The following is a 72,089-nucleotide window of genomic DNA, read 5'->3' as shown; positions in this document are numbered from 1 at the left end:
GAAACAGGCCTTCATAAAACTTACAGCCTAGGGGGAGACACTGAAAATACAGAAGAGCATCAGTAAACAAAGGAGATTATTTTAGTTATTGGCAAATGCCACAAAGAAAATAAAACACGCTAAGTCGTGAGTGACACAGGCGTGTGCTCCTTCATATTCTACCATGTTCTCCAATTCCAAGAGAGGAACGTTCCTGGCCAAGGGAATGTGCCTACCCGAATCTCCCCAAGACCGTGTCCATGGTCCCTATTGCTAGATTCCCCTCTCCCCATCCAGGTTCTTCTTATTCACTTAGGCCTCGTCAGTTGTCCAATCTACCTCGTTTTTAATAGATACCCTAGGTCTTGTCATTGGTTTGGACATTCTACATAGAATACTTACAAATTCTCTCTTGCCCGCCTTGTGTCTTGAGTTCCTGGCTAAGGTTTCCTTTAGGATCCCCTTCTCCAAGTCCTCCCCTCTAGAGAAACAGACCCTGGCTCCCTCCTCTGATTAGAACTCCGCAACGTTTACTCTGTGTCCCATGGCGCCCTGAGCTTCCCTTTCTCATAGATCTTTCGTGCTATCTTGTCCCTGACACGCCCATTGTCCCCACCGGGGGGTCAGCTCCTTGAAGGTGGGGGCTCACTCTCCGTTGACAACCCGTTGTCCAGCACCGTGTCTGACACATGCTCTGCCCTCACACACTAGAGACGAGTGCATAAGGGTGATTAAGTGGTTTTAGATTCAGATTTTTGACTTCACCTCATTCAGCTGAGTCATACTGCCGTGTATTTTTAATATCTATAAAAATATATATATTTTTTCTGATGACATGAACTACCAAGGGTTGTTTCATGTGGCTGTGTTTTCTCTTGTTAGAAGTACATTACATTTTTCAATTCAAACTGAATTCCATTCTACTTGAAATGGCTCTGGGCAACCAGTCTTCCTGGGTAATAGAAAACTGAGTGGGGCTTCGCGGCACAAGATTTATATGTTTCTAATTCACCTCTGGTATATATCTTGCTCAGTTTTAAATGACACATGGTAATCCATCTCTGATTTTTTACTTTAGAAAAACCAAAGTATTTAATAGGTTTTTTCCTATCATTTATGTGTGTGCGTTCTCAAGAAATCTCTTGAGAATTTTTTCAATCCTCCTCCTTGGACATAAGAAGAAATCATAACTTTTCAGGAAAACAAGACTGTGAAAACAAGCAATTTTAAGCTTGGCTTAAAATTCAGAAACAGGGACATTCTTACATATATAAGTAACAACATGAGTACTGTGATTTTGGAAAGGAAAGAGTCTTCATGCTTCCCCCCAAATTCTCTTGTAGGCAATGAGTCTTCCCAACTTCCACATTTTTTGATTTTCTCATTAAAAAGCAAATTCCCTTAGGAAGGACACATGAAGCCTTGCTCACACTGAAATTTAAGTGGCTAACATCAGGTTTTTTTTTTCCTTGCAAAACAGTGAATAGCTTATAAACTCCGGAGTGCTGAGGGGAGGAGGGAAGGGGGAAGCACCGCAGAGATGAGGACATATCCAAAAATGGTCACAGGACCCGAAACTCAAATGTTATCAGCTCCTCAATTCTCCAAGGCCTAATCTTGCCATTTGGGTAGGGGCCCAAGGCCAAGCCTGAGAGGAGGTGTTACTCTCCCACCATCCTTCATGGTTAGTTTTCAGATTCAATACTGCTAAACCCTGTACTAAGTTTCTGATGACATACCATGAAATGTGATGAAACAAATCCCTCGCTTATTCTGGAAATCACGGTGAAATATCCTCCATGATTGATTTTGAGTATGCAATCGATTCTGGCCAGTCATTCATTAGTAATGGGCAAAATAATTTAAAATATTCAATAACCGGGCTATGCCCATGTGTGTATTTACATATGTCTTCATAAGAATCACCAAGGGTAATTTGACATTTATCTATGCAAGCTCTGGCCAATGTTGAGTTTAGCAATGAATTACTCACAGGCGCTTTTTATTTTAAAGCCAGATTAGGATTCCAAATTGTATGTGTTTGTCAAATACTGAATAATTCAGATGGCTTTTAATCAGTTCTTGCTGCAAATGCTGTGGCTAAGAAATAGGACTTAGGAGGGAAGATGTCACAAGGCCCAGCAGAGAAAAAGAGCGAGATGTGGATTAACCACCGTAGGTGGTTAGCAAGGAAGTAAATGATGAATGAGAGAGAGCGTTGATGATGCTAATTTGGAAGGCAGTCTTCTGGGCTGATGGCGGAGGAAGGCCAGGCGTGAATAAAAGCAGCCAACATTACCATGTGCCGTGTTCTGGGAACTGTACAAACGGCTGGAGATGCTGACCTAAGTGGTCAGCAGCCATTGGACTTGAGAGCTCCAACTTGACATGACTGCATTCTCCTGAGAGGGAGGCAGAGAGAGGCAAGATGGACCAACACGTGAAACAGAGGAAGCTCTTGGATAGAGGTTGTTGGGATTGGAGGTACACACCTGTGTCTCCATCTTCTCCATGTGTGGTGTTCTCAATACCTTCAATCACAACCAACTTCTTTTCTGGGAGCCCAGAGCACACCACGTGGAACTCTGTTGTAATGCTTTCATAGGTGGATTTGTTTCTCATTATACACTTTTTTCAAAAGCTATTTTTTTTTTTTGGAAACAACTTTCCTGAGATATAATGAGGTCTAACAGACACACGATAAACTTACCATATTTAAAATGTATAATTTGTTAAGTCTGCCATATGTATACGCCCATGAAACCATTATCACAATCAAGACCATGAACATATCCATCACCTTCCAAAGTTTGGTGGTACCCCTTTATAATCCTGCTGTTTATCCCTTTTATCAGTCCGGGTTCTCCAGAGAAATGAACCAATAAGACATACGTTGTAACAAATTGGCTTATGCAGTTGTGGAGGTAGAGATGTTCCAAGATTGGTCGTTGGCAAACTGGAGGCCTGGGAGATTCGATGGTATACTTCCAGTCTGAGACCAAATGCCTGAGAACCAGGAGAGCCAATGGTGTCAATTCTGGGCCAAAGGCTGGCAGGCTCCAGCCCCAGAAGAGCTGATTCTTCAGGCAGGTGAAGACTGAAGTCCCAGCTCAAATGTTCCGATAGGAGGAGCTTCCTCTTACTCAGCCTTTTTATGCTAATTAGGTCTTCAATTTGACTGGATGAGACCCACCCACATTAGGGAGGCCAATCTGCTTCACCCAATCTACCTCTTCAAATGTTAGTCTTAGTCAGAAGCATCCTCACATACACATCTGGGCCAAGGTCCAGGCACTCGGTGGCAAAGTCAAGTTGACAGATAAAATTAATCACACCTCCCCTAGTCCCTGTGTCCAAGCAACTACCGATCTGTCTTCAGATACACACTAGTTTGCATTCCTTAGAGTTTTATATCAACAAATTCACACAATATGCACTGTACCCTTTTTTGTCTGACTTTATTGTGTTGTTTTCTACCATACAGGTGTACCACAGTTAATCTGTTCATCAGTTGGTGAACCTACAGGGTTATCTGCAGTTTTTAAGTCTTACAGATAAAGCTGACCTGAGGATTCATGCACAAGCCTTTGGACCATACACTTTTACTTGTCTTGAGTAAATCCTTAGAGGTGGAATGGATGGATGGTACAGTAGGTATATCTTTAACGTTTTCAAAAATGGCCCTACTCTTTTCTAAAGTGGGTGTACCATTTTACACTCCCACTGGCGGGTATGGAAGTTTCAGTTCTTTTAGAACCTTGCTAACACTTGGTATGGACGGTCTTTAATTTTGTCAGTTCTAACAGGTGTGTGCTGGTCTCTTGGTTTAGTTCAATTTACATTTTCCTGGTGGCTAACGATACTGAGCATCTTTTCACAAACTTATTTGTCATCCATATATCATCTTTGATGAAAGTGTTTATTCAAATATTTTAGCCATCTTTATTAGACTGTTTGTTTTTGACTTTTGAGAGTTCTTCACCTATTCTGGTGAAGATATATATAATTTGCAAGTGTTTTCTCACAGCTTGTGGTTCTCTCATTTCTTCACAGTGTCTTTTTCAGAGAAGAGGTTTTTGAGTTGATGAAGTTCAATTTAACGGTTTGTTTTTTCATGAATTTTGATTTCATTATTGTCTTAAAGAAATATTTGCCTAACCCAAAACAGCAAAATTCTTTTTATGCTTTCTTCCATAAGATTTATAGTCTCAGTTTCCATAATCTCTTTTGAGTTAATGTTTGTTCATGGTACAAAGTTATCATCAAGATTCTTTCTTATTTCATTTTTTGCGTAAGAAAAATCTCATTCTTCTACTACCATTTGTTGAAAATTCTTGGGTTCCCCGCGAGGCTCAGTCAGTTAAGCATCAGACTGTTGATTTCAGCTCAGCACATAATCTCAGGGTTGTGGGACAGAGCCCTGCGTCGGGCTCCACACTCAGTGCAGAGCCTGCTTGAGTTTCTCTCTCTCCCTCTACCCCTCCCCTCTGTTCACTCACTTGCTCTCAAAAATAATTAAAATCTTTAAACAGAAAAAGGAAGAAAAGACAAAACTATTCTTTCTTCAAGGAATTACCTTGCACCTTTGTTGAAAATCAGTTGTCCATGTTTAGCTCTGGATTTTCTGGTCTGTTACGTTGGCCTGTTTTTCTATCTGCATGCCAGTACGACTGTCTGGATTGCTGCTGCTTTAAGTAGTAATGTTAGTGCTAATCCTGAGACTTCGGTTTTCATTTTCAAAGATTTTTGGCTAATTAAGATCCTTTGCATTTCAATATAAATTTTTGAATAAGTCTGTCATTGCTACAAAAAAATACTTCTGGAATTTGGACCAGTATGACATTGAATAGAGATCAATTTGGGGAGACCTTGTAATTGACAATTGTGTTCCAACCTGTGAACGTAATGTATCTCTTCTTGTATTTAGGATTTCCCTAATTTCTCTCAGCAATGTCTTGTATTTCTCAGTGTATAGTCATGCCATGTTTTTTTTTTTTTTGTTAGATTTATTCCTAAGAATTTCATGTTTTTAATATTATAAAGAATACATTAAAAATATCAGTTCTTAATCATTTGCTGTTACTATAGAGATCCAACTGATTTTTGTACATTGACCTTCTATCCTGGGGCCTTACTACTCCCAATCATGAGTTCTAGGACCTTCTTTGTAGATTTCATTGGGTTTTCTACATAGATTATCATGTGGTCTGTGAATAAGGACAGTTTCACTTCCTCCTTTCCAATTTGGATGCCTTTCCTTCCTACCATCCCCCCCGGCCCTTTGTCTCTGTCTCTATTAGATCCTCCAGCACAATGTTGAACAGAAAGTGGTGAGAACTCTGTTTTCTCTTTCCTCAGGTGGTTCTTACCTGAGCCCTGGGTAGGTTTCTTCACACGCATGTGCTCATCAGTATTCAGTGGCATCCCGTGTGGGGTTCCCCTGTACATAACAACGGCTCCCCTCTGTGAACTCTCATCCTCTGTACTTTGTTTTGAGAACTGTAGGGCTCGTCTGCACAGGCTCTCAAGTCTGTCTCCTGACCTCCAGGATCTGCGGGACTCGGCTCAGCCCCTCCTACCTGTGCTGCCATTACAAACTATCTCCGAGCAGTAGGCTTTGGTGGTCTGAGAGCTCACTTTGTTTTTTTCCCCGTCTTTCCAGGATCACTGTCCTTCTATGCCTGATGTACAGTGTTTTACAATCTCGTTTCCTATATTTTGTCTTTTTAAAAATTGTTTCAAGTGAGACGGTCAATGGGTCTTCCTTCTTCCTCAAGAAGTTATGTATATATTGATAAATCAGTAACTACAATGTTTACAGTGGAAAAAGAACAGTTGCTAGCTCCCACATACCCAGTACTTGTCCCCTAAAATCAATCACTTGAAAGGGTTCAAGCTGTTTCTTCTGGAACTTAACTCTGTACTTCTACTTGTGTGTTTATATTGCTTTTTCAATTTTTCAATTTTAGGCTTTGGCTCTTTATCCCCCACCCTGCCAATAACATTCCCGCACACACATACTTCTCTTCCCCACTCCCACCTTCTAATTCATGTATGTCATAATTTTGGTGACATATAACGTGGGTTTTATATTACTATAACCCCAGAAATACTGTTTACAGTTAAGCCAGAGAGGGTAACAAAATCAAAATTTTCTTTTTACATCATATTTCTTTTTCCTGGAGTTTAAGACCAAACCCGCCCCAGCACCAGGTCATCTAGAAAGTTCTACAAGAGTATATACTTCTGGACTCTGACTTGGATCTAAATTGGAATATTGAGGCTGGAAATTAGAAAGAAGTATTTTTAAAACGCTTGGTGCCATCCCTGTGACTCAGCTGGTCCTCTGCAGTTTGAGAAGAACTGCCTTCGGGTTCTCATCTTATTGAAGCGCAGAAGTGCACAGTTGTTGTAACTCTGATAACATCTTCACCATTACTGAACTGTCAGATGGCACTGAAGTTTTGCTGTCCCAGATTTCCCTCTGACACTACGCATTAGTCATAACACGCTACGATCTCAACCTTGATCTCAGGTCAAGGCAGTGACCTGAGCTTTGCTAACAATGACTGGATTAAAATTGGACCTGAACTTGTGGCCCCCGGGCATGGTATTCACACTTCTGGGTTCACTGAACAGAAGTAAGAGTTAACAGCCTCTTTTGAGAAGGCAAATACACGGGATTGACTCAGTCACTCTGTGAACCTCTATTTCAGTAGTATCAGTTTGCAAAATTTCTGATTTCGGTTGGAGGTAGCCTTGAACACAGAGGGCAGCGCCAACAGTCATCAGCACCCCTGATGGTGCTTCTGTGGTCTGATCCGATTTCTATGGTATCAGGAAATATGCAAAGTGTGTAAATGGCGAGGCTTCCCCCTGTTTTGCCATCCAATGGGAACCAGAGTATAACAAAGTGAATTAACTCTTTGCCCTTGAAAGTCTAGGAACTGTTTTTAAATACTATGTTAGACACATTTTCCTGAGACATCAACTCTAGGTCCTTCCTGGAAGATGTTTCAACCTTTCTCAATATTCGTCACAAATGTTGAGGCCGGATGCATTGTGAACAAAGCCTACGCACACTTTGGGAACTTCGAACAGCAGTTTGGGTTGGTGACCAGGCAGACTCCCAACATGTGAGTGACACAGTCTCTGAACAGCCGCATCATTCACCTTCGTCTTTCGGTTTTGAAAGTCAATGTCCCTGCCTCATCACTTGTCACAGACGTGAAGTAATTCTCACAGTTTCAAGCCCAAGCCTTTCCTGTGGTCGCTGCCTTGAGGGAGTATTCCACCTTTCATTAGTGAAAACTGGTTTGACAATTCTGATTTGTAGAAATATTGTAAATCCTAACATACTTCATCAGCCACACTTTTCCAGAACATTTGGAATCGTAGCTGGATAACATCAACCTCTGTCTCTGAAGAAAGCTATTTTCAGAGAGCATATTAGGGGCTATAGAAAATGATACAACTGTGAGTTCCCCAGAACAAAGCAAAGAAGCCGTTAAATTATAATCCATCCATCCATCCATCCATCCATCCATTCATTCATTTGAGAAATACTTATTGAATCCTTTCTATATTCCAGGCACTGGGGTACTAAAAAATACTATGAATTAAAAATAACAGTAACAGGAAAGAAGGTAATAGGAGGCTAGCAGAGACTTGAGTGAAGTGAGAAAGTAAGTCAAGGGAATACGTAGGGAACAGGTTTCAGACAGAGGGAAGAGCTGATGCAAATGTCCTGAGGCAGAAGCCTGTTGGAATGTTTCAGAAATAGCAAAGAGGACAGAATGAAAGAAGGGGGAGAAGGGGTCAGAAGGTTGGAAAGGGGCCAGGTCTTGCTAGACTGTGAAATGTAATTTGAACATAATTTTAGAAGTGACTGGAGGTTACTGGAAGGTCTTAAGCCAGAGAGTGATGTGGCCTGACTTAGATTTTTAGAGGTTCCCTGTGAATGCTGTGTGAAGTATTGATGTGGATGCCCTGGCCAGGAGTCACAGAGGAAGAGTAGAAGCATGGATTGGATTTGTAGTTCTTGGGACCGTTATGCCCATGTTAGAAACATACCAATAAAGGAGAAACAGCAGATCTTCAAAGACAGGTTATATCTTTTTGATTTATTGCTACAGCTGTGATATCCTCAGACAAGCCCTGCACCACTTTAATTCAGTTGTGTAACTTAAGGACTAAAATAAAATGTACCATGTTCTAAAAACTTGGTGCCCCTGCCTTCCTCCGAGAAAGAGGAAGGTAATAAAATAGATGAGATTGTCCTTTGTTACTGCACTCTGGGCATAAATCGTTAGTTGCCCAGAGTTTACAAGAAAGTGTTATTTGTGAGGCAGAGTTGTTAAGTGTCAGTTTGTGAAGGTTTTCCAAGAGTTGATTTTATGAGATCTTCAAGGAAAAAATTTGGAAGAAAGAAAATGATTCTCAGGGCATTTTTTTTTCTTCTAAAACACAAAAATTATTAAGATACAATTTTTTAATATCAAATTGTGCAAAACACAAACCTCTGTTTCATAATACAGATTCTAGGGTTTGATCTCCAGAGTTCTGAAATTATAAATTTGAAGAGAGGGACATCTGGGAGGCTCCGTCAGTTAAGCATCTGCCTTCAGCTCAGGTCATGATCTCAGGGTCCTGGGATTGAGTCCTGCATTGGGCTCCCTGCTCAATGGGGACGCTGCTTCTTCCTCTGCCTGCAGATCCCCCTGCTGTGCTCTTTTTCTCAGAAATTAAAATTAATTACTTGCTTAATTTGAAGTGAGGTCCAAGAATATTTTTTTAATTTTTAAGAAATATTTTAATTATTTATTTTAGAGAGGGAGGGGAGAGAGTACATGAGTGCGTAGAGGGGCAGAGGGGGAGAATCTTCAAGCAGACTCCCCATGGAGTGGGGACCCCCAGCATGGGGCTTGATCTCAGGACCCTGAGATTGTGACCTGAGCTGAAACCAAGAGTTGGTCGGATGCTTAACCAACTGAGCCAGCCACGTACTCCATAAATAAGAATATTTATTTTTAACCTGATCAGCAAAAGTGCTGATGTGCTCATGTTTTCGATAACAGTTTATGAATGGTTTTTCTCAAAAGTAAGCTTCAGCTAAAAGTTTGATAATGGGTGTTTAATTAAGATCATGAAGTTCAGATGCTTATTCCTAGTATCCTAGGATTTACTCAGACTCTGCACTCTTTTGGAAGTTGCTCCTTTCTTCTCCTTGTATTGCATGGCTATTGAGGACAACCATTTCCCACAATACAACCTTATTCCTACTCCTTCCTCTCATCTCCAACCATAGGTGATTGGTCCCAAAGAGCTATCCTATGTCAGGCTGATCAGAGCTGTTTTCTAGGACCAGAGATTCAAGCATCCTGGTCGAGGTCATAAGATAGAAAATGTGAGAATCCTTTATGGTATGTGGGAGAGTATGAATCACCAGTAACAGATAAAAAAATAAGAAGCCCACACAGAATATGAAAATAGCCCTAATAGTATTTGTGTTATTCTAATAATTCCTCAAATTCAGTTACATTTCTATACGACCTCTCGGTATGTATATTAGCAGTTGCTGTGTAACAATGTTGCTTAATGGTTTAAAGCAACAATAGTTGTGCATTGTATCTGGTGACAGCTATAGGTCAGGAATTCAGACACAGCAGGAAGAGCTAGTCTCTGCTGCATGATGCCTGGTACCTAAGCTGGAGGATACAGAGGCTGGACGCTGGAACCATCTAAATCTTATTCACTCACATGTCTCGTGGTTGGTGCTAGCTGGTGGGTGAGACCTTAGTTAGCTTGGAGAGTTGGTTGGAACACCTTCATGTGACCTCTTCATGTGATGTGCGCTTCTTGCACATGGTGATATAGAGTGACCAGCCATCATGGTTTACCTGGAACTGAGGAGTTTCCCAGGAAATGGGAGAGCCAGTGCTAAAATATGGGAAGCCTCAGTGAAGCAGGAGTCTGGGCTCCAATGTCAGCTCCTGAGAGACAGATGAATGGTATGTCAGATGGAAACTCTATCTTCTTCTTCTTTTTTTTTTTTTTAGCCTAGTCTTCGACGTCAAATAGTATTCTGCCACGCTCTGCTGCTTGGGTCAACCATAAGCTCCAGCTCTGACTCAAGGGAATAGAATATAAAATCCAATCCTTGACGGGAAGAGTGTCAATCACATTGTAAGATGCGTACGTGTGAATGGCGAGATAAATCACTGTCGCCATAAAGATGGCCTCAGTGATCTAAAATATAATTTGCCACACTCTTCTCTAAATCCCATTTTTCCTAAGTCAGTTCAAACTGGGCTTCTGTCGCCTGCAAGCGAAATAATATTTAAAAAAAAAAAAACTCTCCATAGCACCAATAGTATTTTAACAATCAACTGAAAATTTGGGTTGTTATAAACATTAAGGGGCCTGACCTGTTCCTAATGACTCGTCACTGTATAAGAAGAGAAGTTGGCTGAGGGAACACTTGCAGACGAGGCAAAATTTTCTCCCAGATAGAGTCTGGATCTGCCTCAAAACATGGACAATTTACATTATTGGAGCCCTAAAGTTTCACACTCCAGCTGAGAAATAATATAAGCAGGCATTACTTATTTCCTAACATAGTTATTTAAAAAAAAAAAAAAAGGAAAAAAGAAAAGAAAAAAAAAAAGAAAAAAAGCTCAAGAGAACTCCCCACTACCAACAGAACTTCACAGAACACCTGGGAACTTGTCAAGTTACAATAATTGCAAATTCTGCCTTTAGATAATGACTGGCTTACTATGGAATACAGTTAATTATCTGTCAGTTAAAGGGAGGCTGGGTGGTAGAGAGACGTGGATAGGAGAATGAGGAACACTTTGGGGTCATTAAATACTCCAAAGCCGCCCATCTCTGACCCATCTCATGAGCTCTGCCTACCACCCACGGCGGTACCACAGGGCATTCCTTGGACAAGTTACCTAGCCTGTGGAACCTCTACTGGACCATAGCTGGATGCGTGTTTTTACAGAGAACTGGTGGGAGGAAGACTTTCAGCTTCTCTTTATTTGTGTTATGGGCTTCTCCCACGACCCCTCCTTGTTGTTGGGAAAGGAAATCATGAATTTAATTAACTCAATTTAATCACACTTTCCGAAAAGAAAGAGTAAGGTGAAATGGCAAAGAAAGCTTTAAGAATTATAAGACATAAAAACATATTAAGATACATATTAAAATGAAAAAAAAATTAAATAAAAGAATTAAAATTTAAAATGACCAATACTAAAGGAACACTAAGGATAAGATCTAAAGGATGACTTTGGTCAGATTTGGAACTGTGAAATAAAAAGAGCATAAGCGATTAAAGTAACAAAGCACAAAAATAGGGTGTGATACAAAAATAAAAATTAAGGGGCACCTGGGTGGCTCAGTGGGTTAAGCATCTGCCCTCAGCTCAGGTCCTGATCCCAGGGTCCTGGGATCGAGCCCTGTCAGGCTCCCTGCTCGGAGAGTCTGCTTCTCCCTCTCCCTCTGCCCCTCCCCTGCTCATGCTCTCTCTGTCAAAAAAATAAATAAAATCATAAATAAAATAAAAATTAGGATAAAGTTGAAAGACAAGAAGTTGCAGGGGGAATGAAATCAGAATAAATAAGGAAGAAGTCCTCCTAAAACAATACAAATGTGCAAGGTACTCCCAGAACAGGTAAAATCACGGCTGCAAACGGCTGTGGCTATGAGTGCTACGGAAAGACCTCGAATCACTGGCCGTTCATCCGACTAGCTTCTGTGTCTCATTCATCTTTATAACCCTGAGTCTGGCACATTGTAGACCCAGGTGTGTAGTGTTTGTAGAGTAAGTGAACAAATGTTTCCCGAGTGCCTGTTGTGTGCAATATACCTTTTGAGATATGCTTACATAAGCTCGCTTACTTAATTCTCAAAATAACCCTGAGTTACTTTTACCCTCAACATATCATGGAACAGCTGAGGCCCAGAGAGTTTAAGCTGCTGTCCAAGATCACAAAAACAGTAATTGTTCATTTTCCATGAGACCACAACCTTACAGCCAAACCAGCTGAGGACCTCCCAAATACCTCCCGAATATACAACCACACACACACACACACACACACGTGCACATGTGGCAGGTTTTACCAGTGGGCACAAGGTCATCACCCGTCTCATGGGGTCCTCATTTTAACTGTGCAAAGAGCATCAAATCCCAGCTACTTCTCAGAAGCATGTGGCTCTAGCCAGCTGCTTTCACGAGAAGACTGTCGCAGATGCCTCCTCAGATGCTGGTCGAAAGGACAAAGCAGTCCAGCGTCGGTGTTGCACACAACATCCTTCACACAGGAAAGCCCTTGGTGCCCCATCAGAGGATGCACAGATACCACTGTCCTTGTGTCAGTGGGATATGGGAAGAAAACTGGATTTAGCTGAACCAGAGCCAAAAGCAGAGTTTATTTCTTCATTGTAGAGTGGACAAGCCTCGGTCTGCTCTTCTTTTTTTCTTTTTGTGCCGAGCGGCTGTGTGGACCACATGAGATCACAGTTGGGAGGACATCATGCAAGGGAGAAGGGTGTTGGCGCTGGAGGCAGAAGGACTTGGACTTGGCTTGGTGATTTATTAGTCATGTGACCACAGCAAGTCACTGAAACTTCCTCAGCCAAGGACGGTTCCCGTTTCCAAACAGGGACCACACAGTACTGCCTCTTTCAGAGGTTTCTTGTGAGGACCAAAGATGATCGGTCATAGAGCACCTCGTTGGCCTTGGGGCCACAGAAGAACACAACGAACGAGCAGTGTTTGGAGGACATTCTGGGGAAGGCGGGGGAGGAAGTGTTCGGCCATCTGCCTTCTCGCCCTGGCTCCCTGAGCGCACAGGGCAGCAGGTCACATCAGGAGGTGCTGGGGACAGCGGGATGGGTTAAGGGGGACGTTATAACAAGTCAGGGGTTGTGTTTTCTGTTTCCTGCGTCAGTCTCTTGTTAAACACTCGGTGAGTTCCGCGGACGGGCGGACCATGTCTCACACGGTGCTTGGCACTAAACAGGCCCTTGTGAGTACTTGGGCACATAATCAGTGGGGTGACTGTGCCCGACCTGCCATGCTCTGGAGGGACACTCAAGGCATGGGCGAGTACTCTGCCACCTCTTGAGCAGTTTGTGTTGGGAAAAAAATCACAGCCTTGGACATTGACGGCAGGGAGCTGGGCTGGTTATTTCTGTGACCTTCCCTGCAACTCTGAAATAAACATGGCTCTGGCAGGATATGAGGGGCCTCGAATTTCTCCTTTCCTTGGTATTTCCCTACCAGCTCTGGTGTCAGCCTCCAAGGAGAGAAAAGTGTGTCATCTTTACCTCCACCTAATTTCACAGTTGAGCTAGTGGGCCTTGAGTTCCCAGGGGCAGCCCCTGCAACCCTGTCTTGAGGGCAAGGACACTGTGGTCACCGCAGCAGGAAACACACTCCGCTTGCTTATAGGGTGTCGTGTCTGTCAGTCAGGCCTTCGATGGCAGCTGGAGAGCAGTCAGCTCCAGGTTAAAGTCTCCGGCAAGGATGGCACGCGGGGATTCTGTTCGGCTGCTACAGAAGACCCACATATGTTCCCTACTCTTACCTGATGAGCAGTAGCTTTGAGAAGATAAAACATATTGTCTGTAGAGAAAAAGACACTATTTTTCTTGTTTACCGAGGTGAACGGTACACATCTAGTTAATCCGAGAAGCACATGAAGCTATTTAGATCATTGGAAGGGAGAAAAAGAATATCCCTTGAAAAATCAAGTTAACAATATTCATGCACAATGGCTAGGATTATCCATCGAGAGGAGAAAGCCTCTCTAAAGGTATAAAGAATCTGGAATTATAATCTAGTAAGTAGAATCCTAAAAAAATAACATTTTATCTTATTTAGAGAAACATGGAGAAGATACACACACAAATACACCAGCCCCGCTGATCAACGGCTCTATTCTCAGCCACAACAAAATCTGGTTTCGCCAAACTCTATGCATAAATGGCAATTTATTGAGATCTTTGGCCATAAACTGTCTTTATCTTACTAACTGCCTATGTCGCATGCCACAATATTTGAAATCTCAATAAAACTAAAGAAAAAGAGACTAAATCATAGTTATTATTCACCGGAGTTGAGACTGGCGTATGAGACACCAGAAGATTCATAGACTCAAATGCTGGTGACAGATCATTACTGTCCCCCAGTCTTATTATCCTGGAGCTGGAGAGCAGTCAGAGCAAGGGGAAAAAGAACAGAGCAACACCAGCGTGTTCCTGACAGAAAATACTGTATGGAAAAACCAGAACTGCAGGTTATTAAGAAAATAGCAGTGTTTATTTTTGGTGGAGTGTCTGGTGTCCTATGGGGTTTACAGACACATTCACCCACAGAGGAGAAGCTGTACTTGAGAACCAATTAGAACATAGAGTTTAGCAAAGAATGAAACCCATTCCGTGAATAAAAGTAGCAAAATGTTTCATCCTGAGAACTTTCAACAAGTCTCATGTACCAGAAGGTACAGTGCTCTCTAGAAGTTGTGGGAGAAGCTAAAAAATTCAGATACCTTCTCCTGAGTCATGAAAAACCACCCTTACATGCCAGTGGAAATCTGGATTCCACATTTTTAATGTATGCCCATTTATTAAACGTAGCATTGCCAAGTTTGAGGTTGTCCACTAAGATCTGTCATATCCTGGATTTTTCTCAAGAAATAGAAAATTTAAGGAGTCCCTGGGTGGCTCAAGTGGTTAAGCATCTGCCTTCGGCTCAGGTCATGATCCCAGAGTCCTGGGATGGAGCCTGGCATCAGGCTCCCTACTCGGTGGGGAGCCTGCTTCTCCCTCTCCCTCAGTTCCTCCCCCTGCTTGTGCTCTCTCTCTCTCTGTCAAATAAATAAATAAAATCTTTTAAAAAATAGAGCATTTAAGAAATAATATTTACTTCATAAATTGTCTTGCTTGGGACTCACACACACAAACCTGTAATGATTTCCCCATTTGGAGCGTACCTATCTGTTCATTCTCTCTTACGTGAATATCTATTCATGGCACACATTAGCTGGCATATAGACCTTACAGCAAAATTTTGAGGACAAGATTTATTTAATTTTTAGAGCAAACACAACTGATGGACTAAGCAAATATCACATAAATCCCTGGGACAAATGATTAAAACATGGTGATTTATTCCTTTTTCTAGGACTTGCTGAAGCAGGAGGTTTGCCTATTTCCAGGTAAATTCGGATCAAGGCGAGCAGTCTGTATGGATATCAATAATCAATCTTCATTTGATTGTTTATTTGAAAAAATGCAGATAGTGTCTCTTTCGATTTTGCTTTGCTAGTGTGGAAACGGCCCATAATCACTTAACACACGTCATTGTGACCTCCCGAGAGGGTTTATCCAGGGATAAGGAGCTCCTGACACGACCTTACTGTGTTCACTGCCACAGTCACTGGTCCATTAAGCGGACTTTCCTCTAGAGCCTGGATGCGACCTCAGAATCTTCCTTAACATAACACTCTGATCTGCTGCTGTCAGCTGACCAGCATTTGTATGTAAGATGAAACTTACTCACCCTCCCTGACAAAGTACAAAGTATTCTTGCATTTTTACTTAAGCTAAGATTCATTGAATATTTAATTATTTATGATATAATTGTGAGCAGATGGCAGCCTACAAGTTATCCACTTATGCCGTGTGAGAGGATGTAATATCTTCCTTGCAAATTGCTCCTCATGGGATTATTATGATCAATGCCCAGACACTTCCCATTTTTCAATTTTATGAATGACCTCCTTGCAGAATGCTGACATCGTGCTATATGTGTCATGGAATGTCAAACCCATTAGAACAAGTCACAGGGATTTGCGAACAGACACTAATTTGTTGACATTTTACTGGCTTTTGAAAAATTAGCTTAAATTTAACAGCAGAGTCACTAGCACAAAATGCTGTGTGTGTGTGTGTGTATTTTCTCCTGTTGAGAGAATAAAATCTGGGTATTGCATCAGAAAGAAACTCCAGGAGGTCCAAAATTCTGAAGAGCTTTCCCAGGAACCTTTTGAAAAATAATGGATGGCCCTATTATACATATTTAATTATGTCTGCTTTATTCTTCCCCTGAATTTTAAAATACTTGGAAAAGTGCTGGGTTAGTTTAAAGGCCAAATTTAGGTACATTGTGGGGTTTAAATCCTGCGCAGTTGCTCCTTTAGAGAAATCACCTCTGGGGTAATGTAAAGTTTGTTTTAAGCCCAGGTGATCTGTGTCTCTTCATTGTCCCTCGCTGGAGTAAGTGAATTAATAAAATCATTAGTAGACGAGGCAGTGTGTAGAAGTCAGTAACAGGGGAGAGGCACGAGCGTCTTTTATGAAGTGGAGATGTTACTGGTAATGGCTGTAATTGGAGCTTATCCTATTATAACAGCACGATAAGGTGCCGATCGTGTTCAATTTTCCCCTTACTTTCACTATTTGGTAACTTAAAAATGTAGGGTTTTATTCTGAAATGACTACCTCAATGCAATTATCCCAGTTCCGATGGCTGAACAGAGGTTGCTCTAGAAACAGACAGTAGAGAATCAAAACCACCAACTTCTGAGCCGCAGATTAATACGGTCAATATTTATAATAGAATTGAGATTTGGACCCAAATTCTAGGATCGCTACAATTGAGATTTTATTTAACTCTGGACAAAGCTTGGTGTTGGCACGAGGCAGTATGCAATTTTCCTTCCTTTCAGGAGAATGTTAACTTGCCAGGGTTATGTCTGTTCTCCTGGATTAATCATCCCAATCTCTTATGTCTCTGGGAAAAGTCACACTAAGCAAATGCCAAAGACTTTAAAGAGCACCATTTAATTCAGTAACTAGTCTAAAAATATATTTCAGAATATATATTACCTTCCAAAAACCTTTCTGGAGCCTTCAGGGGCGGGGGGGGGGAACCCAAGAAGCCATGTTTAATTATTTTCATCTTTGGACAACCTCTAAGCATTATCGTCTCATTCTCTACTCAGGAGCATCCCCATCTTCCTTATGCCCCCACTTTCGACACACACTGTTCTTCCCCACGAGCATTAGGGCGACGCTGCGTGCGTCTGCCCTTGTTGTAGGCAGCTGACGTGTGTGCGGTCAACACCGGCTTCCCACCTTTCTGCCTCTGCCTCTGCTCTCAGCCCAGACCCTGGCTCCAGCTCCAGCAGCAGCAGGGGCTGCGTCAGAGCGGATGGAGTATCCAGGACACTCTCTAAGAGATGGTGAAGAGGGGAATAACACACTGAGAACAAAACCCGATCTCTTGCCATCGAGAAAGTACAACCACCTTGAAGAGACAAAGTAAGCAGCGTCTAGGTACTACCTGGAAGACCGCATACATACGTCCACGGCAAAGACTGAAAACCTAAACGGGTATGTACAGATAAGCACGGAGATGAACAGCAATCTCTGTTTTAGATGCCAGAAGAAACATTCATGGTGTTACACGGACACACACACACACGCCCCCCACCTGATGATGTCTCTCTCTTCTCTCTACAAACATGACGAGGATTAAGCTGCCAGCCGTCTCCGTGAGAGCGCTCCCTGTAATTCATTCATTAATCTTCCGTGATGCACAACAGTAAGTTATCTGTGTGCTGTTAAGTATTTTTGCAATTAAAACTCCATCACACTTGTCAGAATAAGTGAACGGAGTTCATTCTCCCTCATGTAAGATGATTTGTTTTGAATGTATTTTGCTTTTGTAGTCTCACTAAAACGTAACTTTGCAAGCAACAGTGATGGCCGCCCAGCTGAGTCTGTTGGCCCAGAATCCACGCTCAGTGAGTTGGTTGGATGATAATGTACTTAGTAAAATTAAATGAACAACAGCGTCTGTGGTCCCGGATACGACGGGGGCTGTCACATTCTTGATTTCTGGTGGTGGTCTCCTAATCTTAAGTACAATCTGGAGCCAGAAGGTGGGAAGAGTAGGCACCAAAGGAAGAAAGTCCCCAGACACGGGAAGGGATAACTATAGAAAATAAAGCAAAACAACCGAGGGTTCCAGCTTCCTGGCGGTATAATTTGTTGGGAAATCGTATCATGCAAGAGAGGCTTGACAATTGAGAAAAATCTACTCTTGGCTCTGGCCATCGGAATCGTTAACCCATGCAAATGCTGGAATAAAAATACTCATGTCAAAGTCCAGTGACCCCTGGCATGGATTACGTCTCTTCCCTTAATTAGATTTGTATTTTGAAAGAGTATTCTCTGAAAAGGGGTTTGTGTTTTAGCAGTGAGATCTAATGTGAGTGATGTTGCTGTCACAAATCCACGTTGCTCTTTCTCTTGGCCTCTTTGGTGAATATTGGGACGGAAAAGCAGTATCGAAAGGCATTTGAAAATAACATGACTGTTGCAGAAAAAGATAGAAGTAGAGGCCTGAGTTTTCATCCTTTTATGGCCACCAACCACTAGAGATCCTGGATGAGTCTTCTCTTTGGTTGTTTTTGTTGTTGTTGTTGTTTGTTTTTTGTTTGTTTTTTTACATCAGGCTAGATGTAAAAGAAGATGCTGGATTCAGTTTCTCAAGAAGTTTTCTACTTTGGTTCTCTTTTCTCTCACACTTAACGGACCTTCCTATCTCCACAGTGTCATTCCCACATGTTCTGGTATCTCCCACCTTAATTTAAAAAAATAAGAGGAAACCTATCCATATGCTCATTTCCCTTGACTTAATATCTGGTTAGCCCAAAGTCCAAAAAAAGGTGTCTGTACAACTCATTTCTGTTCGTCTTCTCTGCTCTAGCTTCTGACTTCGTCAATGCCACTGACTTAAAAGACATCACAGCGACCTTCATGTCACCTGCCAAAAGCAAAGGGTGCTTTTCTAGAATCATACACCACTTCACCTTGACGTGTCTTCCCAGCTGGGCTATTCTAAGAGCACCCGTTCCCTGGTGTCCTCAGATCCCTAGGCTTCGCCTTGCCCGGTGTCCTTTCTTGGCTGCTCCCCTCCACCTGTCTCTCCCGGGACAGCCCCACCCCGTTGCCACGGCTGTGTGAACGTTACGGACGCTGGCTCCGGGTCTTCGATCATCCTTGCAATGTCAACAGAATCTTCTTATGAAGGAGCTGAACTGCAAGGCACCGCCCAGCTCCAGCCCCCGAACAGGGAGGGCACCGGGCTCTGGACCCCAGAAACGGTGACAACCGGGGAGTGACATCTGCGAGTTCTGCATCCAGACCTCAGAGACTCTTATCCCATCTCTGCTGCTGATGCAATTTCCCGTTTTTAGTCTCTTGTAACACAGGCAAGGCGACGCTGGTGCCTCCGTCAGAGCGCTGTGATACCTCCATGCGGGGCTCCGGCAAGGATTCAGCCTGTCGTAAAGGCTGTCTGCAAGGGTGTGAGGGGAGTCCGACACCGACCTTCCTCCCCAGTGAACAAGTTAGTCTGCTACTGTTCCGTGGATGCTGTCAGAAGATGCTGGATTCCGGCATCAGAGACAAGGCACTTTAATACTCACAGCAGAGCAAAGACAACAAGGGTCATGTTTGCAACCTCACGCCCCACCCCAAGTCCAATGGGGCTGACATCAAGGGGCTCAGTTATCACATCACAAATGAAACTGCCCCCTGCCCCCAGGCTTAGGGAATATGCTTCTTTTATAACAGGCTGTAAGCACACCAGCCCTTTGCTCCAAGGGAGACATTACCTTTATTATATTGAGAAGTATAAAATCTGCCCTTTGCCTCAGATGGACACAGTAGCTCTGTCTTTGAAGGGTGCCTGACACACAAACGTCCTCGGAAGGATGGTCTGGAACAAAAGGGTGGTGCCTTATAGGATGTGCAAAAACACGATGTGGGGGAGCCTCTCCTCCAACACGGTTATTGTCAGAAAATCCCCTCTGTTGGCTCTTCCCTGTTCTTCCGAATTCGTTGTTTCCTCTTTTGAATCTCACCATCCTTTGCGGAAACTGTAACTCACTCTCTCTCCTGCGTGTCAAGGTGGTCTGCTCCCTTTTTTCCTGCCACACTGGGAGATCCTTGAAAGCAAGGATTACAGCTTATTCGTCTCTTATGCCTCTTACTCCTACTCCTTACTTTGCACCACCAAGAAGAGCATCTAAAATTGTGCTTAATGAGTATCCTGGGTGGGGAGACTGTTTCCCTTTAGTCTGTGATGAAGACCATTGTCGTTATTCGAATGTGGCATTCAGGACAGTAGAGAGACCCAACTCTCATTAAGCAAATGAACATTTGCGTTTTTAATACGGAAAACAGAATGAGAGAGGCTATTAGCACACTGCCACTTTTCAAAGGAGAATATATTCTTTTTGACTCAAGAATGTAATGGTAAATGTTACATTTAACCTCCACAGCATTAAAAATTCTGTATTGAGTAATAAAATTTCCCAGCTTCAAATTTATTGGTTTAAATGGATATATAGTACAATGGATATTCCGACTCAGATGGATATATTGTTTCTTTTTGTTTGTTTGTTTTTTTCATTTTTCTTTGGAACTGTCTGACAATCCTTGAAGACCTTGAGAAACTGTGTCCCCAGGGGGAGAAGACATACACACACACACACACACACACACACACACACACACACACGTCTGTGGCTGTAGCTGTAATTTGCTCTGCTGCCCACAGGGGCGACAAATGCAAAGTAGTATTAGGACTCAAAGCTGAGCTATAGGAGATTGCATTAAGCATTTGTCATCAAGGAAGTCTGATCTAATCTGAAGTGTGGAAAAATCGGTAAAAGAGGGTTACATGCTTATTCTGTAGTTAGGGTGGTGTCAAATTGCGCCTTAGGAGAAGAACATAGAGAGTTCTGTCCTGATGAAAATAACTGAATATTTATGTCATGGTCTCTGGTACAGGAGTAGGAGCACAGCTAAAGTTGTTGACGAGGGTGAAGGGGAATTATTGCCAATAGTGAGCCTGCAGACAGGACCAGAAAAGAAAAGACCAGAGATCACACGTCACAGCTATTAAAGGGCAGAGTCCGTGGGGAATGTTGTTCTGGCTTTAAATTTTACTTCAGCCATTTCCCAGCTACATTGTCATGGGGAAGTTCCCAGAATGGTGGAGACCCCCATTTCCTTGCGAGAGATCTACATTTCCAATCTCCTGTGAAGGTGGGAAGAGCTAGTGCCCAGACCCCGCTCAGCCCCGTGCTGATCGGTAAGCATGCCAGAGTTTCCAACCTGCATGGGTACTGATTCAAGAAAGAATCGGCCCAAAGGAAAAGCGACTCTTTATCTAATAGTTTAGCTATTTAGCTGTTAGCTGCTAAAAGTGCATTTCTGTAATTCCCGGCTGAAGGTCTTCGCTCCTGTTTCTCTCAGGACTCACTAGAATCCTAATGTTTAATCCCCGTTGCTTTTTCTCTGATGGGCAGGCGATTCTTCCTCCATTTAAATGAATGTACAAAATACATTTAGGTAATGCATAGCCTGAGGTCGGCTCACCGTGTTGGCAGAGACACTATTAGTTTTCATTACCATCCATCTTGCAGTGCTTTGCTTCCTTCTGGGGGCGGTCTTCTTCTCCTGGTTCTGTCCTACCATTCCTCTGCAAATGACAGGACGCTGCAGCGCCTCGGATCCTCTCACTGGGTTGTCAGATCCTCTGACTGCTCCTTGGAGGACCAGGCTGCCCGAGCCAGGTGCCCAGTGTGTCCCCTCACTCCCGCTGCCCGCTCCTTTCTCTAGTGACAGGCCAGGCACGAGTTTCCCTTCCCTGTCCCCCCATGGAATAATGGGGTGTCTTCGTGTGAATGTCTGTTAGAGTTCCTGACCTCGAACCTTGGTCCTAACCCGACACCTGGTGCCCAGATTTCCTCTCCGACCACTCCATGTGCTGCAGGAGACTGTGGTTTTGCAAGGAGGGCAGTGACTCAAACGGAGTCCAAGGAAGGGGAGGGTAAGCTTTCAGTGTCGTGTGTGGTAACGAGCTCAAATGCTCCCCGAGAGAAAAGAATCCCATGCAGAATGATGGTCACGGCTCCCAGCCAGGTATCGGCAAATACACATACCCCAAAACCCCTCCACTCTTCAGATCCTGATTTTGTTTCTTCAGCGAGAGCTATTTCGGGGGAGTTCACGTAAGGGTCACGTTCGTAAGAGTGATTGCTAAAATGCAAGGTGGCAGCTGAAGAGGACAGAACGTGAGCACGTCTGTCCTGACAACCTCACCACGCTGGAGCTGATGAGATGAGAAACACGGGGGTACACGCAGTGCGGGAGGTGCCACACGGGGAAATATTAAGGAGAAGGCAAGCCCGAAGAATCCTAGTAGTTGGGAGGGGGTGAGGTTAAGAGAGGTGAGGAAAGGGCCAGATCTGAAGAGGGAAGGAGAGAGAGAAGGGGAAAAGAGAGAGAGAGAGAGGTAGGGGGAGAGGGAGGGAGGGAAGGAAGGGGGTGAGGAGGAAGAGGACACAGCGAGAGCCTGCACAGAGCCCGCACAGGGCCCGCACAGAGCCCGCTCAAAGGGAAGGAAAAAAACAGGAACAGGAACTGGAGTCTTTAAATATTTCATTAAAGATTCACCACCTAAAACTATTTTGTGTATGTGTATGTTTTCTCTCTCTATCTCTCTTTTTTCCTTTTTTTTGCCCATGGAGATCGAGTACAAGGTTTAAAGTAGATTTAATATTCTAATTTAATGAGAGAGGGGAGGCGCAGCATGAAGGAAAGGTTACCAGTGGCTGTAGGAGTTGGCGAGTTTAATTTGAGCTTCATGATTATGCATGTTGTTATTTCTAGCCTTTTCGGAAAACATATGCAATGAAATTTCCATACAGTGCTTTTTGCAGACCGAGGCTTTTTCCTGTTTGTGTCTCCCCCTCCCCCTTCCTTTTTAATTGTGTTTACACAAAGTAGGATCTAATTTCTGCCCAGAGCAACACAATGCTCTGCCTCAGCGATATTTTGCAAAATATACGCTAGAGAGGGGGTGGAGCGATGTGCTAACCTTGAAAGCCTGTCAGCACGCTCCGCTCCTTCCCTACCTCCACTGGCCAGCTGCCTAATGGGAAAAAGAGCAGGGCAGAGGAGCTCAGGGGCATATGCAGCCTTTAATGCTGTAATTCTCCTTTCCAGGGAGTGTGACACTTTGGATGAGAGGTTAAAGCTCGAATTCAAGAAGACAAAATTGTATATTTCACACATTCCTTAATAGCAAGTGTTTGGTCTAAGTTGTCACATTTTTGTAGATAGAGGAAGTGAAGGAAAGGAAACTTATATCTCGGGAGAGCTTTCAGACTGACGTGCTACACCCCGGGCGGTTTTTATCTCCTCACACACACACATTTAATCCATATGATAATCTTCTAAGGTTTGCAGAAGAGATGAAGCGAGACTCAGAGAGGTTAGGTCACGTACCCAAACCTCAGAAGGAATTGCAAGTCCAGCTGGGCCTAAGCCCCCAAACCTACATTCTACTTCCAAACTTTCTTGATTGGAAAAGAACCTCAAAAAAAAAAAAATGAGGAAGATACCAGACATGGCAGGTAGCAGAAATCGCTGTTTGCTTTCCTGTCCTGTGTATTTAATCAGAATGAAAAAGGGAAAACATGTCACTGCTCAGAACATTTGTCATTCGTTCTTTTGAGGAAGTCTTAGACTTTGAACAATAATATTACAGGTTTGAAACATAATATTATTTCTTGTGCTAATTAGACACTACTATTTACCCACAAAAGAAATTTTGGAAAATGGAGAAGACCACGTAGAAGAGAACAGACGTCATGAGTAAACCTCCAGTATCAGAGTTTATGTTTGTTGCTATAATAAAGTCATCCTAGGGGGTGGGGCACCTGGGTAGCTCAGTCTGTTGGTCAACTCACTCTTGATTTCAGGTCAGGTCATGATCTCAGGGTCGTTAGATCCAGCCTTGTCTTGGGCTCCATGCAGGGTATGGAGCCTGCTTGAGGTTCTCTCTCTCCCTCTGCTGCTCCCCCTGCCACTGCCCTCAAGATGTGCACGTGCTTGCTCTCTCTCTCTCAAAAAAGAAAAAAAAAATCAAATTCTGAGGAGAACATTTCAAGTAGGGTAGTAGTTCTGTCAATGTGGCTTCAATGTGGCTCCCAAGTTTATTCTAGCCATCACTACTCCAGTCCTCAGGAAGAGAAGAAAGAACACCTGTGCAAGAATTTATGGACAAGAAAATATTACTTCTACTTACATTCTACTTTCAAGAACAAAGTCGCACGGCCCTGCCTAGACACTGTAGTCCCTGGAATTCACTGTATTTGCTGCTCAGAACGAAGTGTGGAATGGATTTCAGAGGAAAACCACCTTCACCCAAAATAACGATTATTGTATTTTATGTTATATCTCTCCAGAATCTTAACATGAATACCTACATGATCTAAAAACAAAACTGGGATTATATTACACTCACTGTTTTGTAACATGCTTTTCTTCATTAAGCAAGTATGTCGGTAGTACTCTCTTGTGTTATTAAATGTTCTTCTGTAACATCACTGTAATGTAGCAAAGATATTCCCTCGTCTGAATGTGCTGTACTTTATTCATCCAACCCCCTATAGATGTTTCTAGTACTTCACTACTATGAAAGTGAGATGGAGGACTGGAGGCAAAAGTATTTCTATTCTTCTCAGAAAAATTCTTAGAAGTCAATAGTTAAGAAATGCTAATGTATACCATAGAAAGATTGTATTAATTAGCTATCCTACCAGCAGTATATGGAAGTAAAGATATCTGGGACTAAATGATACAGCCATCACCTACCTTTAATCTCCCATAGTATTATTATCTCCATTACTTTTAAAATGCATCAGACAAGGGCTCTGGTTGTGGACATGCAACTGTCATTCAAAAGTATTCACCCCTCCTCTACCACATCCAAGGAAAGGATCTATGTCACCATCCTTTCAGTGTGGGCTTGGCCATGAGATCTGCTTTGGCCAGTGATATGTGAGCCAGTTTTATGAGCAAGAGGCGAAATGTTCTGGCCTGATTGTGTGGGCCCTCATCGTCCTCTGTCATAGGCATGAATAAAATTTCCCCTGGCCAGCCTTTACTATAAAGACAATGAGACGTGTAGGCAGACTGGGGCCTAGTGGGAAGCTCATAGCCCAGCCTACATCAGGCACATGGAGGGAAACCAACATCTTAATGTTGTAGGACACTGTAATGTTGTGGTTCTTTCTTACACAGCAAGAGCTGACTGATACAGTGCCAACTGACAATACCTGTGACAGAGGACAATGTGCTAGTTGTGGAATGCTCGACATACATGGGGCAGGCCTGCTCTATATCTGGCTTTGTCTTTATCTCTTTGGGTGAGTAGTTGCCCCTTAGTTTCCAGGAGTCAGCAGGTGGATGAGCCAAAGTTATCAACTTAGCTGCACCATTTCAGTCTTCCATGTTTTTCTCTGTATTTACTTTCTCTTTGTCCCAGTCCCATACAAGAGGCTAATGGAGTGTGGAACAGTGTTTGGATTCTAAAATGTCAAACAATAATGAAAAAGGAGAACAATTATTAGCAGAACCAGTCACAGATGTCCCCAGGGAACATCTTTTACCCTATATCTTTGTACCTGCACAGCGGTGAGATCATCAGCAAAGCCTAAACCTGAGAAGCCTGACCACAGTGAGGAGTTCCAGCGCAGTGTCTGGAGTGCCCAGTAAAAAGCGCAGGTTTCACTAAAAAACATAACAAAGCAACGAGAAGAGGAATAACACATACTTAATAATCTCTTATGGATAAATTTCAATCATTTATTCCAGGGACAGTCAACACCTGACCTTATTTTAGGGACAAACTTTGGGTATTTTCAACATTTTATTAACTCACAGAACATCTGCAAGTCCATCCCATGGATGAGGCCCACGGGGCCCTGGCTGCGTTACTCATTCATTCAACGTTTCCTGAGAGCTGACCACATGCCAGGAATCCTGTTAAAGACCAGAGATCCAAAGACAAATATAAGTTCCCTGAGCTCTACCAGTTTACACCCTAATAGAGGAATAGAGACATGACACAGAATTCAAGGTTAGAAGGGCTGAAACAGAGCTGTGGGCAAGGTGTTCTCAAAAGAGAGAAGAACGAGGTACAGCCAGGCTCCGACCGGTGTCCTGATACCATTTTCACAAAGCCCACCACGTTTCACATACTTTGTCAGTAAAAATTTTGGTTTTTCTTGGCCTCCTACTACTAAGCCTTAATATGCTGCTGGTAGAAAATTCTCCATCGGTCTCCTTTCTTTACTTCTTAGCTCCAATCCTTACCACCCTTTCCATCAGGCTTACAGAGACTGCCAGCTCCTGCATATAGTTTGCAAAATGTTTGGATGATCGAAGTGGGGTTTGGTCCTATACAAAGATATTTAAAGGGAAAAATATTTAAAAGTAGCTGGTGGAACCCATTATTTTATGACTCAACTGAGATAAGAGTAGATTATTTTATTTTATTTTATTTTTTTATTTTTTAGGAGGGAGAGACAGAGGGAAGAGGAGAGAGAGAATTTTTTTTTAAATTTCTTATTCATTTATTTGACAGAGATCACAAGTAGGCAGAGGTGTGTGTGTGTGGGGGGGGGATAGGCCCCCTGCTGAGCAGAGAGCCTGATGTGGGGCTCAATCCCAGGACCCTGAGGTCATAACCTGGGCTGAAATCAAGAGTTGGATGCTTAATGGACTAAACCCTCAGATGCCTCAAGAGTAGATTATTTTAATTATATTAATCTTCATCTCAGACATGGTATCAGTATAGGAGTCGCACTGGCAAATTCAACACACAAGAATAGAACACACCAGCTCTACTGCTTCCTCACCAAGGAGCTCTTGTAACAAAATTAGAGATTCCTCACTAATAGGTTCTGTTTGTCCTGACAATGATCCCAAGGCCTTCCAATTAATGAATGAGGACTTTCTATTTAGTTATAAAATAGTCAGTAGCAAATGTTTGCTAGTGGGCTGTGTAAAACTTTTCTTTTTTTATTTTTGGTAAATCTAAAATAGTGGTTTCCAAACTAGCCATATACTACCAGGATCATCTGGGGAACCTTATATAATAAAGGTCCCAAGGCCCCTCCTTTGTAGACTCTGATGGTTACGGAGTAGATGCAGAAATTGTATTGTTGTTAATAAGTCCCTCAGGCGATTTTTGATGACCACTGATCAGTGCATCACTACTTCGGAGAAGTTTGGGGGAAAGAACTATAACTCTTGATACATTAATCCTCACATTCTTCAAATTATCTCATTCTTTAGTCAGGACAGTGACTATGATTCTTATTTCTTAGACGTTTAGAAGAGTGGAGGTTCATGGACTCCCAAGCTTCAGGACTCAGCAGGATTCTGGGTTCCTGAGTCTGTGAGTCTCATAGTTGGCAACAGATTTGCATTTTCATCTTCCATACATACAGGTATAATCAGGAAGGACACAACTCCATGGTCCCATCTCTTCTTAGAAGGTCCTGGGGAGGGCATCCATGCTGGAAAACTGCAGGGGCACCATTCATGTTGCCCCTTGAGAGGTCAGAAGAATCTCTTCTTCAGTGTATTTGAGCAGCGATGCTTGCTTTTCCTGCCCCTACCCCTAGGCTACTAACTAGTACAACACTTTTTGCCCTCTAAAGGCTGCCTTGTTCTTTTTCAGATTATACTGACTCCTAGATCAGCACTCAAAACCTGTGTAGGGGAATTCATCCTTGACCTCTATGACTTGCTTCCCCAGGAGATTTATGGTCCATTGTGGGTTAGAATGCTGACTCCACAGACATCCCTAGACATAGGATCCGTTCTCCTTCTTGGAGATGTCTGGGTCTTGACTCAGGAAACCTAGTTCTAAGCTACTTAGCATATCACTGTAAGCACACTCAAAACCAGTGCCCTGATTTACTGAGAGCCCTGGCAACCTATACTGAGATACCCTGGTTGTGTGTGTGTGTGTGAGTGTGTAGAGCCTTGGGCTTTCTTTGGAGACTTAATCTCTCTCTCTTTCACACACACACACACACACACACACACACATTAAAAAAGGCGAAGGGTCAAGGATTGTGTGTAGGGAGGAAATAAGTATGACAAATATAGATACAAGTGTTACCTGGCCTGTTCAATATGGAATCAACAATCAGTAGGCAACACACACCTAGGAACAGGTGCTGTTAAGTCATGGAAGGAATATGAAGCTTACCAGCTTTGACAAGATTAACACATCTGAAACACTATCAAACTGTAGAAGGCAGAATATAATTAAGTGCTAACATGTGTCGGACAGACTATCACAAAGCGTTTTTGGATTCTGTAGCATTGTCTTCCCTCTGTCCATGGTCCTGTTTCGGCAAAAAGTAAACTGAAACAAACCACCACCATGGCCACCAATGACAACTGGCTTGATCAGATTAGGTCACTTCACTAAAATGCCACCCCCACCACCTGCTAGAACTTCTCTTTTTTTCTTTTTCTGCTTTTCCCCCCTCCTAACTATCTTTTCTCTTCCTTTTTGTTTTAACCTAGCAGCTAAGCATAATAAATGTAGAAAAGCCAAAGAGGAAAGTGGGAAAGCTGCCTCCCTTATTTTGGAGCTTGACGAGAGGTGTTAGCTCTTACATTTTGAGCTCTGTAGGATGTCAGGCACTTCAGAGCAGGGGTGGCACCTATCTTTATGGGGCTACTTGCACAGGCACCCTAGTGGGATGAAATCATCCTTTGTTTCATTTATTGTTTTTAAATAGCATTTGTCAAGGTCCCCAAAGTTCCTTCTAAAGAGGCAATATGTCCTCTAAGCTCACTTGCCAGTGCAGGTTCCACTGCAGAGCTGTGTGCTGCGGACTGCACAGGGGCCCCTGCATGAGCTTGTGCACAATCATCAGGCTTCAGGATGCTCGTCCAGCAGCTAGAAGCTTGTCGTTGCTTCCTTCTCAGGGCTTCCAGGGACAGAGCAGGAGTGCGCATTTCCTGGGGTCTCAGGCCACTTGTCATCACCAACAGATGTTCTCAAAGGCTCATCCGTGTGGGGCAGTGGTTGCCTTTCCTGCCCAGGGGAACCCCCCCAGGGAGACTTTACAAAACACCTGAGCCTGGGCATCCGCTTTTGAAGGTGCCCTGGGCAATTCTAGCTTCCCGCCAGGACTGAGTGGCATACGGAGATACAAGGGCTGAGGCTGTCTGCATTGTGGGAGTTAACGCGGAGGTGAGGTCACAAAGGAGAACTTGAAAAAAATCACGTGCCAGAATGTGCACCATCAAATCTCTCCTGGCACTGTCTGAGGACCCACTTCACATTCTCCCAAGTCTCTGCTGCAGGAACCAAATACTGTGCTTTGCAGCTGACCATGAACTTTGGAAACAGTCAAGTGGCAACTGGAGGTTCCACTGAGTCACTTTTAAATCCAACAACAGGAGTTATCATGAAGTGGCGAGACTGGTTTATTTCGCTCCATTCTCCGTCCACATGCAAGTATTCACCTTAAACAACATAGATGAGATTATATCATTCCTCTCCTTAAGAGCCTTCAGTGGCTTCTCATTAGGACGAAATCCAAAGTTCTTGCCAATGCCAGCCAGCAGTATGGTCCATTCCCACCACACTGAGCGAGCTCCGACTTGTTATCCAGCTCCTCTGGGAAGCTCTTCCTCCCACCCGGTCTACTCTAGCTGCCTTCTGCCTCCTTACCTGTTCTTTGTTTTCACCGCACTTACCGCCGTGCTAAATTAACTTTTTACTGGTACAATTATTTGTTGTTGTCTCCCCCTACCTCAGAATGTAAGTTCCTTGAGAGCAGGGTCTGGTTTGTGTCCTTCACTCTTCTATCCCCAATACCTAGAATAGTGAGAGCCTGGTGCTGGAGTAGGCACGTTGTGGAATGTGAAAGGAAAGAGGGGAGAGAGGGAGGAGGGAGGAAGAGAGAAGGAGGGAGGAAGGAGAGGAAAGGAAAGGAAAGGAGAAGGGAGGAAGACTTCTAGGAAGGTACTAAGTCATTGGTAATCTCTTCCCATTCCCAGTTCTCCAACCATGTGCAATCCAGCTTGCTCCCCCCTGAATGAGTTGAATCTGGATGAGATGTGTGCCAATGTCTCTGTGGTCTTAGTTGCTCCTTCTTAGAGCGGATACCCAATCGTTTTGGTGACAGTTCCAGCAGCAACCTCCACGAGTGGGAGCCAGGATCCCTATGATTGGAAGAGGCAATGACCGTCAGCAAGCTTTGGTCAAGTTCAAACTTCACACCTCGTGGGGCTGGCACATCTCAAGAGTCCACGTAGAGTATCGAGAATCTATATATCCTACATGCAGGCAAGGTTTCTGAAATGAGTTCAAGGAAAAAGAGGATCCTGTGTGTGCAGTATATGCCACAGCAGTGTGTGGTGACAGTTACCATCTACAAGTGCACGGAACGTGCGGGCACTGAGCCAGTTTCCCGATAGACAGCTGGAGGCTCAGAAGTATAGGGAAGCTTTGGAGAAAGAAGAATCCACACAATTACCTCCCCCAGGCAGCGATTTGAAATCATATTCACAAGCGGACCAGCCAATGAGAAGCTGCTGTAGATAAAAGAGGCCCATAGATGAAGGAGACAAAAGGTCACATGCGCACAGTGCTGGTTCTAAGTTCAGTCCTCTCTCTCTCTCTCTCTGTCTCTCTGTCTCTCATATGAGTCTTCAAAAACACAAGGATGCTTCAAGAAAGATTACTAGCCCCATTTGAGTGGGAGGGCAAGCCATCTCCTGAGGATTCTGGTGAGGACTCTCTATTCCCATATTTTCAGAATAAGACACTGAACAAACTTTCTGATTCAGTAGCCAGAACACCTGGTGCAATCTGGAGCCGACTTCTCAAATCCTGGTACTTATGAATATTTAGATGTGTTTCAGATCAGTGTGGCTCTACCTGAGAGTCCTGAGTGCCCCACGCATCCATATGGCTTGGTAGGTCATGCTGGTGATTATATGTATGTATATATATTTTAAATCTGACTGCTTTGCAGGAAAAACAGGATGGCACTGGGCACCAGGTGGGAACAAGGGACTACCGGCCTCCCTGCATCTGTCGGAATCATCTTCTGCCTGAAAGTGTCTTCCCGCCTCCTCAATTTCTCCTCAGGTTCTTTCCTCCTGCTGGAAGAGGGGGCGGGATGGGGGTTGTAGAACTATTTTCTATTCCGTGTGCTGCTTTCTGTTCGTGTCATCTCTGCCTTCTCGTGCTCCTTTATCAAGGTCTGGGGACACATATTGGAAAACTAAATGATGCGATTTGAGGCACCCCGGGGAGGGCAGTCGGCTGAGCACAGATGACGGCCAGCCCACTTATGTCGGGTGCCTGCCTAGGTGACACCCCTGGTTATGTTCCTTTGGGGTTTTCTCGGGATTTAACTTACGAGATAAGCTAAAACCTGTGTGTGTGGGTGGGTGGTGGGAATGGGAATGAGAAGGGATGGTTGGTAAATGAGATGTGCCCTTGGAAGTAATGTCCTAGAACAACCCAGAAAGGCTGAGAGGCTTAGATAGGAGACAGGAGCCTAGGGAAGGGGAAGAGGAAGAGCCAAGCCTCAGCTTCTCAGGGGCAAATGTGCACACTGTGCTTTCTTCCTGGGGAAAATTCTCTTTCTCAACACACACTGCTGTCATTCAGGGCTCTGTCCTTGATCCTCAACTCTCTTCTGGGTGGGCCTTATCCACACTGGGGGCTATCCGTGTGCTGGAGCGCTCAACACTAAGTCCCTAGTGCAGATGCTCATTCCCACATGTCTCCTCGTGGATGTCCCAGAGACACCTCAAATTCAACAGATACAAATGCAAACTCTCCACTTCTCTCCCTCGCTCCCGCCCCCCACACCCATGCCTCGCAGGCAGACCTGCTTCCTTCACCTTATTTCCCACCTCTAGGAAGAGCGCTGGCACATAACCAGGAGGCCGTGCCTAAGCAGGTGTCACCTTGATCCGGTCCCCCCCACATGTCATCCATCTTCCTGCCACAGCCTAAGGGGAGCCTTCAACCTTTCTTACGTCACCTCCAGGCCCACCTCTTCCCGTCCGTGCTGACGCTTTCTCACGACCTCACGCCTTTGCGCATGTTCTCGCTAACTGAAATAAGCAACATTATACCAACGATCACAGACTGAGTTTTTTTCTGTTTTCCATATATTTTCTGTAATCCTCACGGTAATCCTGCAAGGACTCTGTCATACTTGGGCAGTAAGCAGTGTACCCGATACTCAGATCCAGGGCTTCGCAATCCCCGAGCTTTGCTCTCTTCACTACTGTTCTAGGCTTTTCTCGACACCCGCACGCAGCCACTCTGCCTCCTACTTCTCTGCTTGCGAACCGTCAGTGCCTACCCACTCCCAGTGCTGGAGCTGGGAGTAGTCTCTCCAAGACATCCTTTTCGAATTCACACTCAGCATGTCATGATCTATTTTATGTGTCTCTAAACGCCTTTAAAAGGCTTTCGTTACATCCTCTGTTACCCTCCCAGAGTGTGACTATCTTGGGGATGGAGACAGTCCATATACACATATCATTTCTCTGACCTTCCATTCTCCACGCCTGCGTTCTTCTGAGAGGGATTTAAGGCCATGAGCGTAAACACTGGGTCTTTTGTCTTTTATCCGCACTACTTAGAACAGCTCCTGATACACAAAATCTATGAGGTAAGGTTTGATTAATGAATGAATGATACTATTAAAACTCTGTGAGGTAGCAGCAGGGTTATGGGAATCTCCGTAAGGTTGGGCAGGGTGGACATGTCTGCTCCGGGGACCCCTTAGCAACTAAGTCAGGACCCGAATATCTGTCTCTTAGTCCAGTGACACAAAGCAGCACCCCAATTCTGATGGGTTTACTTTGTTTCTGCCTTAGGAGTGTCTGTTCTCTTCCTTTCTAATCATGTCCTTCTTCTGAAAAGAGGCCTGGGGTTACCCCCGGGCTTTGCCCACACCTCACTGCGCATAAACACTCAGAAACTTTCTCCTCCTTTTGTTCTCACTTAGCAGTTCCCTCATTTCCCGACCTCCTTCTGGAAACGGGGTTGCCTTCCAATAAGGCAACAATAAGAGTCTACTTTTCAATTTTCCCACCTATACCTCATCTTCGCCGTGTGTCTTGCCTCCTGTCTTACCCCCAGATGACAGAGCCCAGGCCTTTCCAGTCAAGCACCAGCAGAGACCATCGGCTCTTGGAGCGATGCTGTGTCAGTTACGCACTGACTGACTTTCGACTCTCGTCAAAAGCCTGATGGAGGCAGGTAATATTTGACAATGTCCAAGAGACTGATTAACCATTAGTTCTTCAGTGTTTTTCAAAATGTATCCCATTATCCAATTAATCCGTGGACAAGCTACCTAACCACTCTAAGACTCAGGTTCTTCTTCTATAATAAGAATAACTATAGTAATACCCACATCATATGGTTATTGTGAAGGTTAAATGAGTTCATTCACACAAATGCTTACAATGCCTGAAACAGATTTACACTTATGGGACTGCTGTTCCCCACTCTCTAGGCTTTCAAGGAGGGTTGAAAACTATATTTGAAAAATCTAAATTTTTATAAGACAGAAACTGCTACCGAGGACATTTTTATTCAAATTTCCTTTTGTGAAGAATGTTAGAAAAAAACCTTTCAGATCTCTACATAAAAAAAAAAAAAGTTTGTCTTTCCTACGAATTGCCAGGTTTCCTTCTCTAGTAAGTAAGATATATATAATAAGACCTCATCAGATTTCCATCTCTGTTTTAGAAGCTTAGGAGTTTAGAGCTAAGTGTTATGTTCAAAGGAGAACTTTCCTAATACTGTCTTTGTTTTGTCATGTGCTTTTTATCTTTTCATTTTTAGTGTTTCTAATCTCATTATAATCTATCTTAAATAATTTTTGAAGTCCCAAAAATCAATTCCTAAATAAACACATAAATGAATCAAAAGACAAGTTATCAGCCTTTAGGCACACATCAATGTTTCCATTAACAATAGTGAACCCTGCATTTAGAGACAGGAGAATTGTGGTAGGTAGAATTCTAAGATAGCTAAGATTCCCCCCGGAAAACATGCCCTGATAATTTCCTCATCTGAGTAAGTGGAATCTGTGAAAGTGATGAGATTTCTCATGATTAGTTCTATAATCTGTTGACTTTTGGTTCATCCAAAGTGGGGTTATCTGGGTGGCCCTGACCTACTCAGGTGAACCTTTTAAAATAAAGCAAAAGTGTCAGAGTGTCCTGCTAGCGTCAGGGAAGAAATCCAACAGTCATATTTCAAAATGCTTATCGCAAGGCCCGTGTGGGGAGCAGCTGAGAGTGCGCTGTAGCTGCTGAAAGCAACCCGCAGCTAGCAGTCATCAAGAAAATAGTCCTAAAATTACAAGGAAATGATTCTGCCAAAAAACACAACTGAATTTGGAAGAGGACTATTATCTCCGGATGGGGATTTAGCCCATGTGACCCCTTGATTTCAGCCACGTGAGACCCTGAGCCGAGAACCTCATCATGCTATGCCTGGACTTTGGACTTACAGATATTTTAAGATAATAAATAGGCATTATTTCAAGGTGCCAAGTTTGTAGTAATTTGTTAATGCAACCAAAGAGAATGAATTCCTATTTCTAATCAACTAAAACTAAAGTTGTGAACAGTTTTGATCATATAAACAGCTGGGATTTATCACCAGTTCATTGTTGAAGACGCACCAACTGTCCTTCCCAAGGGACAGTAATATGGAGAGAGGGAGGGAGAAGCACCACACCCTGTGGGAGTCGTATCACATTTTCTAATCTATTATAAGTTACACACACACACACACACACACACACACGTAAAATTCTTAGCTGAGTCTATGTATGGCATATATACACACATAGAGGTATATAGTGCTGATGTCAGGCAGCACCATTTCCACTAGATCCTGTTAGAAGGAAATTGTTATTTTTGGCCCATATTCAAGGCGGAAGGAAATTAGATTGCGTATTTTGGAGGGAAGGGGTATCAAATAATTATCAAACATGTTTCAAAACTTCACATCTCCAAGAGCCCCTTACTTAGTATGGGTCTCTGTTCTTACATTTTTCTGGGTTCTAGGTAATGATATCCCATGTGTGGCTTTGTGTAACTACTTCCACAATTGAGGTAGTGGGCTGTGGGGTCACCACAGGGTTCCCTGGTCCTCCTCCTCTATAGCCAGATGACCCTCTCCCTCCTAACCCCTAACACCGGGGTGGCAACCACTGATCTCTCTTCCCCTCTCTATAATTATGTTATTTCAAGAATATTAAATAAATGCAATCACGCAGTATATAAACTTTTGAGTATGGCTTTTTCATTAGGTATAATTTCCTTGAGGTCCACCTAAGTTTTATGTATCAACAGTTTGTTCCTTTTTGCTGTTGAGTCATAGTCCATGAATTGGAAGTACCACAACCAGTCAGTCACTGAGGGCCATTTAGGTTGTGTTCAGTTTTTGGTTATTATGAATAGAGTTGCTCTAAGCATTCATTTCAGGTTTTTGTATGAACCTAAGTTTCTGTTTCACTGGGATAAATGACCAGAGTGAAAACTCTGGCAAATTATTTTCCAAAGTAGCTTTAAAAATCCTTTGTCTTTGTATTTCCACCAGTAATGTATGAGTGATCCAGTTTTTCCACATGCTCACCAGCATTTGGTGTTACAACTAGTTTTTTATTTCAGCTGTTATGACAGCTTCGCAGTGGTATCTCATGATTTTAATTGGTAGTTCTTTAATGACTAATGATGTTGGGTATCTTTTAATGTGTTTATTTTCCACTGGCATATTCTCTCCATTGAGATGTCTGTTCATATCTTTATGACTTTCTAATTATTTGTTTTATATGGTTGAACTTTGATAGTTCTTGATATATTCTAGACACAAGTCCTTTGTCCAATACATGGATTGCAAATATTTCTTCACTGTCTAAAGCCCATTTTTTCTTCCACATAACTGAATATTTTGCAGAGGAAAAAAACCCTGATTTTAATAAGGTGTAACTTGTTGAATCCTGCATTTATGAACTGTGTTTTTGAAGTCAAGTCTAAGAATTCTTACCCAAGTCCTATAGTCTGAAGATTTCCTCTTTTATTCTAAAAATTTTATAGTTTATAGTTTTAGAGCTATAGTCAAAACTTGTTTCAAGGCGTGCCTGCATGGCTCAGTAGGTTGGGCAGCTACCTTTGGCTCAGGTCATGATCCTGGAGTCCCAAGATCGAGTCCTGCATCAGGCTCCCTGCTTGGCAGGGAGTCTGCTTCTCCTCTGACCCTCCCCCCGCTCATGTTCTCTCTCTCTTGCTTTCTCATTCTTTTTATCAAATAAATAAATAAAATCTTAAAAAAAACCCAGGAACTTGCTTCATGTCTTAACATATGAACATTTTTGATAAATGTTTATCACTGGAAAAGACTGTTATTTTACTTAGCTGAGCTCTTCAGAGCTTCTATATCCTTACTGATTTTTTTGTTTTCTTTTTTTTATCAATAACTGAGAGAAATATGGTAAAACTCATAAAAATGATTATGTATTTTTGTATTTCTTCTTTTATGCTGTCAACTTTGCTTTATAAATCTTGAAACTACATTATCATGAAATTGCAAATTTATTAATGCTATCTATAGCTAATAAATTGATTTGTTACTAATTATGAAGCATACTTTTATGTTTCATAATACTTCTTAGAGTCTGTTTGTTTGATATTAATATACCTACACCACCCTTCCTTTGGCTAGTGTTTGCAGAGCATATCTTTTTACATTCTTTCATTTTTATTTTATTTTGCATGTCCTAACACTTAAGGTGTATATCCTGTGATTAGTATATGATTGTATTTTTTATTCTAATCCAACAATTGTCTTTTAATTAAAACGGGTAGTTGGTCTGCATTTAATGTAATGATTAATATAATTGAATTTAAGTCTACCATCTTGCTATGTATTTTCTGTTTGTCCCATTTTTCTTTCTTCTTATGAACTTTTTTGTATTTTATTGACTATTCAAATCTTTTATTACTTATTATTCGCACCTTAATAACAAATTCTTTGATAGCTGTCCCAGAAGTTATAACACAAATTTTTAATTTTTTACTATCTACCTTAAATTAATGCTTCTATCATTTCCTGAGCAATCCAACAATCTTACAATTTAACTCTATTTTCCCTCTTCTTTCTGTAATATAATGTTTAAATATTTTTTGTTATAAAAAACCCAACATTATTTTATAACTATCTACATATTAACCCTTTCTACTGCTCTTAGTTTTTTTCTGATAGCTCAGAGCTTCCTGAACTTTCCTTTTTCTTCAACATGAAGAACTTCCCACAGTCCATTTTAAGTATTCCTTAAAATGTGAATACACAATAAATTCTTTCAGTTTTTGTTCATCTGAAAATATCCTGATTTTTTCCCCTCATTTTTAAAGATATTCATTGGGTATAGAATTCTAGATTGCAGTTTTTTGTTTTGTTTTGTTTTCTCTTTTAGCACTTTAAAGTTGTTATACAATTATCTCCTGGATTTCATGATTTCTGTTTCAAAGTTAATGATAAATCTGATTGTTGTTTTTCTGAAGATTGTTGGTTGTTTTATTTTCCTCTGTCTTCCTTAAACATTTTATCTTTTATTTGAAGGTAGCGGCATGACTACCATGTACTTAGGTATGCTTCTCCTTGCTTTTATTTAGCTTGAAATTCCCTGAGATTCTTAAATTCGTGGGATGAAGGTTTTTCTTTCATTTTGGGGAAAAAAATTACCACTATCCACGCAAATACTGCTCACCTACTCTCTCTCAATTTTCTCTACTGTCCTTCAGGGACTTCCTTTACTTACATGTCACATTATTTACCCATGGTATTTCGTATATCTCTTATGTCGTACTCTTTATTCCCATTTTTCCTTCTCTGTGCTTCAGTTTCAATTGACCTAAGTTCATGTGTTACAAATACTGCTTATAAATGTATCCAATGAGTTTCTGTTTCAGATATTTTCTTTTGCTACTTGAGAATATATATTCCATCCTTTCTGTGGGTTCCATTCTCTGTTGAGTTCTTCATATTTTCATCAAATTTGTCCATATTTTCTTAAAGTTTCTTTAAGATATGAGCTACACCCACTTTGAAGTCCTTATCAACTAACTTTATTATCAGAAGTAGTTGTGAGTTTGCTAATTTTTTTTCTTATGAATACAGATTATATTTTCTTTCTTTGTGTCTTGTGACTACCAATCTGTACACTGTACTTCGTATGGAAAGTAACTACAGAGAGGCCAGGTGGCATTTCCCACCAGGACAGTGGACCCTTTCCTTCATCCTGGAGTAGGAATTAGATGCTGATTCATTCATCTAGTCAGTGACTGAGCTGAGTAAAGGTTAGGTTGAAGGTCAGTTTGAAAAAGACTAACTCTATCTCTGGTTCTTCGCTTTACCCCAACGATGTCCCTCTTTTGTTTTTGGCTGAGAACCCAGTAATTCTCTATCTCCGTAGACCCGAGAGCAGCAGGAGAGACTGTCTGCCTTTCAGAGGATTTCATCTTGGCTCTGTGGCCCCCTGCCCAATGCCACTTACAGCTTCAAGGACAGTCTTGAGGACCAGAGAGCTCTGTGTTTAAAGCAGGAATCCTTCCTTAAGTGTAACTTTGTTTCCCAAAGAATGTGTGACTGCAGGAGATTTGAATATTCCTTACAGATCCTGAAAACTCTCCAAATAGACTCAAAATTTAGTTAACATATTCTGGAGAAACAAGTTGGGTATTTAGGGCTCCTGAAGCTTCTAAATCCATGATGACTAAGAGATTTGCTGACTCATTTGTCTCCTTTCTAAAGCTGATTCTCAGATTCTACCTAGAATTGATGAAGGACAGCTAGAAGAAAGGCAGGCAGGGACAAGGTCTTAGGACCTAAGGGACCTAAGAAGAAATCACCCTTAAAAAATCTCTATGGGGGGGGGACCTGGGTGGCTCAGTGGGTTAAAGCCCCTGCCTTTGGCTTGGGTCATGATTCTGGGGTCCTGGGATCCAAGCCTGCATCAGGCTCTCTGCTCAGCAGGGAGCCTGCTTCCCTTCTTCTCCCTCTGCCTGCCTCTCTGCCTATATGTAACCTCTGTCTGTCAAATAAAATCTTAAAAAAAAAAAAATCCTTAAAGGAATTTTACACCACCCTGAAAGGAGCCCTTTCCCCTTTTCCATGTGATAGGTAGATGACAAAAATCTGATTGCGCGACAGATTCATGGAGGGTTAATCAGATTAAAACAGCCAGCAAACAAGCCCATAGAGGTCCCTAGACTCTGGTGGTAACCCTCTTTGGTCTCCAGCCTTTCCAGGAGCTTTGTGCTATCACTCAACCAACTCTGCCTTGCTGCCCACCACTCTTTGTCTGATCTACCTCTTCGCTCTTCTGCATGACCAAGAATCATGGGGATTGAAGGAAAAGAAAATCCTGTAACAGAATCAGCAAATACACCCTAGGAAAGAAATAACTGACTGAAAACTGTTCTCATTGTAAGGACTCTTCCATCTCTGGAATTTTAGTTTATTGAATATTCTTTGTTGCTATGGCTCTTAAATGTCTTTAAAAATATGACTCCTCCCCCCAAATTGTCTGGATTGTTTCTTTATTGGATAGGAATGGTGGTATGGAATAATCTGTATTTCATCCACATCTGAAAATGCTACATATTTCTTTTTAAAACTTTTTTTTTTCAATTAATACTGAAAATGTTATTCAATAACAGGTATTTTAAAGAATGTGTCCTGTCATGCGTATTTTCAAGATTGATTTAATAAATACTTATTTGTTTCCCCTCTCCTTTCCCTCCTACAGAGATGCCAGTTGTACCCTATTAAGTCACTTGAAGTTGTTCCTATAAATATTCTTGTAGCTCAGTGATATGGTTAATTTTCTTTGAAAGTTTAGTTATTTCTGGTGTTATAAACTTTGTTGGGTGGGGCAGAACACATTTTAAAAAATAGATTTATTTATCTATTTTGGAGAGAGAGAGTAAGAGCACCACCTGATGGGGGTGCAGGGGGCAGAGGCCCAGGAGGAGAGAGGATCTCGAGCAGACTCCCTGCTAAGCACGGAGCCTGAAGCGGGGCTAGACACCGGCTCAGTCTCATGACCCTAAGATCATGCTGTGAGCTGAAATCAAGAGTCATATGCTTAACTGACTGAGCTAGCCAGGTGCCCCCGAGCAGAAAACGTTTCATCTAGGGTGAATTTTCTAGTGCTACTGATGTAAAATCTTTCTTTGCTTACTCTTTCTGTATTGGTAAACATTATTAATCAACTTGACTAGACTAGGGGATGCCCAGATAACTCATAAAACACTATTTCTGGGTGTGTCTATGAGGGGATTTCTGAAAGAGATAATCATTTGCCTTGGTAGACTGAGTAAAGATGACATTCAATAATGCAGGTGGGTCCCATCCACTCTGTGGAGAGCCTGAACAGAACAAAACTTTGGAAGAAGGATGAATTTTCTTTCTTGCTTGAGCTGAGACATCCAACCAGTGCTCCTGGTTCTTGGACCATGAGACTTGGACTGTGACTTACACCACTGGCCCCTTAATTCTCCACCCTTTAGATTTGGAATAAATTACATCTCTGGCTTTCCTGGTTCTCCATCTTGCAAACTAAACCTCATGGGACTTTTCAGTCTCCATGATTGCATGGGCCAGTTCCTATAATAAATCTCTGGATGTTTTAGTGCCTCGCTTTGGGGAGTGTCTTCTCACACATGATCTGGTAAGTACTCTCAGCTAAAGACTCAAAGAGGATTCTCTGTAGATCTCTCTAGAAGCTCTCTCTGTGTAGCTCTCTGCTCTCCAGTACACAATTTTGTGATGTCCAGCCTCCTTTGTTTTCCCATTGTCCGGCTCTATCTTTACAACTCAGACTTAATGGAATCTTCTAATTTCCCCTTCCCTGTGCTATTGTGTGTGAATTCTCTTCAGGTAGTAAACTTGTGTAATCACAGACTTTGGTTTCCTGACTCTTGAAGATCACTATCCTTTGTTTTCTGATATCTGACATGTTGAAAATGGTCTTTTCATATATTTATTTCAGTTTTTAAATTATTTCTTGGGGTGGGGTAAGCCTAGTCCTTGCTTTTCTTTCTGGTTGTTAGTGGGAATCTTGTCCAATCATTTTATTTTGGAAAATATTTACAAACATTGTCTTTTCAATCTCAATTTCATTATGGATAAGTAATTCTTCCCTTCTGCATTCTAATAACTATGATTAGCATAAAACTGTAATTAGCGATTAGTGTTACACAGGGCTCCTCCCAAGTCATTTTAAATTTATTTTTACTTAGTCTAATCGGGTTGCAACGAAAAGTAAATATTCTCCAATGAATAGTTCTCTCCAGGAAATCTGCTTCTCGAGGATTGATAGGATCATAGACTTTCACTCCTGGAAGGTTCATTTGAGTTTATTTTTGGCCACTGTCGTTTTATGATGAGGATTCTGAGGCTCAGGCTGAGGGGAGTCTTCAACACGAAGCACCACTGACATTTGGCCAAAGTAAAGCACAACAGACTTCTACCAGCAGGCCCCCAGCTTATGATCTGGTTATATTTAACATGTAACATTTTAATTTAGGTAGTTGTGATGCAGGATATATTTTCCATAGAAATAATGCAGTAGGCTTGGCTCTATATTGCTGACACTATATTATGAACATAGTCAGGTACATTTTAAGTTAAATGTGCTTTTGTAAAGTGATATTTGAACCAGTCATTGGTGCTACTGGAAGAAAATATATTCAGGTTCTGAATTACATGCAAAGAAATCACCTTCCTTTCTTGGTTTCTGTCATGCTTCTGACAGCTATTTTAGTTGACAGGAGTTCCATCCACGTATTTTTTCCCCTTGTCAGTAAACTGTTAACTTACTCTGTCTCTTCAACAACCTTAAAAACTTTCTCCCGAGTAAAAAACAAAAGACATTTTCTGGGGAAGACCTAGTGTGTTTGGATTTAGGCTGGGTACCTCCTTCTCAGAGAAATGTATCCACATTTTTATGTATTATTCAGTGTTCATATGTTGGAGACTTCCTGTATCTGTCAGGCTGAATTACCCCGAGGCTACCTGGCTTATATTTTCTTTGTACACATTTCTATATCAAATGTTACAGGGAATAGAAATGAAGAAAACTAAATAATCCCATTAGGCAATTATGATTCTAGGAACCTATTCTAATGAGATTATTAGAAAAGTATGAAAAGAAATTTGTACAAAGCTGTTTGTCTGGGTGCCGTTTATAATAACAAAAGTGAGAGGCAACTTAATGCCCATCAACTGAAGAAAGGCTACATATATCACTGCATATCCAGCCATACAACTAGAAATGATATTTACCAATATAAAAGATATCCATAAAGAACGTTATAGCAGCTTTTAATTTTTAAAAAAATTTTATGTAGGCTTGTGCATGCACATACGTATGTATGTGTGTGTGTGTGCACACACACAACATGTGGATTGCCTACAAGCTTATTAATCAAAAGATTAGTATGGATATTTCCCTGGTTGATGGGACTTTGTATGTATTTACTTTCTTCTTCATGGTTTATTTTCTTTACAAATTTTACTAAAAATTGTACAGTAAGATTTTTTACTCCAAGTAAAAAAGAAAAAAAAAAGATCAAAAGCTTCTGCACAGCAAAGGAAACAGACAACAAAACAAAGAGGCAACCCATGGAATGGGAGAAGATATTCTAAAATGCCACTACAGACAAAGGGCTGATATCCAAGATCTATAAAGAACTCCTCAAACTCAACACACACCAAGCAGATAATCACGTCAAAAAGTAGGCAGAAGACACGAACAGATAATTCTCCTCAGAAGACATACAAATGACTAACAGACACGTGAAAAAAATGTTCATCATTATTAGCCATGAGGGAGATTCAAATCAAAACCACATTGAGATACTACCTTGCACCAGTTAGAATGGCCAAAATTAACAAGATAGTAAACAAGTGGTGGAGAGGATGTGGAGAAAGGGGAACCCTTTTACACTGTTGGTGGGAATGCAAGTTGGTGCAGCCACTTTGGAAAACTGTGTGGAGATTCCTTTAGAAATTAAATATAGAGCTTCCCTATGACCCTGCAATTGCACTACTGGATATTTACCCCAAAGATACAGATGTAGTGAAAAAGAAGAGCCACCTGTACCCCAATGTTCATAGCAGCAATGGCCACAGTCACCAAACTGTGGAAAGAACCAAGATGCCCTCAACAGACAAATGGATAAAGAAGATGTGGTCCATATATGCAATGGAGTATCATGCCTCCATCAGAAAGGATGAATACCCAACTTTTGTATCAACATGGATGGGACTGGAGGAGATTATGCTGAGTGAAAAAGTCAAGCAGAGAGAGTCAATTATCATGTGGTTTCACTTACTGGTGGAGGATAAGGAATAACACGGAGGACATTGGGAGAAGGAGAGGAGAAGTGAGCTGGGGGAAATGGAGGGGGAGACAAGCAATGAGAGAATGCAGACTCTGAGAAGCAAACTGAGGGTTTTGGAGGGGAGGAGGGTTGGGGGTTGGGTGAGCCTGGTGGTGGGTATCAAGGAGGGCACGTATTGCATGGAGCAATACGTGGGTGTGCTGTATAAACAATGAATTCTGGAACACTGAAAAAAATTAAACTTAAAAAATAAAAGCTGCAAATGCTCTAAAGCTAGAACTCAACCACAAAAGGAAGTTTGGAAAGAACCCAAATACATGGAGACTAAACAGCATCCTTCTAAAGAATGAATGGGTCAACCGGGAAATTAAAGAAGAATTGAAAAAAATCATGGAAACAAATGATAATGAAAATACAATGGTTCAAAATCTGTGGGACACAACAAAGGCAGTCCTGAGAGGAAAATATATAGCGCTACAAGCCTTTCTCAAGAAACAAGAAAGGTCTCAGGTACACAATCTAACCCTACACCTAAAGGAGCTGGAGAAAGAACAAGAAAGAAACCCTAAGCCCAGCAGGAGAAGAGAAATCATAAAGATCAGAGCAGAAATCAATGAAATAGAAACCAAAAAAACAATAGAACAAATCAACGAAACTAGGAGCTGGTTCTTTGAAAGAATTAATAAAATTGATAAACCCCTGGCCCGACTTATCAAAAAGAAAAGAGAAAGGACCCAAATAAATAAAATCATGAATGAAAGAGGAGAGATCACAACTAACACCAAAGAAATACAAACTATTATAAGAACATACTATGAGCAACTCTACGCCAATAAATTTGACAATCTGGAAGAAATGGATGCATTCCTAGAGACATATAAACTACCACAACTGAACCAGGAACAAATAGAAAGCCTGAACAGACCCATAACCAGTAAGGAGATTGAAACAGTCATTAAAGATCTCCAAACAAACAAAAGCCCAGGGCCAGACGGCTTCCCGGGGGAATTCTACCAAACATTTAAAGAAGAACTAATTCCTATTCTCCTGAAATTGTTCCAAAAAATAGAAATGGAAGGAAAACTTCCAAACTCATTTTATGAGGCCAGCATCACCTTGATCCCAAAACCAGACAAGGATCCCACCAAAAAAGAGAGCTATAGACCAATATCCTTGATGAACACAGATGCGAAAATACTCAACAAAATACTAGCCAATAGGATTCAACAGTACATTAAAAGGATTATTCACCACGACCAAGTGGGATTTATTCCAGGGCTGCAAGGTTGGTTCAACATCCACAAATCAGTCAATGTGATACAACACATCAATAAAAGAAAGAACAAGAACCATATGATACTCTCAATAGATGCTGAAAAAGCATTTGACAAAGTACAGCATCCCTTCCTGATCAAAACTCTTCAAAGTGTAGGGATAGAGGGCACATACCTCAATATCATCAAAGCCATCTATGAAAAACCCACCGCAAATATCATTCTCAATGGAGAAAAACTGAAAGCTTTTCTGCTAAGGTCAGGAACACGGCAGGGATGTCCATTATCACCACTGCTATTCAACATAGTACTAGAGGTCTTGGCTTCAGCAATCAGACAACAAAAGGAAATTAAAGGCATCCAAATTGGCAAAGAATAAGTCAAATTATCACTCTTCGCAGATGAGATGATACTATATGTGGAAAACCCAAAAGACTCCACTCCAAAACTGCTAGAACTTATACAGGAATTCAGTAAAGTGTCAGGATATAAAATCAATGCACAGAAATCAGTTGCAATTCTCTACACCAACAGCAAGACAGAAGAAAGAGAAATTAAGGAGTCAATCCCATTTACAATTGCATCCAAAACCATAAGATACCTAGGAATAAACCTAACCAAAGAGACACAGAATCTATACTCAGAAAACTATAAAGTACTCATGAAAGAAATTGAGGAAGACACAAAGAAATGGAAAAATGTTCCATGCTCCTGGATTGGAAGAATAAATATTGTGAAAATGTCTATGCTACCTAAAGCAATCTACACATTTAATGCAATTCCTATCAAAGTACCATCCATCTTTTTCAAAGAAATGGAACAAATAATGCTAAAATTTATATGGAACCAGAAAAGACCTCGAATAGCCAAAGGGATATTGAAAAAAAAAAAAAAGCCAACGTTGGTGGCATCACAATTCCGGACTTCAAGCTCTATTACAAAGCTGTCATCATCAAGACAGCATGGTACTGGCACAAAAACAGACACATAGATCAATGGAACAGAATAGAGAGCCCAGAAATAGACCCTCAACTCTACAGTCAACTAATCTTCGACAAAGCAGGAAAGAATGTCCAATGGAAAAAAGACAGCCTCTTCAATAAATGGTGCTGGGAAAATTGGACAGCCACATGCAGAAAAATGAAATTGGACCATTTCCTTACACCACACACAAAAATAGACTCAAAATGGATGAAGGACCTCAATGTGCGAAAGGAATCCATCAAAATCCTTGAGGAGAACACAGGCAGCAACCTCTTCGACCTCTGCCGCAGCACATCTTCCTAGGAACAACGCAAAAGGCAAGGGAAGCAAGGGAAAAAATGAACTATTGGGATTTCATCAAGATCAAAAGCTTTTGCACAGCAAGGGAAAAAATGAACTATTGGGATTTCATCAAGATCAAAAGCTTTTGCACAGCAAAGGAAACAAAATCAAAAGACAACTGACAGAATGGGAGAAGATATTTGCAAACGACATATCAGATAAAGGACTAGTGTCCAGAATCTATAAAGAACTTAGCAAACTCAACACCCAGAGAACAAATAATCCAATCAAGAAATGGGCAGAGGACATGAACAGACATTTCTGCAAAGAAGACATCCAGATGGCCAACAGACACATGAAAAAGTGCTCCATATCACTTGGCATCAGGGAAATACAAATCAAAACCACAATGAGATATCACCTCACACCAGTCAGAATGGCTAAAATCAACAAGTCAGGAAATGACAGATGCTGGCGAGGATGCGGAGAAAGGGGAACCCTCCTACACTGTTGGTGGGAATGCAAGCTGGTTCAGCCACTCTGGAAAACAGCATGGAGGTTCCTCAAAATGTTGAAAATAGAACTGCCCTATGACCCAGCAATTGCACTATTGGGTATTTACCCTAAAGATACAAACGTAGTGATCCAAAGGGGCACGTGCACCCGAATGTTTATAGCAGCAATGTCCACAATAGCCAAACTATGGAAAGAACCTAGATGTCCATCAACAGATGAATGGATCAAGAAGACGTGGTATATATACACAATGGAATACTATGCAGCCATCAAAAGAAATGAAATCTTGCCATTTGCAACAACATGGATGGAACTAGAGCGTATCATGCTTAGCGAAATAAGTCAAGCAGAGAAAGACAACTATCATATGATCTCTCTGATATGAGGAAGTGGTGATGCAACATGGGGGCTTAAGTGGGTAGGAGAAGAATCAATGAAACAAGATGGGATTGGGAGGGAGACAAACCATAAGTGACTCTTAATCTCACAAAACAAACTGAGGGTTGCTGGGGGGAGGGGGTTTGGGAGAAGGGGGTGGGATTATGGACATTGGGGAGGGTATGTGCTTTGGTGAGTGCTGTGAAGTGTGTAAACCTGGTGATTCACAGACCTGTATCCCTGGGGATAAAAATATATGTTTATAAAAAATAAAAACTTAATTAAAAAAAAAAGCAAAAAGCACTTGAACCCCCCCAAAAATAAAAGCTGCAAATAAATATAACAAAAAAATTTTTTCATTCTGAAAAAAATAATTAATAGAATACACACCCTCTGAAAATCCAGTTAAGAGCAAATGCAATCAATGAAGAATGGAAGACAACACTGTATGTCACGAGATGTAGAGCAACATGATTTGGGAAGAGAGGAAAAGACATGGGAGTTTTCCAGAGGAGGTAAGACCAGATTTGAGCTTTGAGAGGTGACACAGATGCTGGGTAGGGAGAGAGAAAGGACAGTATTTTAGGCAGAGTGGGCAATATGGATAAGAAAGGAACGTGTTATTTGGTGGGCTGGTGCTGGTCAGTGACAGAGGATGAAATGGCATAGAGAACTCAGAACCCAAGTGTTTTCTAAAATCTACAATAGCTACAGCATGTACATGTGATTGTGTTAACGTATTCAGGGTAATTAATTAATTCACTTACTGAGAGAGAGAGAGAGAGAGCGAGCGAGCATGAGTTGGGGGGGAGGACAGAAGGAGGAGCAGACTCTTCACTGAGCAGGGAGCCTGATGGGAGCTCAATCCCAGATCCTGGGATCACGACCTGAGCTGAAGGCAGACGCTTAACCAACGGAGCCACTCACATGCCCCCTGTTTTGGTTATTTTAAAGCAGAATTCCTATGCCATTAGTGGGTTTTTCTTGTCAAAGTATTGAGCAATTCTCTCGTTATTATCATTTTTCTCTATTTCTTCTTAGCCCATGTGGGCTGCTATAACAGAATGTGGTAGTGGAGGTGGGGTTTAGAAACAGAAATTTATTCCTCACAGTTCTGAAGGTTGGAAGTCTAAGACCTGGGTGCTGGCAAATTCAGCATCTGGTGAGGGTCTGCTTCCTGGTTCGCAGACCACTGTGTTTTCATTGTGTCCTCCATGGAGGAAGGGGTGAGGGAGCTCCCTGCCATCTCTTCTACAAGGACACCAATCCCATTTATGAGGGGCTAATCCTCATGACTTAGGCACCTCCCAAAGCGCCCTAATATGTCTTAATGCCACTGCACTGGGATTAGGTTTCCACATATGAATTTTGGCGGCACACATTCAATCTCTAACATCCTGGTCTTGTCAGCCCTATGGTTAGGGGCTCTCGTGCCTCCCTAAACACTCCCTCTGCCTCTTGTCCTCTGCCTTATTTTTATTTTTAATAATAGGCTGTAGCCCTTAAGAGCATGTCGTTGGAATTGGTTCCGATTTGAATCTCAGTTCTCGTCACTTATCTCTAAACTTTAGGCAGGTCTACATGACTCTTCTAAGCCTCCACTTCCTCATTCGTGAAATGGAACTAATAGTAGTTAATGCTGCGCTGGAGATCAGTGAGAAACAGAGACAGCAGATTAGCAAGTTTTCTCCTCTTCTCTTCCTTCTTTTTACTATAGTTTTCCATCTCTGGCCATTTAATTGGGAAATACCAAGAACTTCTAAAATCTGAATTCTGGACTTCATGGAATTCACTAAACCACCGTTTATTAGGTATTTACTGTGGTTACTAAAAGCCAAAGTGTTATACCATTCTTTCCATGCACATTTTAACAGGGACCTTCCAGAAACACATTTCTTTTAGGTAGAAAGATCTCTTAAAGGGTGAGAGTGTTGGGCTTTGTGGGAGAGAAAGGTCTCTAGGACACTGAACACATACAGAACGTGTGCCCTCTCATTTCTGTGTCACGACATTAGAAATTTTCGCATGTGTTGGACGATCTGATTAGCATATCTACCACCTGAAATTGGCTTAATGTAAGCCATTATGCCCACTTTCCAGTTTGGAATATAAAACCCAAACAGGATCATGACTTACATAAGATGATTAAAAACAAATTCTAAAAGCTACAATTTAGTGATCATCTTCTTTGTACCAAAAACTTTACATGCATATGTCTTGAATGCACAATCCATACATTATAGTTAAGGCTTGGACTTTGAAAGCCTGTGTAACCCTTGCAAGCAAACACCGGGAATGACCGCATTTCTTGTATTCTAATGCACTGCCTCTAGATTGACTTATTCAAGAAATATTATCTATTGGACATTTTGAGTGAACAAAAAGAGAGAAACAAAACAAACATTCTAGCATATAATATTAATAGCCAACACTTAAAATAGTGCTACTAATGTGCCGGGAACTGTTCTAAGAGTTACCACGTATTTGCTCATTTAATTCTCTCATTAACCCACTTAGACACATGTTATGGTCATCACCATTTTACATGCAAGGAAACAAAGATGCTAAGTATTCTGGCCACAACACAAAGGAAATAAAGATCAGAGACTTAATACTAGTCTGGAATACTATTATTACTACTACTACTACTACTACTACTAGTCTGGAATTCTTAGCCAGTACTGTCTGCATTCTTGCCCATCATGTACTGCTGTATTTAGCAATGGGGACAATACATAGGTCAGAGTCTGGGAATCAGGTATCACAGAGTATTTTCTGGGATTTCGTATGCACACACCACCCTATATCACCATGTCTGGTAGGTGCCCGAGTTTGCTGGCACCTCCTGGAGGCTCAGAGCTCTCGCACCTCTTTCATTTAATAGGAACTGAACTAGAGTGAACTTAAGTCAGTGGTTCTCAAATTTGGCTGTATGCTGAAATCACAAAAATTTTTTTAAAATACTGATGACTGGGTCCTACCACCCCAAAATCTGATTTAATTAGCCAAAGGTATGGCTTGGCACCAGGATTTAAAAAATCCTCTCAAGCATTTTAATGAGTGGTCAAGTTTGAGAAGGGCTGACCTAGATCAGCAGTTCTCAGGGAGGCCACAGACCCCAGGAAGGTCTCCACAGGGAGTCCGTGAGGTACAAACTACTTTCATAATAATATTAAAACAGTAGTTTTTTTTTCCATTTGTTATGATGGTACATTTGTTATGATGTTATGATGTACATTTGTTATGACATTTGTTATGATTGTACAAAATCAATGGCAGGTAAATGCATCGATGTCTTAGAATGAATCAAGGCAGTGGCACCAAATTTTGTAGAGATTTAGTTTCACTGCCACACACTCACACCAAAAAAAAAAAAAAAATCAGTTTTGTTTAAGAATACTTTCAGTGAAGCAGTTTAAAGTATTCATTTATTAAATCTTGAATCTTGAGTATGCACTCTTTTTAATATTCTGGGTAATGAAATAGAGTGTATGCGTAAATGACTTCTGCATCCTGAAGTAGAATGCTTGAGTGCTTGTCTTGAAAGAGCGTTTATGTAATTGTTTGAGCTGCAAGCTAAAGTAGAACTTTTTAATTAATTTATTTATTTTTGTGCAACAGCATTTTTTACTTAAACGTATGACTACCAGGCAGAGCATGTTGTTTAGACTTGGGTATTTGGTAGTCATTTTCTCAACAATGGACATAGTAAGTCTTTACCTTCAAGGAAAACAATTTACAACTTTGTGTGTTTGTTGCCAGTGATAAAATTTCAGCTTTTACATCAAAATTAAAATTGTAGAAAACTTGCATCAGCTGCTGTGAGCTATGCTGCTACTTTGCACTCAAAGACTTTTCTTTAAGGGTAAGGGGAGGTATATAAAATGTAATTTTTTTTGGACAGTAGATAATGATATGTAGTCAACTTTTGGAAGATTGGTATAGCTCAGTGAACCAACGTCTTCTAAATGATCAATACATGATATTAAAAAATCATGCACATACAAAAGACTCATTCAATGTGCAAGATAAACCAATAGATTTTTTTAGAATGGAGTATATATGTGATATGTTTTCAGAGCCCACACTGCAATTAACTTGCTGCTGTAAGAAACCACTACTCTTAGGCTTTGGTATAGTATCAAAGAAGATTATCTATAGTTCTTTGGAAAGACTATTGAAATACTACTCCATTTTCAAACTATATAACTATGTAAGACAGGTTTTCAACCTATCTCTCAACTAAAGCAATAAATTTTGAGAAACTAATTATAGAAGCAGATTTGAGAATATAGATATCTTCTTTTATGTCAGCTATTAAAGAGATGTGCAAAAATGTAATATAACATTACTTTTCTCAAATATAGCTATTTTCATAAAAATGTTAACATATAATGCATCTAATTACTATTTTAAGTGAATAAGTATTTTTAAACGATCCACTTTAGTTTCTAACATAGTAAATGTCAATATGGAACCAACATAACCAAACTTTCTTTGGGGTGCCTGAAAGATTTTAAGATGGCAAAGGGGCCCTGAGACCTCAAAGTCTGTGAATTGCTGACCTAGATCATTCTGTGGTTCTTCATTTTTCCTATGACCTGTGACTCCCATCCAGAACGCACTCTGGGTTGGATTAGCTCTAGGCATCCATGCGGTGTCCTGATCCAGTGACAGCCTCAAACATTCCTGGAGGTACTACCGCTTAACCTCTTACCTTTGTGCCTGCTGCCTGCTGACGGGGAGGGAAGCTCCTCTTCTTCTCATGTTCTGTGGAGACTGTTTTTAGGTGGGATGTCCCTAGGTGGCTGCTTGGTCACCGAGGAGCAGGGTTCTTCCGGCTCTCTCCTCCCCAGGATGCCCGGGCGTTTCCTAGAAAGGTGGATACAAGCACATTCAAGGACAGCCTCACACTACTTGTAGAACCGTGGCTGCCATTCTTCTCAGCCATGATCGCTGACCAGGGTCTTCCGCCTGGGGTTACCCATTCTGAGGCGCACTGTTTCTTCTGCAAAGTTGGATTCTTCTCGTTAATTCTCCAAAGCTATTACATGTGTGTATATATAAGTCTAAGCCTTCATTATGGGTGGGGCTCATGCTGTTTTTACCAGTGGGGTGCCCTGTGATGCGGCCGCACATCAGCAGAGTGAGTCTCTCTAACCGCAAACACTGACAACCCCGAGCGTGGGCTGTGACTCCCCTGGACAGCTCTACTCACTGAACACTCAGCACCTCAAGCATTACTCAACAGAGGTGCTGACTGTGACTTGCTTCAGGTGCAACTCTGCATGCGACACGGGATCGAACCTCGCTCTACATTGGGTCCCTGAAGACTCTACTGTAAGCTGAAAAAAGAACCCTTACTCGGAGGCTGTCGTCTCCTTTATCTCTGACCTACTGTTCCCTCTGTTATGTTCTGGGGTAAGCAGTCCTGGAAGAATCATCTATTTCATAATTTCCATCTTTGGAAGCTCCTCTGGTTTACTGCCTTGAGCGGGACCCCAGCACTTCTTTTCTGCTCTGTTAGCTTCCTCCCCAGGCACCACTGGAGATAGACCCTGGGAAGAACAACGCTAGAACCTTCTTGGAGGCATGGTAGTGCCCACCCATACCTTATGCTCTGTGCTTTAATCCAAGCACTCCTTTCTTGGATTCTGCTTTACTTAAATGCTCGATTTGGTATTTTAAGCTAAAAACACAAGCTCTTTCAGAAGAAAGGTACTTTCCATATTTGGCTCACAGATAAATGAATAACTCTATTGACCATTGGCAGAAGCTTTGCGGTCAATAAATACAGTGGCCTTGCTTCCTAGCCTCAGGGTCAGCTATAATATTCCATGAGAACTGCAGCACAAACTCTGACTTGTGATGGTCGTGTGAAAGGCAGTATTCACCAATTCTTTTGTGTTCCTGAACTCCCTGTGGCCTAACTCATGGCAGTTATTCTGAATCAGGAGGCATCTTCTAAGTAAACTAAAATTCTGTAGAACTATGTGAAAATCACAGTCACAACAATGTTGCTGGTTGCTTTTATGGTAGTGTTGATGATTATAAAATTCATTTTTAGAGACTTATCTCCTAGGTCGGGGTCACCAATCACATACTTTCTGTAATTCAGAAGCTAATTTTTAGCATTTCCTCTAGGTCATATAAGTCCTTACCAATTTTTACCATGGTCCCATCTTTATTGGACAAGGTCTGTCACATCAAAATGGGTTAGACTGCCCCTTACTGCAGTTCAAAATCCAACCTCTGTGACCATCCTTGTATCTACCGGTTGCCGGCGCTCATGTTAATTCTAGGCTTCTTTTGGCCATGTTCCTTGGCCTTATCTATATTAGAAGCACTCCAGCTTTTTGGGTCTACCTTCTATTACCAAATCCCTCTATGTATTGTAATGCTAGCCACTGTAATAATGAACTCCAAAATTATAGTAACTTACAATAAAATTATATTTCTCACTCTCCTAAGTCCCATGCAATTCTCTACCATATGGTGATTCAGGGAGCCAGGCTCCTCCCACTATATGGCCCCTCCCTTCCTCAGAGCCCCAACTTTCTTGTGGCATAGCTAGCAGATTGTGAAAGAGAGGGTGAAGAAGGCACATCTGCTTAACTGTCTTGGTCCAGAAGCAATATGCACTCCTTCCACACACATTCCATTGGTGAGGACTATTCATGCAGCCCACCGGGATGCAGTGGGTGCTAGGGAAGGTAGTTACTGGCTGGGTACCCATTCCCCAAATAATGCTATAATATGTAAGGGGGAACATAATTTTTTTATTGTAATAAAATATACATATTATAAAAGTAACCACTTTAACTGGTTTTCAGTGTAGAGTTCAGTGGCACTAAGGAACCAACCCTGCCACCCATCTTCAGAACCTTTTCATCTTCTGAAACAGAAACTCTGCTCCCGGTAAACAAGTCCCCATTCTCCCCACCCCCACAGAGACCCTGGCAACGAACATTTTGCTTTCTGTGTCTACAAATTTGACTACTTTAGGCACTCCATACAGGTGAAATAATGTGATAATTTCCTTTTGTGTCTGGCTTATTTTACTTAGCATGTTTTCAAGGTTTATCTGTGTTGTGCCATGTGTCAGATTTTCATTCCTTTCTAAGGCTGAAGAATATTCCATTGTATGGATACACCACATTTTATTCATCTACTCATCTGACAACGGACACTTTCATCTTTTGGCTGTTGTTATTAATGGTACTAGGAACACAGATACACAAATATCTCTTGGGTTACTTACATTCAATTCTTTTGCCTCTCCAGAGGGAGAATTGCTGCATCATACAGTAATTCTATTTTTAAATTTTTGAGGAACTGGCATATGGCTTTCTGGAGCAGCTCTACCTTTTCACATTGGGAAGCATAAGTGTTAATGAACAGTTAACTATCTCTGTGACTTTTGTGTTCATTAGCTCTGTGAATTTGTGCAATTAATTGACCTCCACGAGTCTCATTTTCCTCAGTCAGAAAATAACACTAATACCACTTCACAGGGCTATTGTGGGATTTTAAAAAATGCTGTCTCTGGAGCCCTTTGCATGGTGGCTGGCACCTAATATGTGATTAATGTACAATATTTCTTTTCTTTCTCCTCATTGTGTACACTCAATATCACCACATCTTACTTTTCCCCCATTCAATTCCCTCAGAGCTTTTGTTAGCAAGAGTTAGCTACTCAAGGATGGACACATTGTCCAGTCCAACCATGCCAAGGTTGGGACACGTGCTTTCAGACAAAGTGAGAATGCCCAGCGGTTGAGAGTTTGTGGCTGGCTCCTGGGAGGACATTCTTAAGCAGGAAGCCTGCAGCTGCGTCTGTCAGTTTGCATTAAGAGATGCTGTCCCTGCTAATTAGGGCTGGGTCTTTGGGAAAAACAAAAAACAAAAAAACCTATTCAACAACTCAGGGACTGTCATCCTTTTGAAGTTTCCCCACCTGATTTTTTTTTTTTTAAGATTTTAATTATTTATTTGACAGACAGAGATCACAAGTAGGCAGAGATGCAGGCAGAGAGAGAGGGGGAAGCAGGCTCCCTGCCGAGCAGAGAGCCCGATGTGGGGCTCCATCCGAGGACCCTGAGACCATGACCTGAGCTGAAGGCAGAGGCTTAACCCACTGAGCCACCCAGGCGCCCTGCCCCACCTGACTTTTAATTAGCATTGCTTGAATCACTTTCAAAATTCTCATCTCCCTTTGTTTCTTACTATTTCAGACTGGCCAGGCTGATTTAAAGAATAAAGGGAGCTAACGCAGGGTGCCCATCTCAAAGGCCAACTCACCAGTCCAGGGGAATGTTGGAGTCAGACCAAATGGTGGTGCCCTCAGACAGAAATCAGTCCTGATCACCCTTCTTTCTGCTCTGTCCCACACCTGCACAGTGGCCTGTGGGGGCATTCAAGGCTCTGCCTCCGCTGGAGCCAGAGGCAAGTCCACTCCTATCCTCCCAACAACTGGCATCTGAACTTCGATTTGGGCCCTGCCGCTGCCCTTTGCTAACTAAGGCAGTGATCGGGGACACTCACTTTCCCTTCAGGCACCAGCTTCTTCACTTCCATATCTATAGAGGTAACTTAGATCGGGAATGGAGTTAAACGATCTTGCAGGCTTCCCCAAACTCCAAAGTGGTCTATGAGTCTCTGCTTTCCTTGGCAATTTGGGATGCTGTGTGATGTCTTCCACACCTTTTTATCAAAGCTAAGAAGACATTTACCAGCAGGGAGACATTTTTCTTCACACACAAATGTACTCGTGATCAAAATGTTTGAGGATTATTGTTTCTTTCGCGGCAATACACAATCAAACACCAGATGCTCCGCGTTCAGGACTAAAGAGGCAGCTCAACAGTTTGATCTCATTCATCTGATAAGCTGGTAACGAAGAGGCTGACACAGACACCGTGCCGATGGCTCAGCCCCAGCCCCCCTCGGACAGGCTGCGGGGGAAGCACACTTGGAGCCATCTCTGAACTTGGCAAGGACATCTTGGCAGCCGCATCTCTGGAGGAAATCAGAAATCACGCAGCCACAACCCGGCGGGCCCTGAAGCACTACCAACAAACGCCACAAGATCAAGAACAAATGGGAATGGATGATTACAAAGGGGTCTGTGGGAGACAGTCAGACGTTTTTTCCAATGCTTTTAGGTAGAACTATAAAGTAAGATTAGAACTTTTTCTAACAGAAGGAAAAATGTGAGAATTTGCAACAATGCCATTATTTTTTGTTTACAAAAATAGGATTCCAAAAGGAATGCTGTAACAGCATCGCTGTGACTTGGAATAAAGAAAACCTCATTAAAGTGCAGTTTGGAGGCCAGAAGTGGGGGCTCCTGTGAACCTACCGCACTATCAGCAACAGACCCGAGCAGGAAGAGACTGCCGTGCACTCTCTGGCATTCCCACACGGAGAACCCTGTATCTCACTGCCCCAGCAGAAGGAAGAAAGAGTTTCTTCTTGTGGAACTAGCCCAGCCCATGAGGGATTACACAGCTCTGCCAATGAAAAGCCACTACGTCTCCAACGCTGGGCTTCCTCCGATCGACCTTCTGTTTCTACCAGCCCCGTCCAACTCCACTTTTCACTATAAAATAGCATTCCTCCCCTCTCTTCTCCAGACTAGCCTCTGGCTTTATCATAGCTTCCATGTCCCAAACTGTAATAATCTGTTATTCCTGAATAAGCCTGTTTTTTGCTGGTAAAATAACGGAAAGTTTTATTTTTAAAGTTGCTGCCATCTGTAATGGGAAGAGTATGTATTTCTTCTGCCACAAAAATGCCACAGGGAGGAGCATTTCCATATTGATGTAATACATTATTTGTAAACACAGCCATGTTTCTTGATATTTTTAGCAAATAAATACCTTAGTATTCGTGTATAAATATCTCTACTATTTATTGCTAAGCTCACCTTTTAGAATCTGTTGAGAGTTAAGAAAATGGGCATCCTCTGATGTGTCATGTCAACATCTGCCAGACTTTGGTACTTTTGTGTTTCGCTCCCTCGTCTCTCTCCGGTCCTCTCATCTCCATGGTCTCCAGTTCCTCTATCAACAGACAGAATGGTTTCTTGCCTTCTTCCACACCGGTGTCCTACTGACTTCATGCTCTCGACCTCTGGGGGCTCTTTTTTTTTTTTTTTTAAGGTTTTATTTATTTATTTGACAGGGAGAGATCACAAGCAGGCAGAGAGGCAGGCAGAGAGAGAGGGGGAAGCAGGCTCCCTGCTGAGCAGAGAGCCCGATGCAGGGCTTGATCCCAGGACCCTGAGGTCATGACCCGAGCCGAAGGCAGAGGCTTAACCCACTGAGCCACCCAGGGCCCCTAACTCTGGGGGCTCTTGCATTGGAAAAGAGAATGGTGTTTATGGACACAATGTCTAAACCAGAGAAATAAGCCTCCAATCAAGGAATTTCAGGCACAATGCCACCCGGCTTATTTAGAGTGATGTTTGAGGTCAGAAGAAGCCTCTAGTCATAGCACTTGGGTGACAACTCATCCTGCTTACAATTCAAGCATCTTGCCCTGTACCCACAGCAGTATTTTTTCTATTAGCTTTATTATTCCCATGAGCCAAGTTTGACGCTAAATGAGATTGGTAGAAATCTCTGCTGGTGGTTGTGGATTCATGCCCTAATGAATGAGATCTGGTGTAATTTGTCTGGAAATATGACTGCGAACTCCCTCTATCGGCTTCCATTTTCCTGCTCATCGGCTTGGGCAGATGACTCAGCAGCCCGTGTTCATCCCGTGAGGTAAGCTCTCAGCACGGAGCAGCCATGGCCCGCAGAGTCTCAGGACAGCGGCTCCAGCGTCCTGTGGCCACAGAGAGACGAGGGAGGGTGTTCTGACTCCATTACTTCTCTGATACACAAAATTGCCATAATTCTACTTACACCAGGAACTGGTGGCAAAAATTAAATGACAAGTCACCTCAGCTTTGACGCTCACTGACCTTTGCCTGAACACTTGCGGCCCCATAATAATTGTTTTGAACCGACAAGAGAAGGACCATGAGGATGCCCTGGGCTTCTGAAGGGGAGAGGAAAACCTGATTTGGGCTGGGTAGGTCATAGGGCTTTGTCCATGTGAATTCCTTCTGGAACCTGGGCTGGGACGGGGTAGGAAGAACGTGGGAGAGCTGAACTCATCTCAGGGGAACTGACTTTTTCCCCCTGAGCCAGTCCCTCAGGTGACTGGTACCTCTCCAGTCAGATTCCTAGGACTCCACACTTCAGTGTCTCATCCTGAGAGGGGACTTTCTCTTACGAGGAATAAAGTTGAAAGAGAAACACTCCATGAGGGTGGAGGGTCCGCACACTGGACACCAGAGCCAAGAAGATGGCGGCCAACACAGCCGGCTCTGCCCTCAAGCCTTGTCATTCTCTCCCAGTTTCTGTCCTCTTCAGCCAGATTTAGATCCTAAAATTTCTTTAAACTGGGATTAGCGTAACACAGTGTTCTTTGAAAGTCTCAGTAAATGAAAGACACTCTGAAGCATCTCTTGATGTTTAATAGATGGCAAATAATGGTAGTATGCTGTTACTGAAAATGCTTGGTTTCCTGAAGTGACTCCGAATTCACTTATTTTTCTTTCTGCACAGAGACATGGATTTGGTGGTCCAATGGCACCCCAGAAAGATGCACAGTGGTGAATAATCTAGTAATTGCACAAAAATATTTTGCACTTTGACAAAGTGCATAAAAATGACAAAAACATAAAAATAACCTTTCAGGTGAAAATAAACTATAGCTTATAGTCATTTTCCCCCTATTTTTTTCTTGTAATCTCAAAGGTCAGAAAGAAAAGTAAAATTCTTGGGGCACCTGGGTGGCTCAGTGGGTTAAGCCTCTGCCTTCGGCTCGGGTCATGGTCTCGGGGTCCTGGGATCGAGCCCCACTTCGGGCTCTCTGCTCAGTGAGGAGCCTGCTTCCTCCTCTCTCTCTGCCTGCCTCTCTGTGATCTCCCTCTGTCAAATAAATAAATAAATAAATCTTAAAAAAGAAAAAAAAGCTCCAACTTTAAAAAAAAGAAAAAAAAAGAAAAGTAGTATTCTTTTGAACAGCATATAAAAACTAGAATTTTATTAAAAGCAGTCCTGATCATAGGGTTCCCGGGTGGTTCAGTCCAATCCTTGATTTTGACTCAGGTCATGATCTCAGGGTCATGAAATTGAGCCCCGCATCAGGCTCTCTCTCTCCCTCTACTGCTCTCCCACCTCTAAAAAAAAAATAGCAGTCCTGATTAATTGTATATATCTGATCTGATTACTCCACACAACAAAAGCTGGAGGCTTTACCTGGAGTCAATAAACTCTACATCTTATTTAGGGCTATTAGTACAAACTGTGGTCCTGCCATCATCAAGTGTTAACATTTAGAACAAAGCCTTGAAAAAAACTTCCATAATCGGTCACCTGAACCAAATGAAATTATTTCTCTAAGGAAGGGTATTATAGTTAAACCTGAAGAAGACATATGATTTTACGATTATTATGATTTCACATACTCCACATTCGGAACATACATATTAGTTCTTATGAAAGATTTGTACCATTCGTCTCACTTTCTTCGAAAGCCATTTGAAGAATTGAGAAGAGCCCAGGATGAATGCCAGCAGATCCAGATTTGAATCTTGGCACTACTATTTACTCACTTTATAAACAAGAACAGAACAGGTTTTGTATCCTGTCACTTGAGATGAAATCAGCTTTTTGTGTCCTCTTATCTGTCAGAGTTACTGTGATGTTCAGAAAACATAACGTGATATTCTTTGCAAATTGCAAAGGGTTTTGCACAGACTGGATTTTATTTATTAATGGTAAAAGTCTGAGGACTTAGACTTGGAGACTACAAACAGTTGGCTGATGGTGGAAATGAAAAAAATAAGGAAGGAGTGAAAATGAAATAAATTTTTGAATTGCCACTATGTATCAGGCATTTTAGAATTTATCACACATGTAATTCGTCCATTCTTGGGAATGAAATGATAAGAAATCCCTCCACTTCCAAATCATAGTTAATTTAACTTGCTTAAGATCATGTATCTAGTAAGCACTGGAGTTTATGCTGCTCGCATTTATAATCTGTCTTTCCAGACAGAACATGTTTTTTCTTTCAAATATAGCCCCCTGATGGAGAGGCTGATACACATATTTATTTACTCATTTGTTTGTTCAATAAACTTTTTTTTTTTGCTTTGTTGAATTTTTGTTTGAAAGATTTTATTAAGTTTTTAAAAATTTTTTATTTCTTTTTTTTTTGAGAATTTGGTAGGAAAATTTGAAGTCTAATAGAACAAAATACCCCTGCCTCTAAAGAAACAGTTAATTTTTTGTTGCTTTTAAAAGATTTTTTTGAAATTTTTTATGATAGGCTTATGCTTTATTCAATAAGCTGTCATGTTGCTTAGAATGTAGGTCCCTTGAAGGCCGGGTCTGACACAGTGAACGTGCACTTTTTTTTTTTTTTTTTGCGCTATTTATTGAGAATTTTACTATTTGTCAAGCATTGGGCTTAAGTGCTTCATTTTAGTTATTATTATTTATTATGAACATATAATGGATTATTAGCCCCAGGGGTACAGGTCTGTGAATCGTCAGGCTTACATATTTCACAGCACTCACCATAGCACATACCCTCCCCAATGTCCATAACTCAGCTACCCTCTCCACACACCCCCTCAACCCCAGCAACCCTCAGTTTGTTTTGTGAGATTAAGAGTCTTTTATGGTTTGTCTCCCTTCCTGGTCCTATCTTGTTTCATTTTTCCCTCCCTTCCTCCACCGCCCCTTGCCCCACTTCTCAGATTCCTCATATCACTGAGATTATATGATAAGTGTCTTTTCTCTGATTGACTTATTTTGCTTAGCGTAATACCCTTTAGTTCCATCCATCTTGCAAATGGCAAGATTTCAGGTTTTTTGATGGCTGCATAGTATTCCATTTTGTTTGATAGGGATTACATTAAATGTGTATATTGTTCTGGGTAACATAGACATTTTCACAACCCTTGTTTTTCTGATCCATGAGCATGGAACATTTTTCCATTTCTTCGCATCTTCCTCAATTTCTTTCATGAGTACTCTATAGTTCTCTGAGTACAGATTCTTTGCCTCTTTGGTTAGATTTATTCCTAGGTATTTTATAGTTTTGAGTGCAATTGTAAATGGGATCAACTCCTTAATTTCTCTTTCTTCTGTCTTGCTGTTGGTGTATAGAAATGCAACTGATTTCTGTGCATTGATTTTATATCCTGACACTTTACTGAATTCCTATATGAGTTCTAGCAGTTTTGGAGTGGAGTCCTTTGGGTTTTCCACATAAAATATCATATATCATCTGCAAAGAGTGAGAGTTTGACTTTTTCTTTTCTGATTCAGATGCCTTTTATTTCTTTTTGTTGTCTGATTGGTAAGGCTAGGACTTCTAATACTATGTTGAATAGCAGTGGTGATAGTGGACATCCCTGCTGTGTTCCTGACCCTATGGGGAAAGCTCTCAGTTTTTCCCCATTGAGAATGATATTCTCTGTGGGTTTTTCATAGATGGCTTTGATAATATTGAGGTACGTACCCTCTATGCCTACTGTGAAGAGTTCTGATCAAGAAAGGATGCTGTACTTTGTCAAATGCTTTTTCAGCATCTATTGAGAGTATCATATAGTTCTTGTTCACTCTTTTATTAATGTATTGTATCACATTGATTGCTTTGCAGATGATGAACCAAACTTGCAGCCCAGAAATAAATCCCACTTGGTCATGGTGAATAATCCTTCTAATGTACCATGGGATCCTCTTGGCTAGTATTTTGGTGAGAATTTTTGCAGCTGTGTTCATCAAGGATATTGGTCTGTAATTCTCCTTTTTGATGGGGTCTTTGTCTGATTTGGGGATCAAGGTAATGCTGGGCTCCTAAAATTAGTTTGGAAGTTTTCCTTCCATTTCTATTTTTTTGAACAGTTTCAGGAGAACAAGTATTAATTCTTTAAACGTTTGGTAGAATTCCCCCAGGAAGCCACCTGGCCCAGGGCTCTTGTTTCTTGGGAGATTTTTGATGACTGCTTCAATTTTCTTACTGGTTATGGGTCTGTTCAGGTTTCCTATTTCTTACTGGTTCAGTTTTGGTAGTTTATACTTCTATAGGAATGCATCCATTTCTTCCCAATTGTCAAATTTGCTGGTGTATCCTTGCTTGTAATACGTTCTTATAATTGTTTGTATTTCTTTGGTGTTGGTTGTGATCTCTCCTCTTTCATTCATGATTTTATTAATTTGGGTCCTTTCTCTTTTCTTTTTGATAAGTCTGGCCAGAGGTTTATCAATCTTATTAATTCTTTCAAAGAACCAGCTCCTAGTTTCATTGATCTGCTCTACTGGTCTTTTGGTTTCTATTTCATTGATTTCTTCTCTGATCTTTATTATTTCTTTTCTCTTGTGAGTTTAGGCTTTCTTTGCTGTTCTTTCTCCAGCTCCTTTACGTGTAGGGTTAGGTTGTGTTTTTGAGACCTTTCTTGTTTCTTGTGAAAGGCTTGTATTCCTTTATACTTTCCTCTTAGGACCATCTTTGCTGCATCCCAAAGATCTTGAACAGTTGTGTTTGCATTTTCATATGTCTCCATGAATTTTTTAAATTCTTCTTTAATTTCCTGGTTGACCCATTCATTCGTCAGTAGGATGCTCTTTAGCCTCCATGTATTTGAGTTCTTTCCAACTTTCCTCTTGTAGTTGAGTTCTAGTATCAAAGCATTGTGGTCTGAAAATATGCAGGGAATGATCCCAATCTTCTGGTACTGGCTGAGATCTGATTTGTGATCCAGGATGTGATCTATTCTGGAGAATGTTCCATGTGCATTAGAGAAGAATGTGTACTCTGTTGCTTTGGGATGGGATGCTCTGAATATATCTGTGATGTCCATCTGGTCCAGTATGTCATTTAAAGACTTTATTTCCTTGTTTATCTTTTGCTTAGATGAACTGTCCATTTCAGTGAGGGGGGTGTCAAAGTCCTCTACTATTATCATATTACTGTCGATGTGTTCCTTTGATTTTGTTATTAATTGGTTTATATAGTTGGCTGCTCCCATGTTAGGGACATAGATATTTAAAATTGTTAGATCTTCTTGTTGGATAGGTCCTTTAAGTATGAATAGTGCCTTTTGTCATCTCTTATTATCATCTTTGGTTTAAAATCTAATTTGTCTAATATAAAGATTGCCACCCCAGCTTTCTTTTGATGTCCATTAGCATGGTAAATCAGTTTCTACCCCCTCACTTTAAATCTGGAGGTGTCTTTGGGTCTAAAATGAGTCTCTTATAGACAGCACATTGATGGGGCTTGTTTTTTAATCCAATATGACACCCTGTGTCTTTTCTTTAGGGCATTTATCCCATTTACATTCAGGGTACCTCTTGAAAGATATGAATGTAGTGCCATTATATTGCCTGTGAGATGACTGTTACTGCATATTGTCTCTGTTCCTTTCTGGTCTATGTTACTTTTAGGCTATCTCTTTGCTTAGAGGACCCCTTTCAATATTTCCTAGAGGGCTGTTTTGGTGTTTGCAAATTCTTTTAGTTTTTGTTTGCCCTGGAAGCTTTTTATTTCTCCTTCTATTTTCAATGACAGCCTAGCTGGATATAGTATTCTTGGCTACATATTTTTCCACTTAATACTCTGAATATATACGTGCCAGTCCTTTTTCCTACCAGGTCTCTGTGGATTGGTCTGCTGCCAATCAAATGTTTCTACCACTGTAGGTTACAGACCTCTTGTCCTGAACTGCTTTCAGGATTTTCTCTTTGTCTCTGAGACTTGTAAGTTTTATTATGAGATTATGGGGTGTTGAGCTATTTTTATTGATTTTGAGGGGGTTCTCTGTGCCTCATGGATTTTGATGCGTTTTCTTCCCCAGATTAAAGAAGTTCTCTGCTTTAATTTGCTCCAATAAACCTTCTGCCCTCCCCCACACCCATTTTTCTTCTTCTGGGATCCCAATTATTCTAATATTGTTTTATCTTATGGTATCACTTATCTCTTATATTATCCTCTTGTGATCCAGTAGTTCTTTATCTCTTTTTCTCAGCTTCTTTATTCTCCATCATTTGGTCTTCTATATCACTGATTCTCTCTTCTAACTCATTCATCCTAGCAGTAAGAGCCTCCCTTTTTTATTGCACCTCATTAATAGTCTTTTTTATTTCAACTTGGTTAGATTTTAGTCCTTTTATTTCTCCAGAAAGGGATTTTATTTCTCCAGAAAGATTATCTAGTATCTTCTATGTTTTTTTCAAGACCAGCTAGTATCTTTATAATCATCATTCTGAAGTCTAGTTCTGACATCTTACTAATGTCTGTATTGATTAGGTCCCTAGCAGTTGGTACTGCCTATTGTTCTTTTTTTTTTTCTGTTTTTTTCATTTTGTCCAGAGATGAATAGATGAATGAGAGAACAAAATGCTTAAAGGATAAAATCAACCCCAGAAAATATACACTAAGCAAATCAGAAGAGACCTGAAACCAGGGAGAAAAGAAAGGGAAGAGAAAAAAAAAAGAATATGATCAGGTTTGTGAATAGAACAAAGCCCCCATTAAGATTTTGGGTATCATTTGGTCTGTTAGAAGAACTGCCTCCCAAAGTTTTAAAGAAAGAAAAAATATATATATAATACATATACATACACACACACACATACACACACTCATACATACATATATATATACACAAAAATAAGGTTAAATACAATGAAGGGATAGAATATGATTGTAAAAATGAAAATTAAAAAAGATTTTAAAAAAGGAATTCATAGGATGTTGGTTGAAAAAGGAAAAGAAAAATTTTAAAAAATAGAAAAAGAAAAAAATAAAGAAAATTTTATAAACTCACTTTTTTTTTAAAGACTTTATTTATTTATTTTACAGAGAGAGAGATCACAAGTAGACAGAGAGGCAGGCAGAGAGAGAGAGGGAAGCAGGCTCCCTGCTGAGCAGAGAGCTCGATGTGGGACTTGATCCCAGGACCCTGAGATCATGACCTGAGCCGAAGGCAGTGGCTTAACCCACTGAGCAACTCAGGCACCCATAAACTCACTTTTAAAGACTAAAGAATCATGGGGAAGAAGCCATGGATTGTATGTCCTTCATTCCCCTAGTGCTGGAGTTTTGCAGTTCTCATTGATAGATGAACTTGGTTTTGGCTGGATGTTCTTGCTGATCTTCTGGGGGAGGGGCATGTTGCAGTGATTCTCAAATGTCTTTGCCTGAGGCAGAATTTCACTGCCCTTGCCAGGCATCAGGCTAACTAATCTGCTCAGTTTTGCTTTCAGTAGCTTTGGTTCCCTGAATGCTCTCTGTATCACTTTGGAGGAGGAGAATGAAGATGGTGGCCTCCCAATCTCTGGCCCCAGAGGAGCCAAAAGCTTGGGGCCCCGCTCCTCAGTGTGCCCTCAGAGAAAAGCAGTCAATCTTGCTGGTCTCTGGCCACACTGTCTGCTCACCTGGACTGTGACTGTTTCAATCTCGGGCACATGGCCCTGTTTGGAGTCTCCAACCTCAGCAGATTCCTGTAGTGTGCTCCCATGCTGCTCCTCCCTGGGGAGGAAGGGGAGTCTCCCCAGATCTGCCACTTGTAGGGTCCTTGCTTGAAGAGTAGTGGCCTGACTGTGCCGTGGATCATGGTTTATGGAACCCCAAGCAGAGAGCCTACTCCTTGGCTCTGTCTTTGCAGCTGTCTTCCCTGCTCCAGTACCTGGGAGCTCTGCCACAGTCAGGCACCCTGATGTTTCTGTGACCTTGAGGGTGCTGAGACCACACTTTCCCCACAAGGATTCCACCCACTTGCTTAGCCACTGGAGCGCAGTCTCTCCATGGAGTGGACTTCTAAGAGTTTTGATTTTGTGCTCCACTGCACTGTCACTTGCTGGGAGCTGGCTGTCAGAGTCTCACTCTGCCCTTGGTCTCTCTTCCCGTATATCACCTTGGATTCACTTCTCCACACGTTCTACCTTCCAGAAGGTGGCTGTTTTTGCATTCATAGAATTGCTGTTATTCTTTTCTTCCATCTCCTTTTGAGTTTGTAGGTGTTCAGAATGGTTTGATAACTATCTAGCTGAATTCCTGGGACCAGAAAAAATTTTGGTCTTCTACTCCTCTAAAGTCTTGCTCCTCCCTCTCTCTGAACATGTACTTTAAAACTAGTTTATCTTATAGAATCTTTCCACTTTTCTATCAGTGACTTCCTGTTGACTGGTTTGAGCCCATAGGAATGATCCTGCTCTATGGCTTGGATTTACCTCTCACCTGTTCATCTGACCTATCTGTTTCCTTAGGACTTTCCCCTACTTTTTTTTTTTTTTTAATTCCTGCATAGTTAACACACAATGTACAACATAGTTGTTCATCACTTCCATACAACACCCCAGTGCTCATCACAAGTGTCGCCCTTCATCCCTGTCACCTGTTTCACCCATCCCCCAACTCCCCCCAGTCACCATCAGCATATTCTCCACAGTTAAGAGTCTGTTTTTAATCTCTTTTTTGTTTATTTTGTTTCTTAAATTCCACATATGAGTGAGATCATATGGTATTTGTCTTACTCTGGCTGACTGATATTTTGCTCATTCTCATACTCTCTATGTTGTTGTAAATGGCAAGATTTCATTCTTTTTTTGGCTGAGTAATATTCCATTGTATACACATACCACATCTTCTTTATCTATTCATCTGTCAGTGGACACAGGAGTTGCTTCCATAATTTGGCTACTGCAAATAATCTTGCAATAAACGTTTGGGTACACACATCCCTCTGAATTTGTATTTTTTTGTATTTTTTGGGGGGGTCAATACCTATTAGTCTGATTACTGGATGATAGGGTAATTCTATTTTTTATTTTTTTCAGGAATCTCCATACTGTTTTCCAAGTGGCTAGACCAGTTTGCCTTTCCACTCAATGGGCACTAGGGTTCTTATTTCTCCACATCCTCACCAACTGTTTCCTGTGTTGTTGATTTCAGCCATTCGGACTATGTGAGGTGATAGTTCATTTGGTTTTTATTTGCATTTCCCTGATGATGAGTGATGTTGAACATCTTTTCCTATGTCTGTTGGCCATCTTCATGTCCTCTTTAGAGAGAGATCTCAGAAAGTTTTAAGAAAACATTTTATTGTTTTCTTTTTTCCTTGGAATGCTTGTATTTCCTCAGTTAGTTATTATAGCTAAATTTCTTTTCTTTATTTGCTTGTGCATTTTTATTGAGATATAATTGATATATAATGGTACATTAATTTCAGGGATATGACAATGATCCAATATTTGTATCTATTGCAAAATGATGACTATAGTAATCTAGTTAACATCTGTCACCACGTTCAATAAACATTTATTCTTTGTCAACATGAAGTTATTGTTTTTGGTTCTGTTGAGGAAACAGAAATGATTAAAATGCAATCTTATGTTTATGGAGTTAAAAATCCATGCTCTACAGTCAATTCCTGTGGTTCCTTGTTGATGGCAGAAGGAAGGATAATCGAAAACACTGGGAAACAGGTGCTCTGTGAGTGGATTCTCAGACCAAGGATGAAGTTCTCTAAGTTGCTGCCATTTCTAGTTAATTAAGAGCTAAGCACAAACCTTTGTTGTGTTGTGACAGAAAAAGAATCACGATCCTCTCTGCTTGGTAACTGAAGTCACAAGGCTGTGTTCACATCTTAGCTATACTTAACAACTGTACATACTTAGAAGGTTACTTCTCCAAGCTACAAATTCCTTATCAGTACAATGCCCTTAGAACTGTAAACTTGGAATAAACATACACTCCCAAAGTCATTAAGAAGATTAAATGTATATGTGTGTGTACATGGTATATAATGTATGTTAAGCACTTAACAAAATGCCTACTTTGCAAGCAGTTCTCAAAGGAGCACAATTATTATAATCAACTCGAGGACTCACGATTTAAGGACACATAGATCATTATTCTGAATGTCAGTTTTGATTGCAAAGGACAGCTGACCCAGATAGCCTGTTTACTTACTGATTGGCTGAGTCTAGGAATCTCCTAGGTTTATTTATACTCAATTACCCTACTATTCTTAAACTAAATTCCTGTTAACAGATTTTTTTTTTTAAGTGTTGTTCTTATGAAAAGGTGGGGCGGAAAAAAGTCAAGCTAATCAGGGGTTTGAATTACTCGATTTCCAGAAAATTATATTTTGTTGACTTTGCCCTTATACTACTCCCTTCTTTTCCTGACAACTTCCCTTTAATTATAGTTGTTACATTTATGGAATGCTTACATTGCTTTAGACACTGTTCTACGTGATTTTCATGAATTAACTTATTCTTCTAAAACCCAGCGTGGTGGTTGGTGTTGCTACTGGGCATCTATTTGGTATGAGCTGCTGATATATAGAGTGACATAAACCATAAGAAACAACAAACACTAAGTGAGGCTATTGTTTTAGAAGAACTGCAGGACGCGTTTTCTAGATAAGGACACAGAGGCACAGTAATGTTAAGTAACATGCGCAAGCATGTACGTGTGAGCACAAGAAGCCTGGCTCCAAACACCTAGAGTGTAAGCCTCCATAAAACCCAGCTAATTCTACCTGCTTTTATGTACATAATGAAATCAACCCTTATCTCAGTGAGGAAGCAACAGGTGTTTGGAACTGGTAAGCCCCCCGAGCTTGTGGCAAAGCAAATCTTTTCCTTGATGCATCATGGTGAAGCAAGAAGGTAACTGTACTGGGACTTAGGGGCCAGAAGCTCTTGCTTGAGGCCTGACGCCAGGTTGCTGGGTAATGGAAGAAAATGACTCATCAATTCTAGTTGCCATTCGGACAAGACGATTTCAAGGGACTCCCCCTGAAAGTCAGTGGGGTTTAAGGCTGGGAATTATAAAATTAGGCAAAATTGCCTTTATTAGAACCACTGTTGATTAAAGTGATTATTAGAGATGGCCACTGATAAAACAGCTTATCTAGGGGGGAAAAGAGGTCCTGTGATGGTTTCTGCTTTGTTTTGTGCTTTCCCTTTCAGAATCTGGCTGGGATCACTCTACTGGATTAGTTAGCTGTTTCCTTAAAAAGCAAAGAGCTGGGTCAGGATGGGGCACAGAGCAGGCTCATCCTGACGGTGCTGGAATGAAGGTGGGACAACAAAGAACTGGGGACTTCGAGCACTGTCTGGAAGAGTGTCGAGGATGGGGGTGCTCCGAGGGACAAGCAGGTGCTCAGCAGTTGCAGGTGAGAAAGCTGGGGACTCTATTTTGTGCACATTCTGAGAACACTGTTATGTGGCACTTTTCTTCCAGGATTGACCAACGGTCTAGGAGCTGACACGTCACTCAAATTGGCCATTCTGAATAATTCCTTGATTATTTTCCTCTTTTTTAAATGACTAAAAGAGAGAATGTCCACCTCTCTGGTGGTAAGATGTGAGGCATGGGACCTGCTAGTAAGCTTATTTTCCAGTTTGTGGAGGAAATGGATTTGAGAGACTAACCTTGACCTGCAAAGAGTAGCACATCCTCCTAACACCGGTGTCCATGAGCCCATTTATTCCAGAAGCCAAGCTCACACTTTCTCTTCCCCTAATGTAACCATTTGCTGGACTTTTTAGGCAAAATAAAACCAAAACAACCCTCTGTTTGTCTAAGCCAGCTTACATTGGGTTTCTATAATGGGGAAAAAGGAAATAACAAGAACAATTCAATTCACTAATAATTGAATTCAAATCAATTAGACTCTGAACCCAGAATTCAGGACCTACCTAAAGAAGGATGTAAAATTTTATGGGTGGTTGCATTTCTCTGCTGTAAAGACGCATGGCTTCTATCAGTATCTCCAAGGGGGGTGTGTGCCAAAAAAAGGATGAGGACGATTGTAGCAGGGAGCATGTGGGCAAGGGAGAGAGAATTTCTGCAGGAGTTCAATAATCAGCCATTGAATGAACGCAGCACCCATCAAGTACAAGCCTGCTGGGCCTCAGATACGGCAGTAGGCACATGAAGGACCCAGATGAACGGTATGGCCTCATGCAGAGCACATCTTGTGGGGGAAGGCACAGCCAAACTGAAACAGAGTGGAGTCATTTTTGTAACAGAGGTTCACAGTGGGGGCCCCTGTGGGAAATAGGAGCTAATGGCTGTTTCCTGCTACAGGATTGGGAAGCAAAGTGGTTTGCATGTGCGCAAGGCTCCAAAGGCTGGGGATGGCCATGGTCACCTGCGCAGCACAGTGGGTGGGAACTCAGATTCTGTTACCAGACAAGAGCGTTCATGTCCTCTTCCATCGACTTACTTGTGGGACTTGGGACCTGAATTTCCCTATTTACAGAAGTGAAATACTAATAGTATCCACCTCACAGGGTAGAAGGAAGATCCCACCAGGTTAGTACAGAGGAAGGGCTCAAGAAAAGGCACCCAGCGTGTGGCAGGTGTTCCAGGAAGGGGCGAGGATAGAACAGAGTTCAGGCAGAGAGGGAGGTGAGGACAAGGCAGAGAGGTGGGCGATGGTGTATTACAGTGGAGAGCAGCAGCGTGCTTTGCTTGGAAGCAGTGTTCATCAGATGGCTATAGAGAGGGACATCAGAATGCTTTCGCAGCTAGGCTCAGGAATTTGGGAGGCAATAGGTGGCCATCAAAATGTCTGATGGAGACGAATAACATGATCGGAGTTAGATGTTAGTTAGGACGAAGACTGGCCACAGGGTAGAGGAAGGACAGTCCAGGGGAAATATGGCGGTGATGCAGCAGAGGAAGGGCAGGGTCGCCCCATGGTGAAGAGCTCAGGCTTTGGGGTCAGACTGACATGGCTTCAACTCTTGCCTCTGCCCCTTTACTATTTATATCTCTTTGGAAAATTTACTCAACTTCTCTAACACATTCCTTCAAACGACGGTGGGAATACTACTTAGCTTGTGGCATTTCTGTGAGGCATACATGAGATAATGAATGAATTCACTTTCTGTTTGGTTGGCGCATAGAAAAACTCCATTTTTAGTTATTATTGTGAAAATACTGGAGAACAACGAAGAAATATTTCTCCCAAGACTGGATCTTCCCTTGTCCCCAGCCCACTCAGCAGACAAAGCCTAGAGATAAGACTCTACCTCCCTTTCTGTCAGTATCTTTCTGCACTTAGGAGCACTCCCACGCAGCATTTGCTGTTCTTTGTGGTTTATGTTAGCCTGCGTGTCTAGAAAGGTCCACAGCAAATGGATGCCCAAGCTTGCCTGAAGATATCACACCATCATCATCCCACAAACACCTGCTTCCTGCTGAGTCCATGCCCTGAGTAGCACTTGGGCCTCTCCAAAAACAAAGGCTTCAGTACTTGGGCTTGTTGCTCAAAATGGGTAAAATCTCTATGATATTTGTAATGTAATTCCAGGACAGGGGAAAAAGTGTCTCAAATGGAAAGTGGATTGTAGGCTAAGAAATGAGCACTCGTTTCCTCCTTTTTGAAACCTAGGCTCATAATGAATGCTTCCTTGAAAATAAGAATTAGAAAGAAAGAAGAAGAATTAGAAAGGAAAAAGGTGTTTCTAAAGGAGGTATTTCAGACTGTGGGCTGGTATGTATGCCTGGTCATTCACTCTATTATTTGCTAACTTCATTCTGCTGATCTTTCTTTTGGAGCTTTCCTTCAGTTGCACTCTTCTTTCAATTTCATCTTTGAATTTAATAAAAAGCCCTCTCTCCCCACACTATCTGCTCCCCTTAAGAGCTCTGGGCATTAAAAAACCTGGGTTAACATCCCCAAAAGAAAAGACACACACAGCAACTGTCTAGTGGTTACAATTTCTTTGCAATTCACATTGGCGATGACGATGATAAACATTTACATGGTACTCGCTGTATTCCGGGTCCTGTTCTCAGAGCCTCCTGCTTTATTAACTCATTTGAGCTTAACGACCCTATGGATGAGGTAATATTGTCACTTTATTTTGCAGATGAGGAAACTGAGGCACGGGAAGGTTAAATATTTGGTCAAGGTCACATAGCTAGGGAAATCCGGAGTTAGGATTACCCAGACAGTCCATCAACTCCCTGTCTATAACCACCAGTTTTTGATGACCAAACCCCTCTGCATCCTTGTGATTTTATAATGTTAGCCTGTTACCTTATCACTGAAATTAAGATTAACGATCACCTCTGTAATAGTTTAATTAAAATTTCACAAGATAGCAAGACAAACCGGCATGGCATATAAACGCTGCAGAATATTTCCATTCCCTAAAATTACCTCAGTCCGTGCTGTGGAGAGGCCGA

Source organism: Mustela putorius, unplaced genomic scaffold, assembly GCF_011764305.1.
Source record: "Mustela putorius furo isolate JIRA1106 unplaced genomic scaffold, ASM1176430v1.1 tig00000198_pilon_pilon_pilon, whole genome shotgun sequence".
Classification (NCBI taxonomy): domain Eukaryota; kingdom Metazoa; phylum Chordata; class Mammalia; order Carnivora; family Mustelidae; genus Mustela; species Mustela putorius.
Note: the sequence above shows the minus strand (reverse complement) of the source record.